The 72089-nt window shown below is 38.6% G+C and overlaps 1 protein-coding gene across 8 annotated transcripts; it reads right to left on the bottom strand.

Annotated features, from left to right (window-relative positions):
* Positions 1-34379: 34379 nt before the first annotated feature.
* LOC132640972 (protein VAC14 homolog) lies at positions 34380-54282 on the bottom strand. Of its 8 annotated transcripts, none has more exons than XR_009582514.1 (21): positions 53824-54281; positions 53628-53741; positions 53483-53548; positions 49262-49351; positions 49072-49191; positions 48612-48640; positions 48360-48502; positions 48172-48266; positions 47413-47499; positions 47135-47242; positions 46904-46995; positions 46669-46750; positions 45946-46011; positions 44926-45041; positions 44695-44815; positions 44345-44506; positions 44016-44153; positions 42197-42265; positions 35892-36082; positions 35658-35804; positions 35312-35449 (listed from the first exon to the last, which is right to left on the bottom strand). XR_009582514.1 is itself a non-coding variant. In XM_060357794.1 (20 exons), the coding sequence occupies exons 1-20, from the start codon at positions 53917-53919 to the stop codon at positions 34717-34719; spliced, it is 2184 nt and encodes a 727-aa protein (XP_060213777.1). In that variant the 5' UTR covers positions 53920-54276; the 3' UTR covers positions 34380-34716. The 8 variants fall into 8 exon arrangements, 6 of the variants coding, with proteins under 6 accessions (XP_060213777.1, XP_060213778.1, XP_060213779.1 ...); XR_009582515.1 differs by having other exon boundaries at positions 44025-44153; positions 53824-54279; XM_060357794.1 differs by lacking the exons at positions 35658-35804; positions 35892-36082 and adding an exon at positions 34380-34809 and having other exon boundaries at positions 35153-35449; positions 53824-54276.
* Between the last annotated feature and the right edge of the window lie 17807 nt (positions 54283-72089).

The raw sequence follows: 72089 nt of genomic DNA, 5'->3' as shown, positions 1-72089 counted from the left end.
AGAGCAATTTAATGATGTGGCCCGTCGACAAAGAATGAGGGAAGAAGCTGCCCATAATGCTCATGCTATGGGAATTCCTCAAGTTCCTAGAGTTCAAAATCCCATACTTCCGGATCCTCATATTCAAGTGCAAGTACCTCCTATGAGGGCAAGGAGAAATTTGGTCCAAGTTGATGAAAATGTTGAGGTCCATGACTTAGAACAAGCCGAAGATGAGTTTGATCAACAGTATGTTCGGAGAGCCCAAGAACAAAGGGGCCAAAGGAGATATAGAGGAATAGGAGGTCGAGGAGCATATATTGGGAGAAATCTTGAGCATGACTATGGCAACCATGATGATTATCCGGATCTGGTCCGAGGGAATCAAGGTAGAAGGGATACTAATCTTACCAATGTCAAGATCACTATTCCACCATTTAAAGGAACTAGTGATCCGGACAAGTACATCAATTGGAAGATTCGGATTGAGAGAATATTTGACACAAATGAACTTTCGGAGGAGCGGAAAGCGGTTTATGCCATTTCCTCTTTTGAAGGCTATGCTTCTACATGGTGGGAATCAGAAAAGCGAGTTCGGAGAAGACATGGTTTACCGGAACATCTTACTTGGGGACAATTGAAACATGTCATGGATGCTAAGTATGTCACTGCCAAGCATCGTCAAGAGCAGCTCCGAAGACTCTATGAATTGAAGTAGGGTTCTAAGACCGTAGAAGAGTTCTATGATGAGTTTGAGAAAGCAAGAATGGCTCTTGATCTTGAAGAAGACGACGAGCAGCTTATCATTCGATTCAAAGCTGGGTTGAACCGATAAATCTCATCTTAATTGAGGTTACTCACTTACTATACTCTTGATGAGGTGTTCCAAGCGGCTATAGAGACAGAAAAAGGGGTCAAGGAGGACAAGACATTCAGATTGAGAGGAAGTGCCAATACTACTCCGTGGAGTAGGGGTAAGGATTTGAAGAGTCCAAGTTCGAGTGCTAGCCGTGATGTTAAAAGGCCACTTGAAAAGAATCCAACCAAATCTGAACCAAAGGACTCCGGAGGTAAAGCTCAACTCAATTCTCCTAGTGCTTCATCTATTCAATGTCATAAATGTAGGGGATATGGGCATATGGCCAAAGAGTGTCCTACTCGGAGGACCATGCTTATTCTTGATGATGGCACTGTTCAAGAACAAGAAAGTGAACCAGAAGATGGCAATGAAAAAGAACTTGATCATGGTCTTGAGAAACCAGAAGGAGAAGAGGAGGATGATCTGCTCGAAATGTTTCTTGTGGTGCGGAGAAATTTGAGCACTATAAGCTTGGAAAATGAAGAAGATGTGCAAAGGGAGAATCTTTTTCATGCTAGGTGTAGGGTAAAGGGGAAGGTTTGTTCATTGATTGTGGATGGAGGAAGTTGTGCTAATGTTGCTAGCCAAACTTTGGTTGAGCAATTGAAACTGCCTACATTGAAACATTCCCGACCCTACCGATTACAATGGCTCAATGAGTGTGGTGAATTGCGAGTTACAAAGCAGGTTTTGGTTAAGTTCAAGATAGGAGCTTACCAAGATGAGGTAAAATGTGATGTGGTACCAATGCAGGCATGCCATTTACTTTTGGGAAGGCCGTGGCAATATGACAGAGCTGCGATTCATGATGGCCGAGCCAACACATATGCAGTTCAAAGTGAAGGTAAGAGTCTCATACTCAAGCCTTTGTCACCAAAGCAAGTGATAGAATATTATCGTCGAATGAAGGAGTTGAAGGAAGCGGTTAAAGGTAATGCTAGTATTGTGACTGATCCTAACTCCACATCACCACCGCTGGGTAACGAAAAGGTATGTGCAATCATGCAACCGGGAAAGTACTTTAAAGGTAACGATGAAAACAAAATGATGATTTTCCTAGTGCATAAAGGTATTCTCTTGAGTGATAGCGATGATTTATCTAATGCTAATCAATTTTCAAGTTTTGTTGAGAATCTTTTGCAGGATTTTGCTGATGTATTTCCCGAGGAGATGCCAAGTGGACTGCCTTCCTTGAGAGGAATTGAGCATCAAATAGATTTTGTGCCCGGATCCCAAATTCCGAACAAACCAGCCTATAGGTGTAATCCCGAAGACACCAAGGAACTCCAAAGGCAGGTTGATGAGCTCTTAAGCAAAGGATTGGTGCGGGAAAGTTTGAGTCTGTGCGCCGTTCCGGTCATACTTGTGCCAAAGAAAGACGGAACGTGGAGAATGTGTGTCGATTGTAGAGCTGTCAACAAGATCACGGTAAAGTATCGTCATCCTATTCCTAGGTTAGACGACATGTTAGATGAGTTAAGTGGTTCTTGTTGGTTTTCCAAAATTGATCTTAGGTCCGGCTACCATCAAATCCGGATGAAACCGGGTGATGAATGGAAGACTGCATTCAAGACCAAGTTTGTTCTCTATGAATGGTTAGTGATGCCATTTGGCCTCTCTAAGGCACCGAGTACTTTCATGAGATTGATGAATCATGTGCTTAAACCATTCATAAATAGGTTTGTTGTGGTTTATTTTGATGATATTCTTGTGTATAATAAAACTGTGGATGAACATGCTGATCACTTAAGGCAAGTCTTTGGTGTTTTGAGAAAAGAGAAATTGTATGCTAATCTGAAAAAGTGTGCCTTTTGTGTTGAGCGTGTTGTTTTTCTTGGTTTTGTTGTGAGTGCTAGTGGCGTTGAAGTCGATGAGTCAAAAGTAGAAGCTATTAGGGATTGGCCTACCCCGTCTAGTGTTACTCAAGTGAGAAGTTTTCACGAGTTGGCTAGTTTTTATAGGAGGTTTGTGAAAGACTTTAGCACCATAGCAGCGCCTTTGACTGAGTTGATAAAGAAAGAACAACCGTTTGTTTGGGAAAAGTCCCAAGAGAGAGCATTTAAGGAGTTGAAACATAGGCTTAGTTCTGCCCCATTGTTACAACTACCCGACTTTAGTAAGACCTTTGAGATTGAGTGTGATGCTTCAGGGGTCGGGATAGGTGGAGTACTAATGCAAGAGGGGAAGCCTATAGCTTATTTCAGTGAGAAACTTAAGGGGGCAGCTTTGAACTATTCGACATATGATAAAGAGTTGTTCGCCTTAGTGAGAGCTTTAGCCCATTGGCAGCATTACTTGTGGCCGAAAGAGTTTGTGATTAGAAGTGACCATGAGTCTTTGAAACATCTTAGAGGCCAAGAGAAGCTGAATAAGAGACATGCTAAGTGGGTTGAGTTCATGGAGGGTTTTCCCTATGTGATTCATTACAAGAGAGCCAAAGAGAATGTAGTGGCCGATGCCTTATCTAGAAAGTTTTCCCTAGCTACCACTTTGACTTCTAGACTTTTAGGATTTGAGAGCATAAAGTCTATATATAAGCATGATCCTAAATTTAAGAGCATTCGTGAGGATCTAGTGAGTGGGAAGCGGGTAGAAAAATATCAGTGGCATGATGGCTATCTTTTTAAAAAGGGGAGGGTGTGCATACCCATGTCCTCGTGGAGGGAGTTACTGATTCGTGAGGCACATTGTGGAGGTTTGATGGGTCATTTTGGGGTGGATAAGACCTTAGGTATTCTTGAGGAGCAGTTATTTTGGCCTAAGATGAGGCGAGATGTGATGCAATTTTGTGGTGCTTGTTTGGAATGTAAGCGAGCTAAGTCTAGGTCCAGTCCTCATGGTTTGTGTACCCCTTTACCAGTTCCTACTAGCCCGTGGATTGATATATCTATGGATTTTGTTATGGGTTTACCTCATTCTAGGGCTGGTCATGATAGTATCTATGTTGTTGTGGATAGATTTTCTAAGATGGCTCATTTCATCCCGTGTAAAAAGTGTGATGATGCGCTGCATGCTGCTTCTTTGTTTATTGCTAATGTGTTGAAATTGCATGGCGTGCCACGTACCATTGTTAGTGACAGGGACACGAAATTCTTGAGTCATTTCTGGAGATGTTTGTGGGGTGCACTTGGCACCAAGTTGTTGTTTTCGACTTCTTGTCATCCTCAAACGGATGGACAAACTGAAGTTGTGAATCATACTTTGGGAGCTCTACTTAGGGCGATGACCAAAGGGAAATCAGGAAATTGGGTTGATCAATTACCCATCATTGAGTTTGCTTATAACCGTACGGTGCATAGAATGATAGGGAAATCTCCTTTTGAGTGTGTGTATGGTTTTAACCCCTTGATTCCATTGGATTTAATCCCTTTGTCTCGACATTCTATTTTGAATGTTGAAGGTACAAGCAGGGCAGATTCATTGCTTAAACTTCATGCTAAGGTGAGACAAAATCTGGAAAAGGCATATGCTAAGGTGGCGTCCAAGGCGAACAAGGGAAGAAAGAAGTTAGAGTTACAAAAGGGTGATTGGGTTTGGGTGCATTTCAGGAAAGATAGATTCCCGAACCAAATAAAAGGAAACCTGCCCGCGCGAGGAGATGGACCATTTAAAGTGTTGGAAAAGATTAACGATAATGCCTACGTCATTGATCTTCCAAGTGAGTATAATGTTTCAAGCACTTTCAATGTTTCTGACCTAGTTCCTTGTGTTTCAGGTGATGCAGTCGAGGGTGAAGACACGGCGATTTCGAGGACGAAATCTTTCCAAGAAGGGGAGGATGATGCAGTCCAAACTGATCAAGACATGTTCCAGCCGTCCCGGCCATTCACTAGGAGTCAGGCTATGGTCCTTCATGGTGTTCACCTAGCTTTAGAGAAGGAGTTTGCGTTTCAGGAGCCGTGGACACTACCTAGCCTGGGGAAGCAGCCTATGGACTTATTTGTGCTAGCCCATGGACCCACTTTGGAGTCCCATGCGTGTGGCTAATGATTTGGAGCCCTGTGAGTCCATATTTTAAAAGCCGACTTGTGGCTATTATTTTAAAGACTAGGTGTAGACTTTACCTATATAAGCTACACTTAGAACTATTTCTGATTTTAGAACCTATCTTGACATATATGAATATTGCACTTTTTCTCTCTAGTTGAAACTTGTGATTTGGTGGACTCCAAATTGTACAACCTTGTTTCGATCATTCAATTTGCAAGAGATTGTTATTCTCTTGAGGATTGTTGCATAAGATAGGTGCATTTGATCCTTTTGGAAGGTAACTAGGACTAGTTCTTCTAGTTATTGTCCAATTGTTTATCAATTGTGTCTTCTTTCTATCTTGTCTTTATTTTCTTGCATCAGAAGGTTCGTATAAGGATTTTCCTCTATTTCATCCCCATTGACGAAGCTAACCCAAAAGTCAGCAAAATTTCAGTGGAATGATGCTTGTGAACGCAGCTTCCAAGAGTTGAAGGACAGATTAACCTCAGCCCCAGTCTTAACACTCCTAGAAGGGCCAGATGGTTATGTTGTATATTGTGATGCTTCCAGTTTTAGGTTAGGATGTGTATTAATGCAGCACGGTAAAGTCATCGCTTATGCTTCGAGGAAGCTGCGGAAACATGAAAAGAACTACCCAACTCATGATCTCGAATTGGCTGCAGTTATTCATGCATTAAAGATGTGGAGACATTACTTGTATGGTGTGCATGTTGATATTTATACAGACCACAAGAGTCTTCAATACATTTTCAAACAAAAGGAGTTAAATCTGCAGCAGAGGCGGTGGTTAGAATTAATGAAAGATTATGATGTGAGTATTTTATACCACCCCAGAAAGGCAAATGTAGTAGTTCATGCGCTTAGCCGCCGATCAATGGGCAGCCTATATGAAGTTCCATCGGAGAAGAAATAATTGATTCATGAGCTCCACCAACTAGCTAATCTTGGAGTACGTTTTATTGATTCAGTTAGTGCAAGGATTGGTTGTTACACCTTGGAAAAATTCCCCATTAACGTACAGTGAATAGGCTAGAAGAGGGCACGATGTATGCGATGAGTAAGAAATGGCATTTGATGACCTTAATCGAGACCCAAAGACATTTAACGAAAAGGAAGAAGGATTATCAAGGAAGGCAAAGGATGTGTTGTGCGTCGGGTAAGAATTATGAGCGACGAATTAATGATGGTGTAATGACGTCTTAAAGAAGAGTGATAACTCCCCTTAGATAGGTATTAAGGTGCTAAACAAGTGTCAAGAAGGTTCCATAAGGATTGGAGATCAAACGAGTCGACGAGAACGAAATCGAAACAGCTGGGCATTATAAGGCCCAACATACGGACCATATAAATTATACTGGCCGTATGTTAGGCCGTATATTTATCCAAGAGGGACACCATTCTCTGGACCAAACATACGGCCCGTATAAAATGTACGGACCGTGTGTTGGTCCGTATAACTTGGTCGGGACTGATTTCAAGCATTAAATTTAAGGATCCTCCCCTCATTTAATTCATTTCATTTCCACTCTCCTCTCTTCAAGAAACCTCTAGAACACTCTCTAATATTCATCCACAAGAAATCAAAGGAAATCCATGATCAACTACATCAAAACCATGAAAACAAGTGTATGAAACCTAATAAAAGTTCATCTACACCAAGAAAACTCAAAGGAAGTGAGTTAGGGTTTTGGTGCAAGAAGAGAAGCTTCACTCAAGTGTTGTTCATCCATCATCTAAGGTAAGTTTTATGACCATACCATGTTTTTTAAGGTATTGGAAGGCTAAGACACTTGAATTGTAGAAAGACATAGAAAATGGGTCATAAATGAGTGAATAATGTCATTGTTGAGTAGTAGTTGGGGTGAATTATGAATATTGGCATGTTGTGATTGTAAATATCTTATGAATGACATTTAGACCATGGAATAAGTATTATATATGAGAAAACGTGATAATGAGCTATAACCATAATTGTGGAGAAATTGAAGGGAAATGGTGAATTGTGTAAATGTACATAAATGACGATTGTTGTTGCGATATTGTGAATGTTGTTATGAACGTTTGGGCGTTGATATAGAATATGGGAAAAGTAGTAGAAACAAAGGAAATACTGCCCAATTTTCCCTAGAAATGGTAACACGTTCTTATAGCCGATTAACCAATGTTGATGCAAATTCTCTTAAAGGTAGAAATGAGGGCACTGAAGGAGAGCAAGCAATCAATAGATTAGTTAAGCGTAAAAGGTATGTGAGGCTAGTCCTTTATTTATATGGCATGAATCCTGTAGCATGACTTTCCTTCCTATTCGTGATTCCCTACATTCTGGAAAAACTATGAGCCTATGTTCATAAATAGCTATATGAGATAAGAGATATGTTATGAGCCCAATAATGATGATGATGAGTTAAAGTATAGAGATTCTAGAGTTCATGATATGATGTTCCTATAACGTTAATGATGTCATTTATTGTTTACACTCACCTTATATAATATTTCCTTCAAGGTGAGGCAGAATGTCAATGAATGCTCCGTAATGAAATCGGGGGATCACGACCTTACGTCACCCCGATAAAGTATAGTTGTCCTTGAGTCTTTATGCATGTATTATGATGAGCATACTATGATGAGCATATTATGATGATGATATAACACCGCGCCTATATGGTCGGGCAGTCACCACTAAGGCGGGCAGCGTATACACCATGGCCAGATGGCATGGGCAGACACCACTAATGGGCGGCATGAGATGGTACCCCGGACGCGGGAGGCCTGGACGCAGGCTAATGATTATCACACAGATCCGATAGGGACGGGAAGCTTATACATTTATGCATACATGATATGATGATGATTATGAGTAATCCAGCATGTGTTATTTCTTTTATAAGTGACAGTCATATACAGTTGCTCCTTATTGATGCTTCATTTATCTCATTGACGTATTGTTGTTGTTTATGCCTCTCATACCCAGTACAATGTTCGTACTGACGTCCATTTTCTTTGGACGTTGTGTTCATGCCCATAGGTAGACAGGGAGGTGATCTGGATCCAGACTCGTAGGAGCTAGTAGCTGATTTGAGAGCACCCCATTGTTCCGGCGGTGCCTTGATTATTCTTTTGTGTACATATACGTATTTTCGGCACGACGGGGTCTTGTCCCCTCCGTATGTCTAGCACTGTAGTAGAGGTTCGTAGATATGCAGTGTGGGTTATATTGTCTCACGAGGTTGCTATTATATATGTATATATTATTTTGATGGCCGAAAGGTTTATGTATATAAAAGTATTTATGTTTTCAAATGAAAGATGATTTTCTAATGATTTGAGTATAAATTTGATAAAAGAACGTTTAATGAACATGATAAGTAGTAGAACGAGTGGTGCTCGGCGGTTAGTCCCGTGTGCCCGTCACGGTCCCTAGTCAGGTCGTGACATTGGTATTAATAATCCCACAGTTTCATCCTTGAATATGGAAGTGAAAGAGCGTCAATATGAAGATTCTCAATTGAGCCATTATAGAGACACATTTCACAAGAAAAAGAAGTCTCCATTTGAAACTTCTATGGATGGAATTCTTAGATACCGAGGCAGGCTATGTGTTCCGAATGTTGCAAAATTGCGTCGTCGAATTCTAGAAGTAGGTCATTATTCTCGGTATTCTATTCATCCAGGAGCGACAAAGATGTATCATGATCTCAAGTTAATTTATTGGTGGGATGGAATGAAGAAAGACATAGCAGAATTTGTAGCTCAATGTCCAAATTGCCAGCAAGTGAAAATCGAACATCAAAAGCCAGGAGGATTATTGCAAGCAATGGAAATCCCTACTTTGAAATGGGAAGTGATCAACATGGATTTTATTGTGGGATTACCCCGTTCCCGATGCAAGTATGATTCCATATGGGTGATCATGGACAGACTCACGAAAGCAGCTCATTTTCTTCCAGTCAGAACCACATACTCAGCAAAAGATTATGCAAGGTTGTATCTCAAGGAGATTGTGCGACTCCATGGTATTCCGATATCCATTATCACATAGCGCAATTTACAGCTAAGTTCTGGAAATCCTTCCAAGAAGGTTTGGGTACTCAAGTAAAGCTTAGCACGGCGTTTCATCCGCAAACTGATGGGTAGGCCGAACGTACTATTCAGACCTTGGAGGATATGCTAAGAGCATGTGTTCTATATTTTGGTGGTAGTTGGGATGACCACTTACCTCTAATTGAGTTTGCATACAACAATAGCTACCATTCCAGTATCCAAATGGCTTCGTATGAAGCTTTATATGGAAGGAAGTGTAGATCCCCAATTGGATGGTTTGAAATAGGAGAAGTACAACTAATAGGCCCTGAGTTGATTCGACAAGAAGTAGAAAAATTCAAGGTCATCCAAGATCGATTATTGACAGCCCAAAGTCGCCAAAAATCTTATGCGGACAACTGCCGCCGAGACTTAAAATTTCAAGTTGATGATTGGGTATTCTTAAAGGTGTCACCAATGAAAAGAGTGATGAGATTTGGTAAGAAATTAAAGTTAAGTCCTAGATACATTGGACCCTATAAGATTATCCGCAAGGTGGGTCAAGTAGCTTATGAATTGGACTTGCCTCTAGAACTTGAATTAGTCCATCTAGTTTTCCATGTCTCGATGCTCCACAAGTGTGTTGGAGATCCTACGAGGATTTTTCCAGTAGATGATGTTCAAGTGACAGAACAGCTAGTCTATGAAGAAGTGTTCATTGTCATATTAGACAGGCAAGTACGGAGACTTCGAAATAAGGAAGTAGCCTCAGTTAAAGTCTTATGGCGAAATAAAAACCGAGAAGAAATGACTTGGGAAGCAGAAGAGAGTATGAAATCCACATACCCGCACTTATTTGAGCCCCCAAAAGAGATCCACGATGAAACATCGGGATTATGAGGTATGTATGTTTTCTTTTTATGCATATGGGTCGTGTGTGGCCAACTTATATTGCTATTGTGTTGTGGCCCTGTGAGACAATGTCATTGTGGGCTGTCGTGACAGGATGGTAGTGCCATATTACAGGGGAAACTCTGGTGAAATTTTCGTAGAATTCCCGAGTGCTTAACATTCGAGGACAAATGTTCCAAAAGGGGGGAAGAATATTACACCGCAGAAATTTCCCGTTAACGTACAGTGAATAGACTAACGAAGGGCACGACGTATACGATGTTTTGATAAGTAAGAAATAGCATTTGATGATCCTAATCGAGATTTAAAAGACATTTGAGGTAAGGGAAGAAAGTTGTCAAGGAAAGCAAGGGATATGTTGTGTGTCGGGTAAGATTTACGAGTATCGAATTAATGATGGCTTAATGATGTTTTGGAGAAGAGTTATAATGTCCCTTATATTGGTAATGAGGTGTTAAACAAGTGTCAAGAAGTTTCCATAAGGAATGGAGGTCAAACGAGTCGACGAGAACGAACTTCAGAAAGCTGGGCATTATACGACCCAACATACTTGTCATGACCCAACCCCATGGGCCATGACTAGTGCCCGAACTGGGCACTCGTATACGAACCGGTTAAATATAGTCAAGCTGAAACTAAGGACAATATGAAAACTTATAAAAACAAACGAAGGATTCACAACGCCACATATCATAAACCTGTCTCCCCTGGAGTCACGGCTAACCACAGCATAACAATAACCCAATACGCAAGCCGACAAGGCCTCCACTATACACGGGGATATCCAAAGCAAACCCTATAGACACAGCTGACCAAAACCTATATACAACCCACCCATGTCTACAGACCTCTAAGAGTATAAAAGTGAAATATGACGGGACAGGCCCCGCCGTACCCCTGGATATGCATAGATCTACATCAAAAGATCTGTACCAAAATAATCTAGGCTCCGGAACAATGGAGCTCTCCAAAACAGCTGAGCAGAAGTCCTAAGCTGGAGGATCACCAAACCGAGTGTCTGTACCTGCGGGCATGAAACGCAGCCCCCCGAAGAAAGGGGGTCAGTACGAGATATGTACTAAGTATATAAAGCATGAAATACAATAAATAAACTCATAATTGATTAAAAGATTACAGGAGGCAAATATGATAATCAAAGATACCGATGCACCTGTGCCTTACGAGATGAGAATCATGCATGTCTATATCATATACCATACCTGTTATATCCCGTATTTTTGTACATTGGAATATTTTTGAGCTAATCGAGATAAGTTAAGGACAAGATTATTTTGGGAATATGGAATAGAGACTTTTAACCCCCGATTTTAATTAGTGCACAAATTGCGTATAAATTTTAATTTGTATGGAAATATTAGTGGAGATTAGGGATTAATTAACCATGATTAGATTATTAAGTGGGGATTAGAGATTAAATTAACATTAAATCAGGCCATTAGTGGGCCATGTGGACCCCACTATGGCATGGCCAAATCTGATTGGCCCATGCCATAAGTGGGGCACGTGTCCAGCCCTTGGACATCATATAAAGCATTAATTTGATGACTCATGGAATGGTATTCATCCACAATTCATCTTCAACAAGTAAGGTTAGGGAGAGAGAGAGTCTAAGCCATGAAACTCACGGCCATGGCTGAATTAAATTTAGGCTCACAAATTAATATCAAACACTAATTTTCTAAGGTGTTCCACTCAATTGGAAGCCATAGAAACGTGAATTTAGCCATTTGGAGCAGCAAGAACACTTGTTCTCTTAGTCCACAATTTCAGCAACATTGAGGAGATAAATTGTTAAGGTAAGGTTTGATCATTTTCTACACGTTTTAGTAGGGATTTGGACTTGTTAAAATTTGGTAAATGTGAATTGGATATGTGGAATTATGTACGTTGATGTTGAAGTGTTGTTGAAGCCGTGTAGGGGGCTGTTTTTATTTAGAAATGGTGAATCAATTTTAAGTAACATTTTGGTTGTTGTGGTCATGGATTATGTGATGAGAATGAAGGAATTAAATGGTTAAAGTTGAAGTTGTATTTGTTTTGTGGGCTGTTGTAGAACTTATTGTGATATTAATGTAGTTTTCTTGAATATGAATGAATGAAATTGTTGTCGTGTGTTGGCTGGTATAATTCACTAATTTAGGTGAAGGGAATGTATAGAATGATGTGTAAGAAGCGTATGTGGTTTGGTTGGTGTATTTGTAGATGTTCGTAAGATTTTCGGGCATCTTTATGTTGTTGGTTAGGGGCTGTTTTGGATATGTTGTTGTTCTTATTGAGTTGGAAAACTAATTATAGTTTAGATTATGCATTATGTTGTTATATTGGTTGGGCTGTTATAAGGTCGTTTCGATGAAAATGTTATGGCTAAGGATCATTAAGAATAACTTGGATATGTCGTAATCGCATGTAGGTTATTATCGAATGCTATGATATGTGGGCTGATTTGAAATATCATGCGGGCTTCTTAGAGTGTTCTCAAATCTTGTCTTAATTAGTCTCAACATAGTACTTGAACTCGTGGTTGTTAATGTTGACTTGGTTATTGTGTAGTTGGTGGAATATAAAGGAAACGTCGTCTAATTCTCTAGAAACGTGCTACTAACGTTGGAATACGTTTTAAACCTTCCCGTAGCTTAACCATAGTTCTTGACGTCTTAATATAGGTTGAGACACTTTGGGCAGCGTACACGTATTGTGTTACGGATAAGCGCTAAAGGTATGTAAAGTTATCCCTTCTTTCTTTTGGCATGTCTTAGATATAAGTGACGTATGATATGAGCTTTGGGGTAATTCTATTCATAAGTTCCGAGTGTGATTCATGATCCTTATTCACTTCTTGATGTTAGAACTCCTAAGGTAATTGAGTTATTGCCCCTCGAGTCCTCTATACATTGGATAGTAGTTGGTATGTGAAAGTTCCTATTCTTGAAGACTCTATAATGATTAATGTCCTTGACTTCCAATAGCTGTTTCGCATTATCTTGATACATGACATATGATTCCTGAGGCTCTATTTGATATAGTTCATATTGACATTCAAAGAGTACTTAACATGACTATTGCCTTGCTATTCGAGTGTTAGTTAGTCTACTTATCTATTGAGTCTCAAATGATGATTTAGTTGCATATGGTTACTCACTACTCTGCTCGTGCATACTGTTATTACATCTTTCACCGAGTCCCGGGCCGAGTATGTTATCATGCACAGTTTCACTACATTATTCACCGAGTCCCTTACTAGAAGGCTGGGTACGTTATATGATGATATGATGATTTGATGATGTGATGATACGATGATATGATTATGGCACCGAGTCCCATGATGGGCCGGGTACGGTATACGTGTACGCGACTTTATTCACCGAGTCCCTCACTAGAGGGTCGGGTACGGTATATGATAATGATATGCAAAATTTTATTCCGTAAGGCACAGGTACAGTGATTTCTTGAGTATTATACTTGTTTCTGGTAATCTCTACTTCAGTTATGATCCTTCTTATTGTATTTCATGCTTTATATACTCAGTACATATCTCGTACTGACCCCCTTTCTTCGGGGGGCTGCGTTTCATGCCCGCAGGTACAGATACTCGCTTTGGTGATCCTCCAGCTTAGGATTTCCACTCAGCTGTCTTGGAGTGCTCCATTGTCCCGGAGCCTAGACTTTTGGTATAGATCCTTTTGATATATATATATATATGTGTGTGTTTATCCAGGGGTACGGCGGGGCCCTGTCCCGTCATATGTTACTGTTGATACTCTTAGAGGTCTGTAGACATACGTGTGGGTTGTGCACATATGTCGTTCAGTTGTGTCTATATGACTTATATTTTGGGACGTTCCCATTCGTAGTGGCAGCCTTGTCGGCTTGCGTATATACATATTTTGGGATGTTGTATGTAGTGGCAGCCTTGTCGGCTTGTGTATGTATAGCTGGGATGTTCCCACACGTTATGACAGCCTTGTCGGCTTGTGTACTATGTTATCTTTTGATAGTTATGTTTAGTTGTGGATTGTATATATATACCGTACCCGGCCCTCTAGTGAAGGACTCGGTGAACAATGCAGTGAAACTGTGCACGAGAACATACCCGGCCCGGGACTCGGTGAAAGATATATTAACAACATGCACGAGCAGAGTAGTGAGCAACCATATGCAAATTAAATCATCATCTGAGACTCAATAGAATAATTAGAACGAACTAACACTTGAGAATCAAATACAACAGTCATGTCAAGTACCCCTCGAATGTCACTATGGATTATATCAAATAGAACTTCAAGAATCATAGACACGTATCAAGACATAATGAAATAGGTTCTGGAAATCAAGAGCGTTAGCCATCCTAGTGTCTCTAAGAATAGGAGTTTCTTTGGAGCAAACATTCGTCGTCTGTTTGTCTCACATAGATCATGCCAAAAGAAAGAAAGGATAGCTTTACATACCTTGATTTACGACCCTCGAAACAATTATGATGGATCAGCCCCTTTTTAAGACTTTATCTACAAGATAACAATAGTAACGCAAGCATCAGCCAACTTGTAATCAAGCACAACCAACAAGACGGCATATGGACAATACGACGAGCCACGAGCTCGCTATATGACAACTATTCGGCGTTTCACCTTGCCCTTCCTCCTCCAAAACTCCATAACAACAATAATACAACTAGGCTATGTACACATCAGCTCAACATCATGTTCAGAAATTTAATTACGATAAGAGCAGCCCGGCTATAGCCTATACAAATTCGGGCAGCATTTGCCCTGAGAACTCAACAATCCCCGAGATCCCAATTCAGCAAAAATATCGACCATATACCAACAATAACAATACCAACAATTTCATATCAAGCTAGAATCGGATCCACCTCTAGATCATTTTCAAAACAACCCACAATCACAATATCAACTACTTTCCATAAACAAGGAAATTATCTCAACAACCACAACAGCAATAACGAGAACTATACGACAACAACAACAGTTACGACACACCAATAATCAATTCTAACATCCCTTGCAATGTTTATTCATTCTACCAATCCTTTAATCAATTATACGATACTGTAGCAGCCTTATAATTGTAATCAAATCCAAATCAACATTAATAACGAAGAACTCTTACCTTAACTCAGCAAAAGAAGCTTTATTTTACGTTACTTAAGCTTGAGGTAACATCCAACATGACCACAACACGACGGAACTTGCGCTACTAGCACCACGGGATTCCCGATGTTAGATTTACGTTATCTACCTTTCTCCTTGTTGACGGAAATATAATTAATCAACGAAATGGAGGGGAAAACGTTGCTGCTTCTAACCTTGAACAATACCACCTAATTAAAGAGATCTTGAGTTGAAATTTTTCCTCTAATTCACTTGTTATCTTGCCATGTTCATTTGCTGCCTCCCTTGAACGTGTAGAACACTTAGAAAACAAATTACAACTTTTCCTTCACAATACTTGAATTGGCCGTGAGCTTGGTGGCTGCCTTCTTGAATGTTTAGAATATTTTTGGGAATCAAAATCTTCTCCCTTTTGATTTCTTGAGGTTGGCAGTGAGCTTGGCAGCCATGGTTGTTGCTAATTTTCTTTCAAGAAGTGTGATGATGATGATGAATTATAGAGATGATTACGTTGTGCTATGCTTTGTCATCAGCTAGTATATATATACTACCAGCCCTTAAGGTGTCCAACCGCAATGACATGTGTCCCACTATGGCATGGACCAATCAGATTTGGCCATGTTGTAGTGGGGTCCATTTAGCACTCCAATTAGCTTAATTTATCATTAATCCCCACTTAATAATCTACCATGGTTAGTTAATCCCTAATCTCCACTAATATTTCCACACTAATTATAATTTACAAGCAAATCGTGCACTTATTAAAATCGGGATTAAAAAGTCCTTGTCTCATATCTCAAAAATAATCTTGTCCTTGAACTTATGTCGATTAGCTTACGAATAATCCAACGTACAAAAATACGGGATATAACATCCTTCCCCCCTTTGGAACATTCGTCCTCGAATGTTAGACTGGTCCTACGCTCCCAGTACTTCCTTAAATGTTCTTTTATTGAATTATGCCCTTCACATGCCTTTTTCATTGGTCGATTCCCTTCAATTTATTATAACGCATTCTAGATCTCTAAGTAACCATTCCCATAATATTTCTCCTTGCTCTCGCCTCTCGAGGTAATAATTCCACGTCATTGTCTTTACTCTCCTCTTCATTTCGCAGTTGGTTGACGGTTGTATTGCGAGCTCTTCTACTGAAATCTTACTCTCTCCTTAGTGCGTTTAGTTATAACTCGACTCTTTATTTTTCTATAAGTTACCCCCTTAAGATGTATCGTTCAATTCATCTTACCTCTTAATCTTTACATAAGATTTTATAACGCGCAGACGTCCCTCGTCGATTTATTAGACTTTACAATCCTGGGAATATTTCATGCCTCTGCTAACCTGTAGACCCTTCGCAGACTCTACGAATAAAATGAAATTTCCCAAGGTGTAACATTATTTTACTTTAATAACCTTACATTGCTCTGTTGTTCCAGTCCATATTCTGGAGTCTTCAGCCTCATGTATCACTTCTCGACTTCTTTATTAAAAGATTTTAACTGTCACTTTGCTTTTAGCTCTTAATATCGATTCTTTAGAGTTGGCTATCAAGTAGTGCTAGAGTTCCCTCATATAATAACTTTACATAGCTGCTCTGTGATCTTACTATCATTAACTGGTATAATTCTGAAAGAATTTTTTATTTGACATATAAATTCACCGTCTTCTAGTAACCAGCTCGTTCTGATCGTCTCGCTTAAACCATTTCATTATTTCCCTTAACCCAACTTGTAACACTTTAGGCATTTTACCTCGTGTCGTTTCTTTATTTTTAATTCAAACTCTTCTATCTCCTCTTCATTCAGATTTGCTCTTAGTTTTTCTGTCACACACTATGTTGCAATCTTTACAAGAATATGCGAAGGTGCTCAAATTAGCCCAAGAAATACCTTAGTGTCGTTTCACTATTCTTCATGCTTTACCTTGCATTCTCCTCTCATATCTTACAATCGGTATCGGGATAAATCTTCGACTCAACCATGGCCAGGTCCTATTTGCCCTCGGTACTAATTCTATGTCGGTAATTTGGCTCAAACCATCTTTACATCTTTTCTTAATGCGCCCGTAATATCGTAACCATATTGTTATTACTGAATCCTTACTCTTCTTATCAAGTACTCACTTGGTCTCATTCTTACCATACAAATATTCGTAGGTTGTATAACTATTCTTGTACAACTTGTATAAAGTATATCCAATCTTAGTTATAGTCTTTCCTTCTCCTAGTTCATTCTGCTTTACATATCTCATCCGTACTAAAACTCGCTCGTAGCCTCTCTTGTCATACTCAGCTTCTACATCTTGAACTCGCACTAGATGATAAATGCACCCTTTCGTGATCATTTTCCTTGCCTTTAGATAGGAAATAAACCTACCTTTTGGTGATGTCGTATTCCCTTTCCATTCTAAAACTGGTTCTCCCGGAAATTGGAAACGAACCATTTTCATCCTACAATCCACATTGGCATAGCAAGAAGCCGACTAATCCATGCCCATAATAATATCAAAATCCACCATTTCTAACTCATGCAATTCAATCATGATACGACGATCACAAATCACAATTACACAATTTCTATATACCCGGCTAGATATTACCGATTCACCCACGGGTGTAGACACCTCAAAAGGTTTGATTGACTCCGGTTCGACTCTAAATCGACCCGCAATATATGGAGTAACATAGGACAATGTGGAGCCCGGATCAATCAAAGCATATACATCATGAGAGAATACCGATAATATACCTGTGACCACGTCAGAAGAAGACTCCAGATCTTGGCGTCCAGCCAAAGCAAAAATATGGAACTGGGAGCTCTCCCTCTGCCTCTACCATGGCCGACTGGCGCCTGTGAACCTAGCCCCATAGGGCCCATAGAAGATGAAGATCCGGCTACTGACCCTGAAGGCTGGGTCCTACCTCTACCATGAACCGAGGGGCAATCACGCTTAATATGGCATGGCCGAGCACATGAATAGCAACCATCTGAACCTGATCAGCATTGACCCCAATGCAACTTCCCACATTGGGAACATCGTGGCACGGGCGGCCTCTCCTGACCCGAATCACCTCTAAACTGGGACCCTGAAGAACTCAGACTCGGCCCTGCACGAGCAGATCTATCAAATCTCTGGCCTGAAAATCGTGGAGCTGCATTGGTCATAGAATAGCCCGAATGCCTGGGAAACTGTTGCCTCTACCCACCTCTGAACTCACTCATAGGACCCGAAGACCTGTCCCTCTTGCTATGGCTCCTATCTTGCTCGCGTTCACTTCTTTGCTGTTCCAAACTTTCTTCTAAGTTCTGAGCATGGGCCTGAATGCGCGCAATATCCATACCGTCCTGAAGGGACGCAGTCAGACATCTATCCATCAAGTGTGGCCCTAGGCCTTTCACAAATCGGTGCACTCGGTCACCCATGTCCGCTACCATGGTCGAAGCATACCTAGCCAAAGAGTTGAAGCAGAGACTATACTCTAGAGCACTCATACTACCTTGCCTCAAATTTAAGAACTTATCGGCTCTAGCTCGCCGAACTTCCGGAGGCATATAGTGTCGGAGAAAAGCATCAACAAACTCTTGCCATACCAGGGGAGGTTCATTGGCTCCCTGTGAAGCCATCCAAACTGTATACCACTGGCGAGACATCTCTCAATCTATACGACGCTAGCTCCACTGATTCGGTGTCCGAAGCATGTATCAATCGAAGCATCCTCAACATACCATCGATGAAATCCTGAGGGTCCTCCTCCGGCTTTGACCCAAAGAATTTCGGAGGGTTTAAGGTAATGAAATCACGGGCCCTTGCACTAACAGCCCTATCGCCTTGCCCTGTACTTTGCCTCTGAGTCTGGGCCGCAACCAACTAAGTAAGCAAATATATGGCCTCTTTCACGTCTTGGCCTGGAGCGTCCGGTGGAGGAGCAGGAGGTGCTGGAGCTGGGGCTGAGGCTCCCTCACGCTCCTCAGTAATAGGCTCTGTCTGGGAGGACTGAGATTGAGCCACATTCTGGGACTCACTTTCCTCTATTACCAGTGGCGGTGCTCTTTCAGCCCGCTTTTCTACCACTGTCTTGCCCTTTTGGGCTGCTGTAGCTTTTCTCTTTCTAGGCATTTCTGAAATACACAACACACGATTAAGGAACAAGAATTTCTTATATCATAGCTCTATCGCAGATTCTTATGAAGAAAGAAGGTCATTTATTCCTAAAATGTCCGCAGCTTCTTGTTTATAAGTGTGGCGCGCAACACACCCATAACCAAGACTCTACTAGACACGGCTCGTAGACACACCCTAGGACTGAACTGCTCTGATACTACTTTTTGTCACGACCCGACTAAGGGGCCGCGACGGGCACCCGGTGCTATCCCACCCGGGCACCCCTTGACATACTTTCACATAACATCTAGGTGAGCCATATAGTAAAAACATACATTTCTATCGATCAATCACACTAGTCCCTTTGGACAACAACCTCTTTATATCATCATAGGCATCTATGCCACATCAATGTACATGGGCCGACGAGGCCAACAAAATGGTATGCAAAATATAGGCCGACAAGGCCAAACACATCTAACCACATACACATGTCTACGAGCCTCTAAGAAGAGTATAACATATCACATAAGCGGGACAGGACCCCGCTATGCCCATAATTATGTACACAAAAGAATAAGTACCCAAAAGCTATGGCTCTGAAGGAAATGGAGCTTTGCTATGTAGTCTCTGAGAATGTAGCTATGGATCGAGCCTGTCTCCCTGTGCACCTGCGAGCATGACGCAGTGTCCACAAACAAAAGGACGTCAGTACGAAGAATGTACTGAGTATGTAAAGCATGATAAACAACAATATAGAAGCATAATATACAACATATGAGACAACATAGGATGGGAGATAATAATATCATCGTCATGGCACTTACTTGCTTTTCAACAAGGACAGCCCAATTCTATTGCGTATCCGTGTACATACATCCATATCCGTACTTATTTACCTTCACGTTCATTTTTGTATTCGTATTCATGTTCCCATTCCTATTCATATTCCTAGCGTCTACATCTCATATACATTGCTTATACATAGCCTTTGCACAACATTTACATATCCTTAGCATATTCGTACTCATATTGATGTCTCATATATATATATATATATATATATAGCTTTTGAATAGCGTACCCGACCATAAAGGATCGGTGTTTCATACATACTTGGCCAACCAAGGCTCAAGGTCATACATACCTGGCCCTACCAAGGCTTCAAGGTTATCCGTACCTTCTGCAGAAGTGTGTGCGCGTTATGTAATCATATACATACTCTATACATATTCATATACATACATTCTACCCGGCATCATAAGCTCGGGGTCTTATTATAGCCCTTCATAGGCACACATACATACAATAGCCCGTAGGCATCGTTAACATCATATTATTCTCATCATCATTACTATCATTATCACTATCTTCGTTGTTATCATTACATCTATCTTATAGGCCTACTCGGCATATGAGGAACTTGGTACAGCCGTAACCTATCAAGCATCGTGAGCTTACTAGCTCGGAAGATCAAATCATTTGAAGAAATCATAGTCTTATAGAAGGTTTAGACGTTTGGCCAAAGAACCATGCCTTATGAAAGAAGGGTTAGCCTTACATACCTTTTCGTTTGACTATTTACCATTTGCACGTTCTCTTTCAATGGTTGCGTTTATACCTTCATTAAAGTCATACTATTGTTAGAATCGACAACTAGCACACATGGCTAAAACTTGAGAAAATCGGACAGCATCTCCTTTATTTATACAACATTCCTCCATATCTTAATTCAACTCCCAAACGTCAATAATACATTCACAATACCATAACAACGGCCATTAATCATTTACGTTAACCACATTATCTAGATTTCTCAATTTGCTCCCAATTCACCCATATTCATGGTCATATCACCCGACTTCGTCCATTCATATACAATTCCCATTTTCATGATCTTAACATCATTTATAACACATTCATATCACAACACAACAAGAATCATGGTTCAATTCAAACTATCTCTCAAAATGTCACTATTTATCATTCATGACCCATTTTTCTATACTCATCTAATGTCCAAGCATTTTAACTCTCAAATACCTTAAACAACATATAAATACCATAAATCTTACCTTAGATGTTGTAGGAACGAGCCTTGGTCGAAATACTTCACTTGAGCAAAAACCCTAGTTTTCCTCCAATAAGATTTTCTTGACTTGAATGATCTTAATGGGTTTCCTTACACTTGATTTGTGTTTTTGATGACCAATAATCCTTGAAATCTTGTGGAATAAATGTAGAGAGATGTTTTAGAGAGGGGATGAAATGTGGAAATGAAATAATAAACTTGGATCCCTTATTTAATGACTTAAAATCTGGTCTGGAGTGAACAGCACAGTGGTCGTAAACTTGATTTACGGACCGTCCTTCGTGGTCGTATTTAATCATAACAGAACCAGAAACTTAGGCTGAGACGTGGTGATTTACGGACACAGTTTATGGGCCGTAAACCACTTTACGGTCCATATTTCAGGTCGTATTTAGCCATTTGATCATTTGGCAGAAAGTTGAAGTTTTGGAAGCCAAAATACGAAATGGCAGTTTACGAGCCGTATACCACTTTACGGTCCGTATTTCATTTTACTTGCAACTGGCCAAAATGCAGATCTGCAACTTTCCACATTTTCAGAACCTATAATTATTCATTATGGAGCATAACCTATCTCTTATTGCAATTTCCTTCGGAATCTTATTTAGGGTCGTCAAATATTATTTCTTACTCATGAAAATATCGGATACTCGTACTCCTCGCGGGTCCATTCACTCGGGAAACAATGGAGGATTTTTCTGAGGTGTAACACCTATCTCGTCCCTATGTCTAGCACTCTAGTAGAGGCTCGTAGATACGTATGTGTGGGTAGTATGGTCTCACGATATCCTTATTGTATGTACATTATTTTAATAGCCGAAGGGCTTATGTATATAAACGTAATTATGTTTCGAAGTGAAAAATGGTTTTTCCTATGATTTGAGTATAAGATTAATGAATGAACGCTTGATGAGTACGATGGGTAATGGTATGAGTGGTGCTCGGTGGTTAGCCCTGGGTACCCGTCATGGCCCCTAGTCGGGTCGTGACAACCAAATTCTCCGAGCTCGGGTAAATTTGCTCATGTTGAACGGTTCAATTTCCTAGTCCAAAAATACGGGATATTATAGCTTGGACCGTATTTCATTCAAATAAATTTTGAACCTCAACGAAACTTATTTTCTTCGATTGGTTTAACTTCTAATCCTTATGATACATCTGTACCATCACCCTAACCACCTATAAGCTTGAGGGATAACCTCGCTTCCGTTACTAATGTCATTTAACTTGCACGCTTTCCAACGCATGAAAACACGGGATGTAACATCCTTCCCCCCTTTAGAACATTCGTCCTCAAATGTTAAACTAGTTCTATATAAGTAGACTGGTTATGGTGATCTTATGGCGAATCAATTACTCTTCTATCGCGCTGTGCCTCTCCTTTCTTAACTTAATACCACTCTCCACCTGACATCAGTTATTATTGAAATTCCAAAGAAAGTGGTCATAATTTAGCTACCTCCGTAATTGACTGCAACTTACTATATCCATCTACGTTTGAGCTTAGGTTGAGTTTTTCTCGTTTTGGAGTCATCTTTCCAGTAATACTGTAGAATAGGAGCTATCTTTCCTTTGGGTAGGTTTATCATCGCATATTGGTTCCTCTATTTCTCTCTTCAAATTCTTATAGGTCTACTCCCACTCTTTATTTAGGTCGCATAGTCCGCAACGTACATCCTTCTTGGAGTCAGTATTTTAATCTTCTGACATGCACTATTTATAACACTCCCTTTGAATAGTTAAAATCGAGTTTCCTTCTTAGTAATGACTCTCGGTTGTAATACTCCCTTGATTCCTCAGAAATATCCTTTCAAGAGATATAAGTGAGTCACTTTCCTGATATGACCCTCCTTGATACTCAGACACGTCGATCCCTTTTCTTGCTTAATAATGATAACGGTATTGATTCACATCTGTAGAGTCTAGATTAATTCAATCCGAGATGTCCTGTCGTAGGTGTTCCTCGTCGACTCATTAAAGGCTTCATAATTTTCGAGAATCTCATAACCCTTTGGTAAACTGTTGGAAAATCGCTATAACCACAATGATAAAAAAAAATGCAAGTTTCAAAGCGTAATATTCTTCTGGTAACACCCCCTTTATTCAATGATCCTATCGAATTCGTAAGTAATCTAACACACCCTGGGGCTATCGTAGGAAACATATAGCATATAATTATATCACATACAGAGTAATTGTCCTATTGTCCTTAATGATAATTCCAACTCATATTTCGACTCAATTTTCTATATATTTTCCCTCAACTAACCCGGAGTATCACAAACACACTATTCTTGCTTACCTCTTACTCCTCTTTTTAAGTACCCAATTAGTTTCATTCTCGACATGTAAATACTTGTAGGTTACATAACCGTTCTTGTGTGATTTGTGTATGCACATCTAATCTTATTCGTAAACTTCCCTTCCTTTGGTTCGTTCTATTTTACGTATCTTATACATACCAAAACTCTTTTGTCTATCTGTTGTAACTTATCTCGTCATACTATTTTCTTTCCTTTATTTGTCCCTTGATTATCACATCTTATATTCTACTATAGAAAACTTTATGTCCCTTCTTATTTGTCACTTATAAATCACAATATCATTAACAAACGACTCTACTGTCAATTCCTTTGCCTCTATTCCAGTATAGCATCACTATCCTTTACAATATTCCTTGAGTTATTTTCTCTCAGTGTCATGTTGTTCAAGGTCTCCACGAATGATTTTCAGTACAGTCTCAGATACTCGCTCGATTCTTGTTAGTTTATTTACTAGCTATTAGACTCATTTCTGCATAACTCTCACTTTTTGTTTTAGAGTCTATATTTGTCACATCTTAGGATTCATCATTTCAATATGTACACTTGTATTTTCCTTACTCGCTTCCCCCCTTTAAGGTTCTTACTTATACCATCCTCAAATCTGTTACCTCACTTCCAATCTTGAATTCATATATCCCTTTCATCAATTCCCTTATCATACTGCATCACATTTTTCCCTTATCAGAAATCAAAATAATGAAAGTCAAATACTCTTCTTCAAATTCTACATTACATACTCTTTTTCTACGAGATGCTGGGAATCCCTTGTACCATACTGCATCATATTCATGCCCTTTCCCATAATCGACTTATAGTAACCGTAAATGCATTTTCCCTTAAAACTCGCCATCTTTGTTTTCAAGGATCTAAGTCTCATGCGCAACTAACACCCTTTGTGCCCCATACTCTTTTACTCTTGTGTTGCACTCAACATTGATTTCAAAACTAATCATAATCATATTATATTTGTCGTTGATGATCGCCTTGCTTTATCGCTTTATCGTCATACGGTACACTCATAACTCATGGCCACTTTTTTCTTTCTTTTCTCATGCTATGACTACTTATTAAGCGTGTGTACTTCATATATTGCCTTTTCTTTCTATACCCATACTTATTCCCTTACATTCTTTCCTCCTCAATTTATCTTATTACCTCCCGTTTTGTAATCAATTTTTTATTCCTCGCACAAGGAACCCTATTCTTAACTCAGTACTGCTTTGTCCTTTAGAATAGATTACTTCTATATAATTCATTCTTCGCTTCCAAAACTTATTCTGTTCATTCTGATTATCCCCTCTCATCCTTATTATGCTGATCCTTTTCCTAACAATCATTCTATTTCGTTATTCATCTTTTCGTAGTCTTGGTCTTTTACATCCTGCCAAAGATATCGCTCGTGATCTCGATTATACAAATCACAAACTGTTACTACTTTGCCATATCACTATTCACTTATTTCAATTTGGCTTCCTTTTTCCTTTTGCTTGCTATCATTTCTGTCATGACGAAACCTCTATGCTGGACTTTCCCCTAACAAGGTCTTATAAGCTTTCTTATCTACTGCCCCATGGCTCGCTTATTGGTTTTACACTTGCATCCACTCTCTATTCATATAGAACATGTCACATCTTTAGTCGTTTCCTGGCTATACTTTACTTACTTTGTATCATAGTTCTTGCTACGTTCTCATTATATCCTGATCATAATAAACTCTATAGAGTGCCACTTCTTGTTCTCATTCGCAAGCCTGCTTATAAAATATAATAAACCTCGTGAAGTAAGCATACTTAACCTGTTACTCTTTCTGATCAGCCCTATTACACTTACCACATAAGCTGTCTTACCAATGTATTCACATTCTCTATAACCCTTCGTATTTCGTACCCCTGTCATGCTTTTACTTTATTTTGTTAATAGACTTGTCGTATTTTACTCGTGCTTCTCCATCCAATCAATACATCAATATCACACTCTATTAGAGTTACCCTTTCTCTTCTATGTCATGCTTTAGTACTGCCCGTCTCCCTAATTTACTCTAGCATTTCTCTTTACCATATCAATGTCGATCTTATAGTTACCGTTACTATCAATTCAACAGAATTTAATTCATCTCTTGTAGTTGTCAACGATACTCCTAACTTAATCCCGTCCTGCCATTACTTTTTACGCAACATCTTTTCCCGTTAGGACATATTACAAGCTTATATCTTCTTATCTCCTTTAAATTCTAGGAAAATTTCGGCAGAGTTTCCTCTATATTTCTTACTATCCAAAACCTGCATGCAGCAAATACTAACAATGCCTCACAGGGCTAATATATATATATACGACATATCGCAACCACACAGGGCTCCCAATTTCAAGTAAAAGTACAAGGATGTCGGAACTTACCACGAGATGTACCTGATCCTTTAGAGATCTGCCCTGTTATACCTTGCTATTGACTTTCCCTTTCATTCTTCAGCTTTATATTTCAATCATACCTCAATATTCTTACCTTACCCGACATACATCTTTCGTACCATTGCTTACCTTTGTACCGATTCATTCAAATTATTTAGTTCACAAACTTATAACTGAACTTATCATGAAGAGATACATTTAATCAATTCCTTTGTTGTACTTACACTGAAGTACCTCTATGACAACAAACCCATTATCATATAAATACATATTTTGATAACGTAGCCTCAGCAAAGTGACTTACCTCTGTAACTTCCAATATCATCAATCGCTTTCTTCTGTCGATATCGTTCTTCTGCTGAAACCAAGGGTTAGTATAAGGAATCTCATTTCCTAAAGTTTGGCTCTATCGCACGATCTTAGATATGAAAGAAAAGTAACCATCCTAAATGCCCTGTAACCTCCTGTTTATAAATGTGGTGCGCAACACAACATAAACAAGACTCTACTAGACACGGACACGACTTAACAGACAACCCTAGGACAAACTGCTCTGAAACCACTTTGTCACACCCCAATCCCATCAAGGCATGATGGGCACCAGCTCTTACTTAGAGCTGAGCGAACTCTGGCATTCACATAATGAAACTGGACATATAAAAAAAATTCGGAAATATAATGAAGTACTTTCAGTCAGACCATAGAAATTTGCAAATGATACTTAATTAATCAAAAATCGAGTAAGTCAAATTGACATATCAGCCTACATGGTCGCCTTACTCAACACATGACATCTTAACATACTAACCACAGGACACTGTCTGCAAAGTCTCTAAGAGTAAGCACCTATATCATATGAGTCAGGACAGGGCCCCCGACATACCCATACACACATAGGATAACCATAATGACTCGGCATTGCTCTAGGAAGAAAATGGAGTTTGCCAATCCCAGCTGATAGCCAACCATCCTAGCTGAATACTTTTACCTGTAAACCAATATGGGACTGTGTGGCATGAACACAGCGCCCCCAGGCAAAGGGACATCAGTACGAACAATGTACCGAGTATGTAAGGTAGCAGTAATCACAAGGAATGAATCATAAATCATAATGAAATTACTAGAAACAACATGTACGGTGAATAGCCCTAAAGACAGAGAAAAATGATGTAAATAGCCCCGAAGGCAATGACTAGAAATATAAATATATTATATCGTACCCGGCCCTTTAGTAAGGGACTCGATGAAATAATCATATATATACCGTACTCGGCCCTCTAATGAGGGACTCGGTGAAATATGCAATGAAACTGTGCACGAATATGTACCCGGCCCGGGACTCGGTGAAATGATGTAATAACGTTATGCACGAATAGAATATCAGGAGCAACCATATACAAATTAAATCATCATCTGAGACTCAATAGAATAATTAGAATGAACCAACACTTTGAGAATCAAAGAAAACTATCATGTCAAGTACCACTGAGAACTAGAATTCATGGGAATTATGTACGTTCATCATCCGCTCGTTTTATGTAATTCATGCCAAAAAGAAAGAAGTTATAGCTTTACATACCTTTGTCGCTTATGCATTTAACTCAACCTATGCTTCCAACACTTCCCAATGTACAATCAAGGTAAACGAAACCGTAAACAACTTGCAAAGAGTTCGTACAATACTTCTTTAGGTTCGTAACCAACTTTCGTAAATTCGGGCAGCATTTCCCCGATGTTACCTACTCCAATCCAACTTCAAACAACTCTCAATCAATGGTAACAACATCAACAACAATCGTACATACAGGTTTACATATCAAACCAAGTAAGAATTATGCCACAATCCCTTTTCAACTAATTCAAGAACATGAAATCTCTTTCCTTGAGTTTTAGTCCAAATCTATATAGAAAAATCTTCCATCGATTCTCTTCATAAACACATAGACATATACAACAACCTCAAGAACATCTTATTCATGCTATTTACCATAATTCCCATCCATACCAACGTCTACATAACCCAAAAAATAGTCCAACAAACAGCCCATAAGCCAACAACAACATCAAATTCGATTTACGGTATAATTTTCGTAATTCTCATCCAACAATTTAATTACGACCTAGACGAATTTAAATATATCAAGAATAGGAGAATTCTTACCTTATGTATCCATAACTACTCTTCTTCCACCTTATTTCACTTCGAAGAAAGTCCATGTGACAAAAGCGGAACAACGAAATCCATGTTGAGAGCAACGCCTGCTATGTTTCTTCGTATTTTCCTTCCGCGTATGAATTTCCCTCTGGAAGATCGTATAAGTATATATATATATATATATATATATATATAAGTATTGTTGGTCTCCACTTTTTGACGTTATTCTCCAAAAAAACAATAGTAGCAAAAGAGTTAATTAAGAGATAACTAATGAAATCCCTTTTCTTATTCCTTTACTTCCAACTTGACACCTTATTTGCCATGTGTCACCACTATATGTCCCTAAGATAATTGTCACCAATTTGTTTATTTCCATAGACCATGCGTCCTTTTAATACATATACCACATAATCACTAATTATCTCCATGTCTTCCAGTAATTCAATATTTATCCAATTGCACACCTAATTAATTCCTTGATCACAATTCACTTAAAGAGCAATCATTTTTAATACACTTCATATACTCATTGTCATGATCATGTGATATAGCACTAGTCCATACCCCTTTTTGGTACATACAAAATATTATTTGCAATCATCGTCATCGCACTTTTTCGTCTTAAATCATTTCGGGACTTCATTCCTTGTATATACCGAGTTCTTAATTTTCATGATTGAATATGACCAAATTCTCTAGGCTCGGGTAAATTTTCTCATGTTGGACGGTTCAATTTCCTAGTCCAAAAATACGGGATATTATAACTTGGACCGTATTTCATTCAAATAAACTTTGAACCTCAACGAAACTTATCCATTTGTACCATCACCCTAACCACCTATAAGCTTGAGGGATAGCATTGCTTCCCTTACTAATGTCATTTAATTCGCACGCTTTCCAACACATGAAAACACGGGATGTAACAATAGTCAATCCTTTAAAAAAAAATGATATGCCAAATTACATTCTTTTACAAATACGGGAAAATAAACACAAATATAAATAGTTCATGCATAATTCACACATTAGAATTCGAAGGTCAACCGTATAGTAAGGATCCTTAATACTAGGGTGCCTAACCCCTTCCCTAGGGGATCACCAGAATCCTTACCTAGAACTTTGGATTACATAGGCTTTTTCACTGCATTTGAATAAATCCTTTGGACTCGGTTTTCCTAGTGTACCCATAAATTAGGTGGCGACTCTTTTTCAAAAACAAAGTCTAAAAGAGAACCAACTAGCTCCTAGTATCTTTCCGAGCGCTAACCCCGCCCGCGAAATGCGAACCGTGACAGTAGTTTTCTGTGGACAGGTAGTAATAGTGCGATAAAATATCTAGACAAGTCCACGTCTAAACTAATAGGCATGCTGATAAACAGTAGTTGAAACTTCCCATGAATTTAACACATTTAAGACCTATAGCTAAATACAACCAGACATGAATTGTGATAATGAACCAACCAAGGACTAACATACAAGGGTTGAAGCCATGCTCAGACTTCAAACAAACATGTGGACATGCTAATAACATAACTTACCTGATTAGGTACACATTAATCCAACCAACAACCAATACTAAACAGTAAACATGCTACCATCTCAATGAATTAGGTAAGTACTGAACAAGAACTGGATTTTATTATCATTTAGCTAGTGAGGACTCATAATAGATTGACCTATCATAAGGAGACATTAACCTGAACTTATCTAGATCTATTGAACTTAGTTTATACTAGTTACACTTTAACAAGAAGGTGTTCTGAAATCTAATAGGATATTACTTACATCAATAAAGCTTTGAAGCTTGTTAAGTCACTGTAAGATACACTAATCCTCTCATAATGGTTGTTTACTTCTGGACAGGTTAATTCCTATTTGTAATTTTGAATTAACCTAGTTAAGTACAAGAGATCCACTTTACTAACTCTTAATTATGAACTAATCAGCATATTACTAATACTACTACAACTGTCATTAATGATACAATCCGAGTGGCATCAAGGTCTTTTACAAGGAGCCAAGCGAGGGAACTTCAAGCTATGCAAGCATTGTTCAGGAGGAGGGACATACTTGAATACATTCTAGAGCCTTCCCGGGGATTCCAAGTGTTCATGATAGCATGGGACGATGGTTTGGAGAAGAGTGTTGAAGATGGCCAAGCTTGCAATGTGGCCATTACTTGAAGATTTGCAATTTCAAGTTCTCTTGCCAAAAGAAGATACCCAAACAAGGCCCTTACTTCATTAAGGGTAGAAGTGTAATAATATAGTTGTCTTCTTTTGAGCTTTAGTATAAATAGTAGTTTCTTTCATTTAGAAGAGGAGACTATTTTGAATGTTGATTTTTGCTATTGTAAAACTCTTGAGAGTTGAGAGCTTGTGAAGCCTTTGATTGAGTAATTGTTGAGAGGATTGGTTATTAGGGAATTCCAAATCCCTCTTGGTCATCCTAGGAATTTGGTGTTTCTTTTATTCTTAATTTAGAGGTCTTAAATTTTTTATAACTTTGGTTGCTAAATTAGGTCTTAAGTTGTATCAAATTATCTATCCTTTTATTTTCTTGCCCTTTTATTCTATTTTCATTCTTAATCTTGTATCAATTGGTATCAGAGCTTGGATTAGATTTGTTCTATCAAATCTAGCCCTAGTTTGTTGCTATAAAAAATCTTGAAATTTTCCACCAAAAACCCCCCCAAAATTTTGTGTTTGTTTTGTTGTTTTGTTGTTTTGTTATTAGATTCTTGTTCCTTAGTACGTTAGGGTTTCAAATCTTTAAATTTCGTGTCATTCGGGTCAATATTGAAGAATCTACCATTGTTGGATTGAAGCTTTTGAAAAAGTTGAAGAACCACTTGGTGGGATTTGTGACGAAATTGTGAGTTGATAATCATTGGGCTTTGTTCTACTAGGTTAAGGGAGCCTAAATCCAAAATTTGGGGGTAAAATGAGTTGATTTGAAGGTAGCTAGAAATTTGAATGTTCATGTGTTCTTGAGCTATCTTCATAGATTCAAGTGGAAAAGAAGACTCAAAAGGAAAGTTAGATCCAAAAGTTTATACCCAAATTTTGGAAAGGTGTTTTCAGCCCCAAATGGAATGGTCCTAGGTTGAGTGGGTCCATTGTGTCAAATAAAAAAGTCAACAAACCCAGCCCAAGATCCAAGAAATCACGTGTTATGCGTCGTCACTAAAGCAAAGATACAGTCCAAATTTACGGACCGTCCATCCAGTCCGTCAAATTGAAGCTTGGAAAAGATGAACACTGTTGGCGATCTATGGTTGCTATATACGGACCGTAAATAAAATACGGTCCATAGATTTGAGAGCAGTTCCAACCGTAGATTGGAGTGAAATTTGCTACACTACTGTTGCTGATTTACGCTGACCATATATGGACCGTACATTTTATACGGACAGTATAATTGAAGAAGTTCCTACCGTAAATCTGAAGTCCAAATTCATAGATTTTGTTCCCCATTTACGGTCTACATCTACGGACTGTATAACTACACCCAGTTCAACCATAAATTCCAACAACGAAAAGGTACATTTGATTCAATTCCTTCACTTCTTTTCCAAAAATTTCCCTTGATCCTTGGTTGGTTGTTTGTCTCCTTATTTCTTAGGTAAGGAACAAAAAAAAAGAGTATAGAAGTTTTTAAATTTTCGTTACTTCAAATTGATACCTTGGATCAATTGGGGCTTCAAGACCGCATTTTCAAATTATCACTTACCCGGGCCTGAAATTTTATTTATTTCCCGATTTTAGCATTCCATTTTCTGGTGTCTCTCAACTAGTAGCCATCTAGTAGTTGTTCCTACTTGTGTTTGCCAGTTCTTGTCTGCATTTCTTTCGTGCTTTTCTTCGTTTTGCTTCGTTGTTAATTTCTTGGTTCAAGTCCGTTAGATTGAATTGAGTCGCCCATCTTTCTTAGTCTAACAAGAATTTATTCCGACTAAGAGTAGAATTTGAACCCTTGTGACTAGTCGACATTAACAAGCACACAATCTTTGGCGGAAGCACTTTGTGAGGCAATTAAAGGTGCGCATACTTGGCGAGTGTGAGTTGATTTTACTAATCTAACTAACGTGTTTGCTCGTTTTGTTGAGTGTCTTGAATAGGTCCCATGGCTACGGAGGATGAAACATAAGTTCCCACCGGGGAACTCACACTAGTTGATGTAATGAGGGCCTTGCAAGCCTTGAACGACAGAGTAGGGAGTATGGATGGTCGAATGGAAAACTTGGGATGTAGGGTGAAAGCAATTGAACGAGGTAGTAGAGAGATCTCTTATTCGCCCCTAGTGCAATACCAAGGAGGCACAAGTGGAGCTACCCGAAGCGCTTCACTTACGTTGTCACCCGGCACCTTCCATCATCTATATAAACCCACTCCTCAAAATACTCCCAAAACACACCTCAAAACACAACTCTCACCCCACCAAACAACATTCCCATAGGCCAACGAAACAACCCACCCCCACAAGATCAAATCCCAAACGACCCACATCCAAACGACCCACCCCTAAATGATCCACACCCAAATGCACCAATGCCACCCCAAAACCATCCAAACATCCAACCAAATGAGGAAAAGATAGAGGAAGCTATACTTGAGCACGAACGTTATGGTGACCAAGGTTGGAGGCCACGAGAGCAAGCACAAGGAGGTTATCGAGGAAGGGGTGGAAGGCATGGTCCTAACCCTCACGTGGGTAGGCAAGGAGAGTACCAAGCTCGTGAAGGGTACCAAGGTCGTGACCATCGAGGTTATGATGACGATGGAGATTTGAATGGAAACGATGGTTATGGAGGAGGGTGAAACACGAGTCTAAATTCCATTAAAGTTACTCTTCTGACCTTCAAAAGAGGAAGTGACCCCGATACATTCCTTGATTGGGTGATGTATTGTGATAGAATCTTCTTGACAAATGACATGTCCGAGGTGAAGAAGACGTCTTAAGCTGTTGCTCAATTCGAAGGGTACGCCTTCACATGGTGGGAAACTCAAGTGAAAGCAAGAAGAATAGTTGGACTTCACACCTACTTAGGATGAGTTGAAGGACGCCATGCGGCGTAAGTATGTCACTGAACGCTACAAGCAAGAACAACTCAAGAAGGTGTACCTTAAGGAAAAACAAAAAGGGTGTGGACGAATACTATGATGAGTTCCAAATTGTCCAGATGAGAATCGACTTTGAAGAGGATAAGTTGAATGCTATGACTCGGTTCCGAGCCGGGTTAAATGGTGACATTGCCTCCCAAATGAGACTCCACAATTATGGGAGCTTTGAAGAAACCCTTCAAGCGGCTATTGAAATAGAGGAGGGTCTCAAGGAAGACAAAATCAATAAGTGAAGGGGCTATGTGAGTTCATGGAACAATAACAAAGAACGAGGAGCTTCCTCCTCCAATTGGCAAAAGAATAAGGGCCCCATGCAAGAAACCAAGAAGCCCTTTGTGAAGAATGCTCAAGTTGAGAAGCAAGTTGACAAACAACCTCCAAAGTTTGTTCCAAAAGAAGGAGGTACGAAAACTCATATCCAATGTTTTAAATGTCATGGCTTCGGTCATAGAGCAAGTGAATGAATACCCTAATCATAGAGCTTTTATTTTGAGAGACACTTGTAGTGAGGAAGAATGTGAGGAAGGAGATGACATGAGTACTCATAGAATGTAACGTCAAGAGTCAAGAATGTGTATAGCAGGTAAGATTTAGCAAGGTCAAAAGACACAAGAATTGATATGAGCCACCAGTGGTACCAACTAAACATAAAAAACCTATTCACTGCCGGAGTTATCATTCACCGCCGGAAATACTGTTCACGCGGAACCTGCTAACTTGGCCGGAAACCTATTGGCGGAGGGTTTCCATGTGCAGAAACAAGAAGGGCAAAAGGCAAAAAGCAAAGAAAAGAAAAGAAAGGAAAAGAGGAGAGGAGGAGAGAAAAGAGGGAGATCTGGCCGGAAAAATGCCGTATACACCGCCGGCGAAAGAAGGGGAGAGGGTTGCGTGCCTGAGGGGGGGTTCGCTGCCAGGGAAGGAGGGGGTGGGGTGGGGGGTTGCAAACTTAGCATTGGTAGCAAGGGGGGGGGGGGGGGGGGAGAGAGAAGAACAGTAGATGTGATGATCAAGATGAGCCACTCAGGAATCACCAGTAAACAACAAAAAAGTAAATTGAGAAAAATTCATGTCCAGATACTTCACTTTCCACAAACTATTTTCCAAGTTTACTCTTCTTTTAAACTTCAACTCAAATATTGTCCAAACGCATTAACGAGCTCAGATCCAAAGACCAAACTAACAAGAGTTGCACTATGAAAGTGAGAGCTTCCCAAATCAAATACACAAGTCAATCCCAAGAAAGGGATTAAACATACAAGATATTCTGTAAAGCATGACAAATAAATTGAATCTTTATTTTTAAACCACTGTAACAGAAGATTTATGAATAAAACGAACTGTTCATATATCCTACAGACCTACATGTTTTGCCCATATGGTATTCAACAAAAACAATAGAACCATATGGACAAAATATGTCCCTTAAATATCCTTTGAAAAGAAAAAAGACATTGCTAGGGACCATCCAAGCCAAAAATTAATACCCCCTTCTTCCCACTTCCGTAATTTTTGACAAACAAGCTACTAGGATAATTTACAACTTATAAGAATACTATGATCACCCATATAATCAACTCAATTAGGAGGAGAAGAAAATAGTCAGAGTTGCAACTGTCCCAAGCCTCTACGGGATGATCTTGAAGGGGGCCTATTCAAGTCTGATCGCTTTGATTCTCCTGCTATTTGTACCTCCTGAATAGAAGAGGTTAAAACAGAGATTTTAGGAAGGAAACAACTCAATTCACACCGCAATATAAACTTGAGAAATATTAAATGCATATAAGAGTCTACCAATGAAAAAAAATTAATAGCAGCAATCCAAGCACATAACTATTTATCTTGTTTTATGGCCCTTCCCGTCCCATATCAAATTAGTCAGTTATTCATCCTTCTAACTTGAGCAAAATCAGTTATCTCAGAAATTTCAATTCCCCTTGAAAAACTACCAGTAAAGCTTAATATTCGTTAAATACTACCTGTAAAATCAGTAGACAAAAGTATCAGTAAAGAAGTCAAGTCAATAGCAGAAGAAAACCTTCGTTGATGAAGTAGAAACAAAACGTGATTGAGTCTCTGACTTTGAATGCGCATGATGTTGCTTCTGAATTTGCTGAAACTGCTGCAGCTTTGTGGCAAAGTTTATCCCATTATGCATGTCATGCGAATTGTCACTCAGGTCTCCCTCCTCAAATATTTGTGACCCTCCTCCTTCCCCATAATTAAATTGAGAATAAGGAATCCCAGATGAACTTCTCCTAAAGCACTCTTCCTTGAAGGAGTATGAAGGCACAGTTTTCAAACGAGTGCGGAGAATCTTAAAGGCTGCACTTTGCTGCATCAGTTGATTGAAATATGTTTTAAATTAGCAGAAGGGAGCATCCTCTTTTAAGAGTAAATAAGATGATGATCAGGAGAAATGAATACTCAGATGAGCTCTTTGTTAGTGTTGTCTGTATGACTAAACATCAAAATTAAGCAGTGACGGTAATTCTAAGGATAAGAATAAATAACAGCTGACCGAATTACTAATTTTCTAGTACCTCAAACAGAAGTCAAGAATCTACTTGTTCAATTCTGTGAATCAACCCAAGCCCCAAAGAATTCTAAGATCTCTGTTTTGAATTCTTATGAGATGTCACTGAAGACATCTAACAAAGGTGCCAGCCTAGTCAGTGATGTCATGATGACTGTCATGTGAATCAAATTAGACTTAGAGTTAATGTTCTCTGTTTCTAATTGTGATACTAAGAACCCAAAGAAATGCCAGAACTCACCAGTAATGGTAGTAAGCTGGCTATAGGAGCCTGTAATACAGGGACATAGCTGATGGGCTGATGGCAAGACATAGGTCCTGCTCCATGTGGAGAAATCAGTCACGAATGGAAGCTGCAAGGGAGTCGAGAGACTAGGGCCTTGTTTGTGTTCATTAAGATTTAAGACTAGGACGTCTAAATCTGAAACACATCTGAATATTAAGATAATGTATTAATATCGGAATACTAAATAATTAATACTGTTTTTCCAACATCTGAATGCATAAACTTCTTTTTATTTAAAAATTAATAAATATAAATTTTGATAAAATACTAAATTAATCTAATACATATCGACAAAATATTTTTAGTACATCATATGACGGTTGGTGGTGATGATGGCTAGCGGTGCAGGTTCTAGGTGTCGATTGGGGATGGTGTTGGCAGGTTCTAGGGTCGATTGGGGATGGTGTTGGCATTATGGTGGTGTTTATGGGTAGTAGCTAGTGGTGGCTGGCAGTAATGATTGATGTTGGTAGTTGGTGGTAGCAGCTGAAAGTTGTGGTGGATGATAGTGATAGGTGATGGTGGTGGTCGGCAATATATAGTGGTGACTGATGGTGATGATTGTCGTTAGTGATTGGTGGTTGTTGTGGTAATGGTAATTGGGGGGTGATGATTTTAAATGGTGGTTAATAGTGGTGACAGCTGATTGTAGTGATTGACAGGATGAGAATGGTGGGTGTGGTGGTGGTAGTAGATAAGGTGGGCGGTGGCGGTGGCGGTAGCGGTGGATGGATGGAATTAGTGAACTTCCATCTTTGTTGAAATCCTTGGATAGATATGCTAATGATATTAAGACTTTGTTAAATATCTTAATCATTCAGATCTATTCATGTCCATTCAGTGGTTGTAACAAACTCACTTAATGGTAAGATCTGAATGATTAAGAGTCGGACTAAAAAACAAACAGACTAAATATTGAGATCTGAATGATTAAGATTAAGACCTTCATTAAGTGCAAACAAATGAGGCGTAAATCGAATCTCTTGCTCACTAGAAGTCCAAGAAAGACAATATCCAGCCAGCATAGACAACTAATGTTATATAAGGAGTGTATGGAAGAGGCAAAAAGAACACCTCATAGTTGAAAAGGTAGACAAACGTGCCTAAAGTCATTGCAATGTCTTGGTTCTGCAGTTAGGCCACAACGAAAAGCCCAAGAGAAGCATAAGATGTAATACTTTTAAAGGGGGACTACATATTTTGATGTAGTATACCTGTGGATATATAGACTAACTGTTACCTTTTTCAAAAAAAAAAAAAAAAAAAAAGCCCAAGAGAAGCATTTAAGGCCGCTGGGGAAATATCGGATAAAGATAGATCCACAAGAAGAATAGGCCAATGCTGGATTTTGCTCCACAAGGCCCAGAAAGCAATTAAGGTTCTGAAGGAATTACATCTGGGCTGGCCCATAAATCCTAAATTAGAGCCACATCAAAATTTAATCAAAAGACCATTTGTAGTGTCTTCTTGCTCCCAAACCAAGTTTCGAAGCAGCTATAAAAAACAGAGCAAACAAAACTACAACTTGCCACTGATTTTCAAGGTCAGAGAGTCCAGCAGAGTAGACAACGAAGCAAATGACGACCAAGAATCTTATTTGATGGCAACGAAGCAATAGGGGCCATTGTTCCAAAATCCAAGTCCAGCGCCATTAGCAAGTTAGAAATCCCTATGTACTGCACAAGAAGGAAGAAGGTAATAAATGATGGGCAATTGAAGCGGTCAGAGACTGAAGAACCCAAATGATGAGTCGGTGTGTTGGCAGCAAAGATAGCAGCAATTAGGTGATGCTGCTGCCATTTGGCCAGAAAGTCGTACCTCTGGAATGAAATTCCAAAGTGCAAGATGGTAAAGAGGAGAAAGCAGTTCGGGTAGGTAGAGGGAGCAGGGATAACTTTAACAGGTAGGAACTGAGCAATGTTCAGGTTTCCAAAAGGGCGGGCAAAAAGATTCAAAATTCTGAAAACAAAAAAACATTAGGGTGTCTTGCATGGTTCAAAGGAAGAACATTGCAATCTTTGTCAGAAGTTGAAAGTGGAGGAAAGCGAATTGTGATGAGGGTCAAGAAGAGCTGGGTTCAAGGAGTAAGAGAAATGGGGATTTAACGATCCCATAGAAAATGAATCTGGAGGTTTGCACCTAAGTTGCTCGGACTTGGGTGCGGGTGTCCGATACGGGAGTGGATTTAGAGGTTGAATCCTTCATGATCTGAATTTAAAGATTCGAGGATATGGGTCCAGGTATGGATACGGGTGCGGGGAGTGGATTTACAAAAATAAGCCTAGTTTATGGTGGACTATTTGGAAGAAGAGAAATGCACGAATTTTCGAGAGTAAGTTTGAATCTGTAATTAATAATAATTACATATGCATCTCCTCTCTCTCTCTTTTTTTTTTTTTTTTGGGTGCAACATGACTATTGCAAATGATGTAGAGACCAGGAGGCTTCTTGAGTTTGCACATTCAACAATGATGTTGACCTCTAAACATCTTTAAAGCACCTCATGGTTGTTGACTTTTTAACACATATCTTTTAGTGATTAAAAAAAAAATAGACATGGCTAAATTATGATTTAACCCTAGCTTTTGTTTTGATTTCAGAAATATGGTATCTGTCTCGAATTTGTCTATCGATTCTGGTTAAAGCATCCAAAATCAATATACATCCGGTACGGATCCACACCCACATCATTCCAACACGGTTGAAGCACCGAAAGTGAAGAGTCCGAGCAACTTAGGTTTGCACATAGTATCAGGCATTATGGGAGGTGTTTCATAGCAAACTATGGGGTTCACGAAGAGAATTGCCGGAGTACTTAGCCATGTCATATGGCTGAAGCCTATGGAGAAGAATAATGAAATTATAGGAGTTCTTCAGACATATTAACTTCAAGGCGGAGAATGGAACCCAGGTTGATTTATGGATACAGATGGGGCGGAGAGGTCCCTTTGACCATTACTTACCAGCAATTTTCTTACCTCCTCAAGCTGTTGTGTATAAGAGAACATCTCAACTTTGGGAGACGCAAAACAATTACACAGTAGTCATTCTGCCATACATTTCAGAGAAGGCCATCCATGATTTTCTCTCTCAAGTTGGGTTAGCAAAGCGCCAAAGCACAAGAAATGTATACTTTTCAGTGAGATTAGCTACGCGGGAAGCCACACTTAGTTTAGACCTCCTTTGTTTGCACTTAATGAAGGTCTGAATTTTAATCATTCAGATCTCATTCACTAAGTACATTTACTTTTTACGTCAAAATCTAAATCATTCAGATCTCTGTCATTAATTTCGTTTGTTTTTTTAATTCCACAACCACCATTTATAACGAATTCTTAAAATTATTAAAATGTTATCATTCAAGGATTTCTGTGAAAATTGAATTTCACCACTTCTCCATCCACTTCTACCGCTAATCGCCGCTGCCACCACTATTATCAATTACACCACCCACAACTATCCTCAGCCACGACCACCACTGCCGCCAATCAGCACAATCAATCATTCATCACACTAGCCACCTTTTACAATCATCACCACCAACCACCACCATTAACACACAGTGTTGACAAAGGCGCGCCTAAGCCCTGAAACGAGGCACAAAACATATTAAGCACAACCATGCTTAGTGGGCACTTCAGTATCGCATCAAGGCTCTAAGACATACTTTTACTTGTCAATAAATGTAATCTTGTAGAGGCGACACTAAACAATTTATATTTCACTCAATCGCAATGTTCTTTCAATTTCTTTGTCCATATACATTTTAATTCATGTTTATAGACGTGTACATATCTGTATTTTTTTCTCCATTTGCACCTTCCTTCATTAAAGCACATGCTTTATTTGAGCTTTGCACTTAAAGCCCCAACAGACCCCTTAAAGCTTTTTTGTGCTTTTCGCTTTGATGACACTATTACCACAACAAACAATCACTACCACCAACCACCACTATATATCGTCAACTGCCACCATCAACCAGCATTGTTAACCACTATTTTCAGCCACACCCTCACCGTTAGTTATTATACCCACAGCCACCACCATCAGCTGAAACTACCACCATTATCCACTACTGTCAGTCACACCATTCCCGTTAGCTACTACATACCTACAACCATCACCATCAGCCAACACCACCATCTCAGTTGGCACCCACAACTACCACCGTTAGCCATTGTCGTCGCCACCACTAGGGGTCGTTCAAAACTGAACTGTAACCGATAGCCTAACCGAAAAATTGGCTTATTGGTATTAGGTTATCGGATTAACGGTTGGTGAAGATTAAAATTTTACAGTAACGGTTTATAATGCGGAGGCAAATTACTCCATTTCCTTATTGTAAACCGTTAAACCAGTTAAAAATTATCATATTTACATTTTCACCCCTGGTATATAAAGTATCTATTGTAAACCTTAAAGTTAAAGGCTAAAGCCCCATTCAGATTTAATGTTGAAATGGCAACACAAGACTACAGATAAAGTATTTAAATTTGTGTTTTGGTAGCTGAGTTTGCTGCCTCTATTATGTAATTTTGCAAATTAAATACGTGAAACTCATTTATATGTATTTTAATTCATGGCATTTGTATATTTTTCTTTTCTGAAGGTAGGTGAATTCATAGGTGGAAGTTGAATGATCATTATTTATTGTTAATACTGGTGAATGTATTATTATAATGTTAGCTTCTAAAGTTATCAAGAAAACTTTAAGATGGAGATCCAGAACGTTTTCAACCTGAGAAGCAAAGTCAACTTTAAAATTTTCAGTTTCTCTTAGATTTGGCCGATACACCGCCCGATAATTGCTAACCCCATACCGAACCAGCCGATATCTTAATGGTTGACTACATTTAAAAGCTGATAACCGATAACCGAACCGTTTAGTGTAAGTATCAGCGCGATCTGCCCGATAAGCAGCCCTAGCCACCACCAACCACCATATAATTTTTAAAAAAATCTAATCGATATAGTATTAAATTAACTAGTACTTTATATGAATTATATACTGTTAGACCTGCTGTCACTAGGGTCTATAACCGCAGGAAAAAGGGTGAAAATAAGGCTCAATTTACCTAGTAGTTTAGGCAGTGATTATGTGTTATATTGTACTAAGAAGAGGGAAAGATGGTCAGTTTTTTCTATAGGATTTTCTCTGGCAGATTTGGAGGTTAAGGTTCCTCAAAGTATCTTGGTTGTTAGATGTAGTGATGTTCTTTCTCTATTTGTGAAACTTATTCTATTTGTTGGAAGTAAATAATAGTTGAAGTGTTGCTCTTATTTCTGTGTTGTGTTTGGAATTCTAAAGATTAAGGTTAGGAAAGTTTCTGGGTTCCTAACATATACTCACTTCAATTCCATTTATGCATCTTACTTTCTCTTTTAGTCTATTTAAAATAGAATGTCAACTTTTATATTTCATAACTTTTTAATTCCACCATCTCACATGCCATATTTAAGACCACGTGATTTAAAGGCATTTTAGTACATTACGCATATCTTTAGTTTAACACCACGAGATTCAAAAGTCTTCCTTACTTTTCTTAAACTTAGTGCCCAGTCAAACAAAGACACATAAAATGAAGCAGAGAGAGTATTTAATAATTTTTAATAAAGACAAGTTTTATACACACTCAATGTTCAAAAAACAAACAGTCCTAAATATTTAGTATTCAAATCTTAATACAACATCTTAATATTCAGATGTGTATTAACATTAGACGTCCTAATCTTAATAAAAACAAATACAGCCTTACATCGATAAAACTACGGGGAAAAAAATTCATCTCAGCTCACTATTCTTTTTAAAAGGGCAGGGAAGGATTGTGAACCATTTATTACTTTACTGTCAGGTGGAACACACGCTATCAAGTACAGCCTGGATCATTATAGGACCTTGATTGATAGGTTCAGAATGATGCTGCAAAGTTGCCCATTTAGGAGGAAAAGGAGTAAGGCGGGAAGGAAATGAACCCCCACATTTTCGTGACTCATCTGGACTGAAAGAAATCACGAGCTTTTGAAAGGCATAAACTACCTTGGTACAGAGAAACTTTAATGTTATTGTACACCTTAGGAGCACCTATGAGATACTAGCAGAGATGATTGGATCGATCTCCTTGTGCAGAACCAATTTTGTTGCTAGAAGTTCTCTACCTCTTGTACACGTCTTTTAAAGCATTAAAATCATACTAACAATGAGAATATATTTAGTGCAAAGACCCTCAACTCGAAGTCTGGAGAATTAATTCACAACATACCTGGGGAAGCAGCATCAGCAGACCATATAAGGCTTTTAACAACCATATGTATCTTCCAGGTTCAAGAAGCTGCAAGAAAACAGTAAATAACTAAATCAGGATATGTTTTGATGCAATCAATAAGTTGAGCACAATCAGTACATCCAACCACACAAAACTAAGTATGAGTTAATTCAACTGATACCATGGAATAAAGAAGGCATAACTCAAAATAGGTCCACATGCACTTCATTTATACACACATAGGACCGTCCATTTGGAATCTGGAGCAAAATCAGGACCACTGCTGATTCCGCCCTCCTCAGCTTTTGCCAGTGGGTGCAAATCCTTATACCTTATTCTTTTGCATAGCCGGGAGATGTCCTTGTGCTTAGTCTAGACATGTACATGGGTCTTTACGACATTATTATGGTTATGTAATAACTTTATGTTTGGAAACCTTTGATGCTACACTTCATGGTTGGTTCCGCATTCACGATTAGGCCAATGTGCCATATGATTTCAGTCTTAAAATTGATGAACTTCACTTATCATGATTACATGTTTATGTTTATGGGTATAAATGTTAGGGTTCGCTCGATGACAGGTTTAAGGCATCAGGTGATGCACTTGTCTACCATTGGGGTGTGACACCCCCTATCAGCCTTTTTGTAGCAAGATATGTTGGTATAAGATTGTTTAGTGAAGAAGATAAGTCGATAGTAACATAATTTTATTTATTCCAAGTTGTTTCCTGTCCTAGTTTACTTGCGTAATATAGACCACAGAAGCTTTTTGGTCCCTTTGGCATGCTCTACCAAACACATCAGAACCAAAGAAATGTGCTTGTAGAGCTTGGAAAAGATCTTGATGCAACCATATGAATTTTATTAACAAAGGATCTAGGAATCAAAAATAAACACAATGCAACTGAATTCTAAAAAGCAACGAAAAGAAAGGTTATCTTGTTGCTTCATTCAGCAGTTTTCATCATTGACATCTCATTTCTTTTAGCTGAAATAGCTGGTCACTTAAAGAGAAGGAAACACTCCCTTCTTCAACAGTAATATTTCTAAGTTCACAAAAAAAAAAAAAAAAAGCATGCTTCTGCCAAAAGCACAACGAACAAACATACAAGAGTGGGAGATGGGCGAATTCCAAAGTTTGCTGAAGTTGCAATACAAGCAGACCATATCTACTCAGGATTCTTGGAGGTAAGAGAGGAGACACATCTTCTACACCTATCGGTTTGGATTCCCAGGGCGCCCCGAAAAGAGTTCTTTTTTTTTTTTTTTTTTTGCTTGGTTGGCAGTGAGGGGAGCGATTCTGACAGCTGAGAATTTGAGGAAGAGAAATATTACTTATGTTGGTGTTCTATGTGTAAATGCTCGGGTGAAGAAATTGATCATCTTTGGTTCATTCATGGTAAGGTGGCAACAGGAGGGTGGTCTTGAACTGTTTCCATACTGTCAGACGCGTTGCATAGCTGGGCTGGTAGAAGTAGGATAAGAAGACAAAAGGCATGGGAGATTGAACCACTAGCTCTTACGTGGGACATATGGAGGGAGAGCATTGGAGGGAATTGAAAACGATTTTGTGCATTCGTGGAATAACCTATTGTCCTTAATTGCTTTTTGGTGCACCCTTTAGATACCTATTTGTATAGATGACTCTGTATCTTCCGCAGATAATCATGTTTTTTTAAGTAATTCTCTACTTTTTGGTATACCTCTTGTATATGGAAGCTTTACCCAATATTAATAACAGTATCTACCTTATCAAAAATTAAAAAAAGGCAACTCTATTTCAAGGATTAACAAAACTTGATAAAAGGACCAACCCGAAATACCTGCAGCCTAAGGTAAGCAAAGGTCGGAGTCTCCAGAAGGTGGATCAACTTATCCAGTTGGACTAAGAACTTCACATTGATGTCTTCCTCAACCAACAGATGGATAACAGAACTTGCATGTTGATATGCCTGTAGGCAATTCCAAAGACAAACAAGGACCAAGTTTTGTTCAGTTCAAAAAAGAGAAAGGGATGTGAAGACTTGAGAAAGACAAGTGAAAGATCTAGCTTACCTGAGCTAATAGGACCAAGATTTGTTCAGTTCAAAAAAGAGAAAGAGATGTGAAGACTTGAGAGAGACAAGTGAAATTCCTTGATTACCTGAGCTAATAGGCAGAGGCTAATTATTGCCATTGGAGAATGGCACCATGATGCATACAAGGAAAGGAATAAGCTCTTCCCATCAGCATTGACCAGCGATTGTTTAAGAAGATCTCGAAGGTCAGACAACTCAGAAGCAGTAAGCAAAATCAAGTTTAAGGCCTGAAATAGAAATAAGCAGATGCTCAGCCGACCCGATGAGAGCTGCATAATTCTAAGTTTCTCTAATATGTTTTTTTGGATAAGTTTCTCCAATAAATTATACTTAACCATAATAACTGTCACTAATTATTACGCCCCGTTTTGTAGAATCAAGAGTCTCTTGCTAAATAATGTGTCAGAAGTATGACCTGAACCATAATAGATGCAAAATCCAAATCTGATTCCCCTTCAAGTATGGTAGACAGTTCACGATAAATTCTTTCAGCATCTAGAAGGACACACAGCCGACGAATTATCAAAGCTCCACGTCTGAGAGGAGATTAGAAGGTAAGATATCAACAGAAAAGGATCTCAACACACTTAGGAAACAATGAAAAGATACAAATATCGCACCCCAAAAACGAACAAAAAAAAATTACTTTTCCAGGAGTGAGTGATCAAGCTGAAAGTTGTGAACCAGGAACACAACAAGCTGGCGGAAGTGCTGAGGGTCTTTAGCTATACATGCATGCACCTCGAGCACCAAAAGTACTACCTGAAAGAGAATTAACACTCTCAACATATTAGCGGGAAACTCCCTATACACTTGCAACCTCAAAATTAGTGGATGTGAAGATTCATTCAAGCATGTTATCGTTATCATTTAAGCACTTAAAATTTCCCAGCAGTATCAATCATAACCAAAAAACCCACCCTCACCTCCCCACTCCCTTCCAAATTAAAAACCCTTCCCACTTAAGGAGGTTGACCATAGATCAGAACCAGTAACACAATGGTCTCTATCTTTTACTTTCTTTAAAAGTAGGGGTTAATCTGGATCAAGATGAAATATGAGAGATGGGCATTTAACGGAGTATGTAGTTCACTAAACTTAAAACTAGGAAGATTAACCAGATCAAGAATGAATTCGACTTGCTAGGAATATTCATAGCAATAAACTAAGAAATAACAGCCAAACTTCACAAAGTAGAAAAGCTGAAGTGTAAGAAGACAATCAGCAGGCTTTTTGGTTTATCACACAAAACAGAAAATATTTACAAGCCTTGAAGCAATACCAAATGATGCTGGTGTTTTACAATTTCATAAAATATGAGGGGTAGAGACAATCTAGAAAAAACTAATTGGCTGTCATGTATAACACTGATATCACGAAGGGTCAAGAAAAAATATCAAAAGAGAAAAAGGAAAGGAACCACTTATAATACCAAGTTTTGAAAATAAATTAGATTAGGGTACCAAACCAATATACAGCTAAAAGTCAAGCTTCAAAAGCCAACCTAGGGACAAGAAATTCAGCAAAGAAACACAAGGTTGTCACGGCCAGGTCCATCACAAAAGTACTGTGAAATTAAACTTGAGTTGATCATAAATGTGAATCTAGTGACATCATCTAGGCAAACTACATCATCTCTTAAGCAGAGCAAAGCAGCAGGAAGTACCTCGTCGGAAGGGTCAGATAGCGCCTTTAGAAGAGTATCAAGGACATCATTAAGAAAAACTAAGACCTGTTTCAAAAATAAGAAGAATGAACACCTACACTGATAACGTTCAGGAACCACAGAAATGTAAGCGAATGCGAATGAAAGGAATTATTGATCGACTGACAAAACAAGGTCTTTGCAAATCAGAGAATGTTCCCACACAACATACATTATATTACTTCTGAAAATCGAAACAAACATGGAAAATATTTTTGCTTAACATGATCAGAAAAGCAACAATTTTATCTAACAATTAAATTGTAAAAGAAGACTAAACAATGTAGTGTTCCACTCTCTTTTGCACTCCATCCTCCTAGAAGAAAGAAAGAGAGAACAAGCAAGACAAAGTATTGAGGCTTTTCTCCTACTGAGCATAAAAGAATGGCCCATACTAAACAAATTGAATATATTCCAGCAATGGAAGAAGTTAAAGTTATGAAAGAAAAGAAAGAAATGTAAGTTTCAGATATCAGTAAAGCAGCTTTCTAGTAGAAAGTCTTTGAAATTCCTATTACTCACATTAGATATCTCACCGAACAATGAACTAGTATCCACTTTGATAACATAGTGTAAATAGTAGAAATTAAGCAAAATTTCAACTTACATAACCATGACAGAGCTTACTCATCATGCAACAAGAAAAAAAGAAATGGTCCATAAAATTGAAATTTGCGGTTTTACCTCGGAGCGATGTCTATTTAACAGGGTTGACACCCAATGCAATGCTTCAATACGTGTTGCCTCCCATTCACTGGACAGCTGCCTGATAAACAGATACAACAAAGTTTATAAGAAATAACATACATTACGAAAGCCACTTTCATACAACTACTTTGATTTCTGACAGATAATGCAACATCAAGGGAAAACTATTTCAAAATATCGAAAATTATATAATTCCCTTTTAACTTCATACCTCCTAGCAATGGAGAAGATTGCTCCTACATCAAAACCCTCGGCTGGATCAGCCTCAATTCCTCGAAGTTCTTCATTCGTTTCACGAGCAACCTGATTGGAACAAGTAGATAATAAGATAAAAGTGCAAAAAGAAGAAACAGAAGGAATAACAAGCACAAACATCAAAAAGAAAAGATGGCCTGAGTAGGGAATAAAGTAAACTACTACAAAAATAAGGCAGTATGCTTACAACTCTTATTTTCTCTTCCTTATCAGATATACAGGGCAAAATGGCTCCCAGAATGTCAGCGTAATAAGGCACAAGCTGATCTCCACCAAGTTTCACAAACTCATTTATCTGCAGAGCAAAGCAGTATTAAAACTGATATGACAAATGGATGTAAGTAGCTAACTATTAACTATTTTACACCAAAGAAAGCCCAGCTAGGGGAAGAACCAAACTCATCCGAATAGAAAATGAACCTAACAATGACAAGGTGCATGAATCATGCATGTCGAGGTCCTTACCCAAGTTATAGCAGTCAACCGAGTAAATTCATCCTGCGAGCCTGCCCGTTGTACCAGTATTTCTGCCATGCGACCATAATCTACAGACTGCAAAGCAGTACTACTTCAAAGTTAAAGCTTAATCCAGAAAAAAAAGATACAACAATTTGCTTTTCATCAAAATATCTATGATACTCAAAAAAAAAAATTATTTGTATTTTTCATTTGTAAGGGCAGCCCGGTGCACTAAGCTCCCGCTATGCGCAGGGTCCGGGGAAGGGCCGGACCACAAGGGTCTATTGTACGCAGCCTTACCTTGCATTTCTGCAAGAGGCTGTTTCCACGGCTCGAACCCGTGACCTCCTGGTCACATGGAGGCAACTTTACCTGTTACGCCAAGGCTCCCCTTCGTATTTTTCATTTGTAATTTTAAAAAAAAAAATACGAAGGGGAGGCTTTTTTTTTTTTTTTTTGTATTTTTCATTTGTAATTTAAAAAAAAAAAAAGTTGAAATCTTACTTGCAAAGGATGGAGATACAAAACCATAGGAAAAGATACCTCTACCGTGTATAAATCAAAAGCGAAATACAAATACTAAAAAAATACTGATAACCACAAGCTACACTTGAGAGTAGACATTCTTTGCATCATCATCACTCTAAGTCTGAACTAGGCCATTATTATAATAAAGAACTGCAAGTTGTGTGATTCTTTTTTTTTTTTTTTTCATCTGACCAGTCATTCAAAAGTTTAACAATCCACGTGGGGCAGTAATCTTACTGGAGAATTCTTAATCTCTTGTAAAAACTCAGAGAGTGCAGAATCAGCCTGTTGTCTTATTTCATGGCTATTATCACTCAGCATATTAAATAATCCTGCAGTAGATCAATCAAAGTAAGACCACATTGATTTGCAAAAATGAAGCATTGAATCGCACAGGGCTCTTTACACGATATACAGGCACTAACCATCAAGAAAATCAGGAAGAAAACCGAGCATATCTATATCTGGAACACTGTCTAAAACTGTGATCCACCCAACGAGAAATTGGCGAACATAAGGATTGAGGACATTCATCCTTTCTCTCAACAATGGAATAAATTCTTCAATGCTGCATAGGAAATTAAATAATCCATTCAATGCTATTGATATAAAAACTCATCAATCAGACAAAAGTAAATTCATTCTAGTTTGAAGATATTGGTAGTATAACGGCTCACCTGAATTGATCACTCTCTGTGACAATGTCCTGCATCCCACAAAAGTTGCAAAACGATTAATAATTTACGGTCAGCAAAGATATCAAACTTGTGCACATCTTTCGACAGAAACAGATTATCACTTTTGGAGAGAAAAGACCGGCACTCCCATGTCACCAAATGCCCAGTCCGTCGCATGGACAATGCATGGGAATGACAATAACTAAGAATAAGTAAAATGAGAGAAAAGAAAGAAGCCAAGTTATCTACCCATAATTAACTATACTATTCTTAAGAACCAGAAACATTTCAGGCCTCATCTTTGATCAACAAACACCCTCAATCCCATGTTGATGTTAGACGTCAATTTCTCTATCCTTAGATGTATTTCATTTCTAGTCTTTCAACTAACCCTTCACTCTGTAGTCATGCAATATCAAGCGGTACAACAACCAATGACAGGAAGAACTACTAGTTTTACCTTCACAAGCCTATCTAAGAGATGAGCAGCACTTTGCACATTAGCATCTGAGTCTGCTGAAAGCTTACATAACGCATCAAAGATCTGGTTGAAGAACACAATGAAATCTCCTCTTACGACCTACAAAGGTAGCGCAGTTGAAGTCAGAAAAAAAAAAATTGCTGAGTACAAGTTCCTTTATCTATCTCACCTTTGCTATATTATACAGAGCTTCACAGGCATAATAACGAACTCTGCTATCCTGGTCCGAGAAGGAATTTAAGACCGGTGGCACAATTTGCTGGCACATCACATCGAGACGGGGTGTAAATTGCATATCAAGAGGGAAATGGTTGAATACTAGGCATAATCCAAAAAAGCTTAACAGCGTCAGTAACACAATTACCAACCTTTCCAGAACAATCAAATCACAACAACAAATATAATAATCATGTTAAAAAAGGAAGATTCAGAGACTAAAGTAACTTCAAATTATAAAACCCAAAGGGCATACAATATAAACTTTTCTAAACCTTCTTTTCTTATGGTGCAGGAAGTAGTTTATGAACAAATAAAGCCCAAAATCAAAGCTTTTTCTCGATTCTTGGCAGAGAAATAGCTTAGTCTACAGCAGAAGACGCAAAAGAATAGCTCTCTGACTACAGAATGGACATATTAGAAGATAAAAAGATTAAATGTTCAGAAATAAATGAACTAAAAAGAAAAGGCAATGTTATACAATAGCATTAAAGGTACTGCAAGCCCATATCCTTACAAAATCCTTCACTTTGAGGAGCAAGACAACACAAACGCAAATCATAATGGGATATGCTCAACTGTCCCAATTGAGAGATTAATTACCACACACCACCTCTCTTCTAAATCATTGCCCCAAATGCTTACTTTGTTGCCCCTTCAATGACTTATAATTAAGGAAATGAAGCTAAATTTTACTCTGGTACCAAGCGTGTTGAAGCCGCAGCATAACTTGAATACTGACCACAAATAATATTTGGCTTGCACAGCCCTTTCTCAACATTTCTCACTAAAGCTTCTTAGCAAAGCAAACTCGACATTTTTTTGATAACCGTGGTGTCGGGGCCAGCTTGCCCACACTACAACTAGTTCCACAGAGTACCTGCTACTTCCCACCACCAGCACAAGTAACTCTATCCACCAAGGCTTCGACAGATGGGAAGTAATCACCTAGTGTTTTTGCCTCAGCTAGGTTTGAACCTGAGACCCTATAGTTCTCAACTCACTTCATGTTTTCTTCCACTAAAAAGGCCAACAATCTTTAAAAGTCAACTTTCAACTTTGCATGCAGTCCAACTGAACATTCTTTTTTTGTATGTTTTAGTCAGCAGAAAGGTAGACTCAATAGTCAAGTTACAAAGTCATATCATCGTACTAATGCATTAGTAATGGCCTTTCTATCCATCTTTGATTACTGAATAGTATTGAAAGTTGAGACTCTCATAAAGGATAGTATGTTCATATGTACATTTTTTAGTAAGACAAAATTATAAATGAAGAAAAGTTCAACAAAGAAGGATGAAAATGTATAAGGTCAATGGAAAAGTATAAAAAGGACAAAAATCAAGAAGCGCCTTTAGATGTGCTCTAACTAGTATGTGAGATTATAACGTACAAAATGGAGACAAATGATTGGTGAAAGTTGGAAGTCTGGTATATCATCAAGCTGTGAGGAAAATTTACCTTAGTCGAGCTTTTTCTACAAATATTTTAAGGGAATAGGTTAGCTCTGGAAATTTCGAAGGAAGTGAAAGGACGTTATGAGTTCCATACTTTAATTAGTTCAGGTCTTCCGGGTAGAATGTTCTCTAAACTTGTTAGCATGAGTTACTTTTTTTTAATTGGCAAAGTAAGCTCAAAAATAATCAACTTTTTAATGACTCATATGGTTAAGATCAATCAAGATAAGCTATCTTGGCAAGCATAATCAAGAGTAGATAAAATCAAAACACAATCTTAAAATGTCCCAGCTAAGTTAATTTCTTCTCTGAATTCACATAAACATGTGCACATGTGCAGTTTATAAAACTTGATAATAGTAATACCATTAGATAAACAAGGAAAAGGAGCAGGCTTGCATCAGTTGTTTGTTCTACTAATCCACAAAACACCACACCTAATCCAAATTATTGAGGGTTTGAGCATTTATTGCTAATGAGAGGGAGCCTTGGAACAATGGTAGAGTTGTCTCTGGGTGTGATAGCTCACAAGTTTGAGCAATGGAATCTTGTATCAGAATAGATTGCCTGCATCACACACACCCGGGGTGCAGCCTTTTCCCCGACCCTGCGTGAATGCAGGATGCTTCGTCCACCGGGTTGCCCTATTTTTAAGCATTTATTGCTAATGGTATTGTATTCTCAGAACTCCCTTCTTTAGGACTTTTTACCTTTCTCATATCACCCCCTTATAGAGGGGGTATGACGTATCATTAATCCAGTACATTCATGGGATAAAATTCAAAATTGCAAATTTAGAAAGATGACAGAAAGATCTACATAATGTCAATGCGAATAACCCAAAATTAGAAATATAATATTAATGTTGAATATCCAAATTTGGGTGAGGTTAGCCATGGATGGTTTCAAAAGAGGTAGGGGTAGGCCAAAGAAATATTGGGGAGAGGTGATTAGACAGGACATGAAGCAGTTACAGCTTACCGAGGACATGACCTTAGATAGGAAGGTGTGGAGGACCCACATTAGGGTAGAAGGCTAGTATATAAGTCTCGTTATCTTTCCTCATTAGTAGGCGCATTAGCGCATTATAATTTCTTGTGCTTTGATTTATGTTATTATTTGCTACTTTCTGTACTTTGATTACTCTATTTTATCTGTGCCGCTTTCGTGATTTGCCTTTCCATATCGCTTTGAATTCCTTGATTATCCTGTTTTACTGTGTCGCTTGCATTATTTCATTGCAATATCGTTTTAAATCTTTTAACCTTATCTGACCCCCCTTTTTATGCTTCTATTGAGCCGAGGGTCTCTCGGAAACAGCCATCCTACCTTGGTAGGAGTAAGGTCTGCGTACATTATACCCTCCCCAGACCCCAAGATGTGGGATTTCACTGGGTTGTTGTTGTTGTTGAATATCCAAATTTGAAGACAAGGCATGGGTCGTGAGTCAAATATCTCTCCTTACATGTCATTATGTCATAACCCCAAAAATGTCTCCGGAAAAAAGACCTCCGAGCAATATCTTTGTAGTACTGTTTGTAAGCCAAGTAAGCACCAAAAAACGTTGTAATACTAAATATATAAGAAGAAAACTCCATGCATAAAAGTTAAATATCTAAAAGGGGAAGGAAGAAAGTTCCTTAAGCAATATCTCCATAAAAGTCTGCACAACGCCTGAGCTATATCTATTTGCTAAGCACTAGAATTCTTTACACTCCACGAAGCAAATATTTCATGTTTTGTAATCACGCCAACAATATCAACCAACCAACACATTCATTTTGCTTCTTACATACCACCAGAAACTTAGAGCTAACATATAATCATCAAAAGCTAGCACAAACTGAGCACCCAAGGGTGTGGCCTAGTGGTCAATGAAGTGAGTTGAGAACCATAAGGTCTCAGATTCAAATTCCGGCAGAGACAAATTCACTAGGTGATTTTTTTCCCATCTGTCCTAACCTCGGTGAGCAGAGTTACCTAGGACCTGTTCCTGGTGAGAGGTAGCAGGTATTCGTGGAACTAGTCGAGGCACACGCAAGCTTGTCCGGACACCAAGGTTATCAAAAAAAAAAAAAACTAACAAAAACTGTTAAAACAATGTTTCCTGTAGAATCAGGAATTGATGCAATTTTTTTTCACCGTCTTCAGTTGTAGATTTTACCATTCTGGAGATAATTTGGAGCAAAAAATAGTGATATTTTAGTTGAAACAGCTACTTTTAACTAGGTTAAATGATGCACCAAAGTCTTTAACCAGGTCAATCTTTAATCAAGAATTCCTTATTTCCGTCATGTCATTTTTATTGTAACTTCTTTTTGTGTCCCTTTCTACATTTTGACCTCTTTCTCCTTTTCGACACACAATCTTTATTATGCTTGGGTTCAAAATGGCAGATAGATATTTCATATAAATACCAAATCCACATGCATATTCTTCTTCATACTGATCAGTCTTCTACATTAGTTAAGAAGCTAAAAAGTATTCACATCCAATGACTATAGGAATCACAAAACACAAAGTGGTCAATGAAGCTGGAATGTGAGACCCTAATTCAAATCCCAACCAAGGAAATACATACGACGTGAGTTATTTCCATCTTGTTGGACAGAATTACATGGTAGCAAGCTGACGCAGACACCATAGTTGTCAAATGAATGAATAATTTTTAAGAGTAGATAGAGGAAGGAGTAACCTCATAGGTTCCTATTACTAACCTCAAGATGTTGAGCTGCTTCTGAAGTCAAACCAACAGTTACAGCAGCCAATCCTATCAACCCTCCCTAAAACCAATATTTAAAAGTCAAAATAGACTCTTCACCCAAAACTAGAATTAAAAAAACAAAGAAAGAAGAAGCTGACTTTGCGGTGATTAGCCTGAGGGGAATATGTATACTCGTGGGTCAACAAATTGATGACTGCAGTGATCTTGTCATGATCACCCGCTACTGTCAATTGCTTCACTATGCCTTCCAACTACACAAACAAACAAATACAAACAATGTCACCTTGTCGATCCAATCAATAATCTTCTCTTGTAAAAACAAAAAAGGGGTACCTCAAGTGCGGCATTTTTGCGCTTCTCGTACAACTTATCAGAGAGATTACGCAGAACAGAAGCAGGAATCACAGATAAAGCTTCTGTAGTAGCCATATCTATCTAAAACCCTAATACATAAACAACTAAAAGGAATTTCCCCAATTCATCTCCTCTTCCTTCAGTCCAACCCCCAACATATCTTTTTTATTTATAGAGTTAAACCCATGTGTATATATGAAAGAGAGAGATCTACCAAGGAAAGAAAATCAGGGAAAATTTGAAGAGATTTAACTTCCGCTTTTGGTTTAATTTGGGGGGTAGTGGTAAAAGAGGAGTCTTCCTGCTTCTAACGGTTGGATGGTATCGCCCACCAACCAATGTGTCGCTCATTAATGTTTTCAACTCTTATGCAAAATCCTCTTCTTTCCTTTCTTTTCTTTTCTTTTCTTTTCTTTTCCTCCTTTTTTTCTCAATGTTTGATCGTGGTATAGAGGATAATTTTCTGGTATCTCATGAGATTATTTTCTTATGTATTTGTTAATGTGTACCAAAATTATTGAATAAGTTATTTCACATACAAGGTGAAATAAAATAATTTCATGAGATATGCAATTCATGGGTCTATCCTATCCCACCAACGAAAGGACTCCTAATTACTTAGATTGTTTAATTACTAGGATAGTAAATATATAGACCGATAATTACTCGATATATTAAATACATAATAATTATCATAGTGTAATTACAGTGTAATGTCAAAGGTCATGTTTGATTATACAAATATAATTACACAATCAAATAGTTTATTTCAAATTAATATTATTTTTAATTTGTAATTCATATAAAAATGTAAATATATTTTAATGTGTGATAGTATGGAGCATAGTTTCAGCTAAAGATCAAAGTTTAATAATATCATTTGCTCCTACGGGATAAAGATAGCACACCGCCAACTTATTTTAGAGATTTTATAAGATCATTTTAAATAATGAAGAAAAGGAATAAGAAAGCCAAAAGAAGAAAAAAGTATTAGAATTTGCAAATCAAATAAATGGATTGGAATAAAAAGAGTTGAAAGAAAAATACAATTAAAAATAATATTAAAAAGGAAGAGAAAAGTCACCATGCAAGTATCTCCAATTCTTAGCACCACCCCCACACCCCCTCTTTGAAAATTAGAGAGTGTAATTGGCCTCTCTTAATTACACTCAATTTCATGTTGACCAAGTAATTATTTAATCAAACAAACATGTCAAACTATGTACAATCAATTACATTCAAATTCAATTACAAGGTGGTTTTCCAAACAAACCCTTATTTTGGAAGGTTTTGTTTTCTGTGTCCAAGCCATTAGTAATTTCCAAATCATATACTCCCTCCGTCATAATTTAAGTGTCTGACTTTCCTTTTTGATATGTCCCAAAAAGAATGTCTCTTTTTATATTTAGTAAGTTGAGAATCCAAATACCATACATGTCAAGTTCAAACCACAAAATTCAAAAGACATTTTAGTACATTACACACATCTTAACTTGAACCACCAGATTGAAAAGTTTTCGTATATTTCTTAAACTCTGTGTAGTCAACTAAGACACTTAAATTTGGACAAAGGGTAGTATGTACTTAAAGGGCCTAATTGGTCAAGCTGTTAAACTATTAATTTTGAAAAGTATTTTTGAAGAAAGGTAATTTGTGCTTGGCTTTTTTTTTAAAATGAATATACCACGCGGCCAAAACCTAATGGTTAATTTTTATCAATAACATATATAAAGAAAAATAAAAAATGTTAGCAACATCATGTCCATAATTAGAACTTGCTAAAATAAGGTAATCTAAGTGAAAAGACTGGAAATAAACTATCCTAAATCTCCTGTTGTTAGACCTCATAAATTATTTTATCATCTGTGTCATAAGTAAACTAACGTAAGCCCGGAGATTTCATGGAACCCCTATAAGGTTAAGAAAGACTTTGAACATTGTTAACCATGTGCGATGAGGTTTTGGGGTTTAACGAATCAAATGTGTTATTACCCATACTTTCGGGGTTAAACTAGGAGTGATTAATGTAATAAGGAGGTCGTGTTTTAAGGTGCTTGAATCATATAATATTCGTATCTTAAGTTTTGAAGTCAAGCAAGTTGCAGAATAATAGTCGGCGAAAAGTATCGCAAGTTACATTCATAAATTTTGCTGAAATTTGGGTCTAATGTCACTGATCTTTTCTCCCAATATACTTAGAGTTACGGGGTGATCCACCTATCAAATTGAAGGTCTACGAGTCTAGTTTCCAACGCATTAAACCGTTCATCCATGCAATGTTGGAATAGAGAGATATTCGCGTTTTCACAAGACTGCGCAGTCAGTCAGTTTGGGGCCCACTTAGGCGGTGGCCGACCTACTTCGTTTTAAAAATGATTTGGACGACCATTTTTTCTCATCTTTCGATCCAACTTCGTCCATACACTCCTCCTAACCCTCTCTAACAATTCTCAAGGGTGAATTCAAAGCCAAACAACTCAAAACCTCTACTAAAGTGTTGAAGACTACAAAAAGTTGCTCTATGGTGTTGTGGTGTGATTAAGGGTGGTTGTGAGCGGAACCAGCTGTGTATTTCAATTCATAGCTACTGCTTGAGGTATGTAAATTATGTTCTTGGTTGTGCTTAAGGTTAATTCTATGTTGGTTTTGATATTTGGGTGCAAAACCACAAGATAGAACTTGATATGGCATAAGGGTGTTATTGTCTCTTTGTGGATTGTTTTAATACTATATACATGACTTGTTGTGGCTGCAAAATATGGAAAATAACATGATTATGATATGGTTGCTGTTGTTACGAATTTCTATATGTTTATCAAGTGAATTGACGAATGAAACATATGAAACTTGAGATTGAAGTGTTAGGTGTGTGGACTGTTTTGAAGGCTGTTTTTATGATGCTTTAGGCTGAAAATGATATGGTAAGCATAAGTATGACGTTATGAAGGTTGTATACTAATTTATGGAACCAGAATTGGATTCAAATTATGTTTCATTATTTATAAAACGAGCTTGTCGCTCAATATGGTTGTTAAGGTAATCGGAGAAGCTTATATTGAATCGTTGTTATTGTTGTTGTTGTTGTTGTTGTTGTTGGGTTGTTTGATGACCCTTAATGGTGTTTGGGATGTAGTATAAACAGAGGAGGTGGTGCCCGATTTTCCGTAGATTATAAGATTAGCAAAGTATGATAGTTGCGACACTGTTTGTTGACGACGATATCATTTCACTTGTTGTAGACGCAAGAGGATTATGTTAAGCTTTTTTGTGGATTGAGAAGGAGATTATCCAGGCATGTTAAGGCTATCCCTTTTTTTTTTTTGGCATGACCCATATGAAATGAACGAAACAAGCGAACAAACGACCTTCAAAGTGATTCCATTCTTAGAAATGCTAGGAAGCTTATGCTTTTGGATTCCTTATGATGTTATGATTATCTCTTATTATTATTAAATTGAGCTTATGGTTATTGATCCTTCAAGGTAAGATGTGTGGATAATGTTAGCTCCATAAGTGGTAATTGGAGGTATACCGACATTACGTCACTCCGATAGAGTCGTAATGTTTCCTTGTACTCTCATTCATGCATTATATATATGTATCTATTTTATGACACCGAGCTGCACTATAGTCGACCGGGTACGGCACCTATTGTGCACACCACTGCAGTTGGGTACGAATAACACTGAGCCTGTCATGGCCGGGTACGGATAACACCGAGCCTATATTATATGGCTGGGTACGGTATTATGATATATGTATATGATTTTGAAAGAAAGCATGCACATCATACGCCCTCAGAGGCACTTTCAGATATATAGGGTTATACAGATACATTCAGACATACAGATTGACTCTCATGTCTCAGATTCCTTTCATGATTCTTATGTATATGCTGTTTTCATGCCTTACATACTCGGTACATTATTCGTACTGACTCCCCTATTGCTTGGAGGGCTGCGTTTCATGCCCGCAGGTCCTGAGATACAGGTTGGTGATCTATCTATTAGGATGTCAGCTCAGTGGATGAGGTTGATGCACTTCATTTGTTTCGGAGATGCTAGAAGTCAGCATGGTCTTATGTATATACATATGTATGGGTATGGCGGAGCCCTGTCCTAGCCACGTTTTGTTATGTTTTCCAGTAGAGGCTTGTAGACAGTTATGTATAGTCAGACGATGTCCAGACTTGAGGTTTCATATGTTGTCACACAGATGATTATGATAGCCTTATCGGCTCATACAGTATGTCCAGCATAATCATATAGATGAGTCTTTCATATTAATTGATACATGCATATTTCCTTATGAGTTTATCGAAAATCATTTGATGGCCCTACCGGCCCACCTATGTTCATGTTGATGTCACAGATATATGTCAGATGGTGCTTGACTAGTACGGTCATGTGCCCGTCATGGCCCTCTAGCTTGGGTCGTGACACCTGTGCTATCAAAACTGTAATAGACAGATCCTGAGTTAAGATTTTCCTAGATTTTCTTGTTTGCTTCAGGTTCCATCAGCAGCAACATCAACAATCTTCCTGTGTTAAGACTCAACAACAACATTAACCTTATCTCCCTGATCTAGAGTTCCATTACTAAGTGTGCAATTCTAATCCTCAAAGGTGGACATTAATTTTTATCTAGATTTAGCAGCTTCTTCCCTTGTGTTGGTAGCTCAGCAAATGATTTACTCTATCTGTCTCAATTTATGTGGCATGTTTTCCTTTTTAATCCGTCTCATAAAGATTGTCACCTTCTATAATTAGAAACAACTTAACTTTAAAATTTTCAGTTTGTCCTTAATGAAATGATTTATAGTTATACAAATATTTAATATTTTTAAACCACAATTTTTTTTTAAAAAAAATCCTTTCTTTCTTCAACATTATGCCAAGTCAAATGGTGCCACATAAATTGGGCGGAGGGAATATATATCATGATCGCTGAGTTGTCTAGAGCTCTATTAGGCATGTAGTCTGCTAAATCATTGACTTCCCTGTATATATGAGTGATCTCCATGTCATAATTTTTCATTAAAATTCTGATATCTTCCACCATTGTAATAACGTGCCAAGGTGTGTGTCATTTATTTTTCAGGATCTGCTTCATTATCGTACAATTTGTTCCCACAATTGAATATGTGGTGATACAATGATACACTTCTTTATAGTTGTAGCCTCTACTTCTGTCACGACCTAACCCCGTAGGCCGTGACTAGTGTCCGTGCTGGACACCCAAACGTACCCAATAACCCCAAACTAGCATATTAGCAGAATATATCAATATAAGAGTCAATTTGGCGTTACTAGATATCGCATATGCACAGATATAGCACGTGGAAGCCGATAAGGCCATCACAGATCATAACAACCCAAAAACATATACAGAACCCACATGTATGTCTACAGACCTATACAGAACATAACAGAATCATAAGACGGGACAGGGCCCCGTCGTACCCCTGAATGGCATACATATATACAATGGCAGAAGACTGTACCAAAAGATAAGCTCCGGACAAAAGAGCGCCTCAAAATAGCAGAATAAAGTCCTATGCGGGCGGATCAGAAAACCTGTCGTCTGTACCTGCATGGCATGAAAACGCAGCCCCCGAAGAATGGGGGTCAGTACGGAATAGGTACTGAATATGTAAAGCCTGGAGTACAGAAACAGAATCATAACTGGAAACAGAACGAACAGAAAAGGGATGCAAAAATCCAGAATGTCAAATGCATATTTTTAAAACATAAAAAGTATGGACAGAACACATATGCCATATCATATCCGGCCCCCGCCAAAGGACTCGGTAGACAGAACGTGGTCACCCCCCCGACGCTGGCGCCACAACAAATAAGGATCAGAATAGGGGATAACCCCATAACATAGCATATCATATCAGATCATATCATATCATATCAAAATAGTGTACATGGCACAGCATACTCCACAACCCATATACCAGCCCCCTCACATCGAGGCACGGCGAACAATGCAGTGGAAGTCGCTTGAGAACATATCCTGGCCCGGGCTCAGTGTGGGAAACATTGAGGCATCCACGAATGGAGTAGTGAGAGACTAAATGCAAATAAAAATACCATATATATTTCCAGAGACTCAATGAGGCATATCGAATGACCAATCAAAGCAATGAAATCGGACGGAATCATAGTAAGTGAATATCGAATGTCGTAATGGGTTACGGAGGCATAATCTTTCTGACATCGTTTCCAAGATTCAAAACAATTTATAAGACTTAACGGAATACTTAAAACAATTCTTTAGATAATAGTTAGAGGAGTAGTTAAGACATTTCCTTTAAAGCCGCTCGAAGACAAGTCATAAACACAAAAAGGTAAAATCGGAAATAGCGGGCCCACCTCGGGACAAACGAAGCGGTGGGCTCAAATTACATATTTTAAGCATATGGGGTCACTTATAGAGGTACTAGGGACATTTCATAACTTTCTAAACAATTTGCGAAAGTATACCTAAATCTTCCAACAAAGCATACCTAAAGGGTTTAGTTCTATTGAATGAACAAGTGACAATTTCCAACGCGGATTCCGATGGACAGAATATATTCCGAGGCTCAAATCCGATCCTAGTACACCTAGGGCATGCCAAAAGAAGAATCGGGATAGCTTTACATACCTTATATGCGTCTCACGCTCGTCCAATCTCCAATCTCGTTTCACCCAGAATCTACAAATGGTCACATTTACCAATTGTGAGTTTTAGATTCTACGAATTCAACTTAAATTCATATTTGTCTACCGAAATTTCGGCAGCACCTCCCCTATACATATAGCACCCCCGAGAATTCAACTCGGCCAAAACAATCAACAACAACCCAACAACAACATCAACAACATCAACAATCACAACACAGCACAATATAATACACAACTAGTCTTCTTCTTAACATAATGCAATAGCTTCCATTCCGACGCCAAATTTTCAAATCAACACCATCATACTCACATTCATTACTAATCAAAATCATTACAATGCCGTTCGGAAGCATTTCATATCATTTCTATAATATATACCCAAGACATACAAAATATACAAACTTTCCACCAAAGCCATAATTCATCCACATCTTCAAATCACTAACATACTTATTCCTAACATGTTTCCATCTTCTAAGTTCATCAACGATCATCTTAGTTTGCACCTTAACAACTTAATTTCCATATTGTCATAAAATCATACGAAAACGACATAAGCTTCTATATTCCATTTCAATGCAAACTTACATCATTTTACCTTCATTTACATTGCAAGGATCACAACAACACAACTAACACACTAAACAAACTTAATTCATTTCCATTCCACCAACTCCATATCACACGGCCAAACACCACATTACTAACCTCAACTAAATTCATTCAACTTTCATTTCCAATGTGAATCCCACTATAACCACAACTAAAACACAACATAAAATTCAACACACTATAGGTATACACATATACACACACACGGCTACATGCATATATATATACCCACTTTGCAAACTTCCATTTCTCTATACTTTCAACTCATTTCTACATACTACAACACAAACAAGCCTTCATAACATAATAAAAAGGGATGAATTCTTACCTTTTTCTCCAATCTTCTTCACTTGTCCAAAGTGTGAGATTGATGAAACTAGTGCTCAATCTTCCAAAACAACTATACCAAGTTGTAGAGGGACCTTGAATTAGTAGGAATTCAACAAGAAAATAATTTTAGAGGTAATATTTTGAGGGATGATTTTTCTATGGCCAAACCCGAAATGGCTTGTGTTGTTGCTCTTGTTTTTTTCTTCTTTCTATTCTTTCTTGAATCATCTAAGGGATAAGGACCCCTTTATATTTAATTTAAGCACATGCAAAAATTGTATTAATTTTGGGTGGGCTTGGCCATACATGGCCGGCCACCCCTTCTCTAATGGGCCTCAATTTTCATCAATTTATTTGGGCCTAATGGATTATAATTCTTGTTTTGTAATTCCCGAAACTAATTTCTAAAATTCCAATTTTGCCCCTTGCCTTCCTTAACACTTCCACATTAATATTCTTTCATAACCAACTCATGTATTAATAGAAATCACTTATGGCCTTATTTCTTACAAGTCAACATTATTTCAAATTTTCCAAATGTGTGGAAACACGGGGTATAACATCCTCCCCCCCTTTAGAACATTCGTCCTCGAATGTTAGATTAGTCTTATAGGGTCTTGTAAGCGCTTCGGGGGAGTTTTTCTTTTATAATCAGCACAATTGATACACATTCATTATTGAATATAGCTAAGCAAGGATTTTAGATTACCTGTGGGCATAGGGAACAAATGAGGATATTTCTTCTTCATTTCCTCTTCATCTTCCCAGGTCATCTCCTCCCTGTTGTTGTTCTGCCACAGCACCTTAACGGAAGCCACATCTTTATTCCGTAATCTCCTTACCTGGCGGTCCAGAATGGCTACAGGCTGCTCCTCCTAAGATAGTCCCTCCGTCACCTGAATATCATCTGCTGGAAATATTCTGGAAGGATCACCGACACATTTACGGAGCATGGATACATGAAAACGGATGTACCGCTTCCAAATCAGATAGCAGGTCTAGTTCATAGGCAACATTCCCAATTTTTCGAATAATCTGATACGACCCAATGTAACGCGGACTAAGCTTACCCTTTCTGCCGAATCGCATTACGCCTTTCATAGGCGATACCTTCAGAAATACCCAATCACCAACCTGGAATTCCAAAGGTCCACGCCGTTTATCAGCATATGACTTCTATCGACTCTGGGCTGGCAATAGTCGCTCTCGGATAAGTCTGGGCCAATCAATTCTGTCTCACCAATATCAAACCAGCCGATCGGTGACCTGCATTTCCTGCCATACAAAGCCTCGTACGGAGCCATCTGAATGCTGGAATGGTAGCTGTTATTATAAGCAAATTCAATCAATGGCAAGTGATCATCCCAGCTACCTCTGAAATCAATAACACAGGCCCGCAACATATCTTCAAGCGTCTGTATAGTGCGCTCGGCCTGCCCGTCGCTCTGAGGATGAAAAGTTGTGCTCAAGCTTACCTGAGTCCCTAATTCTTCCTGAAAGGATCTCCAGAAGTTTGCCGTAAACTGGGCACCTCTGTCAGTGATAATAGATATAGGAACTCCATGAAGCTTCACTATTTCTTTAATATAAAGCCTGGCATAATCCTCGGCGGAATAAGTAGTTCTGACGGGGAGAAAATGAGCTGATGTTGTCAGCCTATCAACAACAACCCAAATGGAATCATACTTCCGTGGAGTGCGAGGCAAACCTGTAATAAAGTCCATATTAATGATCTTCCACTTCCATGGCGGAATTTCCATTTCTTGCAACAGACCACCCCGCTTCTGATGCACAATTTTGACCTGCTAACAATTTGGGCACTGGGCGACGAATTCTGCAATATCCCGTTTCATGCCATCCTACCAGTATAGGCATCTGAGATCATGGTACATCTTCGTAGACCCAGGATGAACAGAATAGCGAGCATAGTGTGCCTCGCTCATAACCAGCTGCCGCAGCCCTGCAATATCAGGTACACACAACCTGCCTCTGTACAATAATGTCCCGTCTGGTGTAAACTCGAACGGAGTATTCTCCTTCTCATGAGCTGTGTCTCTGTACCGAGCTAAAACAGGATCTTCATATAGGTGCCGCTTAATATCTTCCTTAATAGATGATGCAGAAATCCCTCGGACAGAAATCTGCGTACCTCCAGAATCGGCCAGACGAACCCCAAGATTAGCCAATTGATGAATATCACGTACTATCTTTTTCCTGTCTGGCTGTAGATCTGCCAGGCTGCCCATAGACTTGCGGCTGAGTGCATCCGCAACAACATTAGCTTTGCCCGGATGATACAGAATATCCACATCATAATCTTTCAGTAGCTCCAGCCACCGCCGCTGCCGCAAATTAAGCTCTTTCTGGTTAAAAATATACTGGAGACTCTTATGATCTGTATAAATATCAACATGAACGCCATATAAATAGTGTCTCCATATCTTCAGAGCATGGATTACCGCTGTAAGCTCCAGATCGTGGGTGGGATAATTCTTTTCATGCTTTTTGAGCTGCTGGGAAGCATAGGCTATAACTCTGCAGTGCTGCATCAGTACACAGCCTAACCCCACACCAGAAGCATCACAATAAATGACATACCCGTCCGGTCCCTCTAGAAGAGTCAGAACTGGAGCTGTAGTCAACTTCTCTTTCAGCAACTGGAAGCTTCGTTCACTAGCATCAGTCCACTGGAACTTGGCTCCCTTCTGAGTTAACCTCGTCAAAGGTGCTGAAATCGAAGCAAACTTTTCCACAAATCTTCTGTAATAGCCTGCTAATCCCAGGAAACTACGTATCTCCGTGGGCGTCGTGGGTCTAGGCCAATTCTTTACGGCCTCAATCTTCTGTGTGTCCACCCGGACACCATCAGCTGCAATAATATGTCCCAAGAATGCCACTGAAGCTAGCCAGAATTCACATTTAAAAATTTTTGCATATAATTTCTGATGTCGAAGTACCCCAAGTACTGTCCTCAGATGATCTGCGTGTTCCTCCTCTGACCGAGAGTAAACCAGGATATCATCAATAAATACAATTACGAACATATCCAAGAACGGTCTTGAATACCCGGTTCATCAGATCCATGAATACCGCTGGAGCATTAGTCAGCCCAAAAGACATCACTCTGAATTCATAATGCCCATATCGGGTCCGGAATGCTGTCTTAGGAATATCGGCCTCACGTACCCGTACCTGGTGATAGCCTGATCGCAGATCTATCTTCGAAAAACACTTAGCGCCCTGCAACAGATCAAACAAATCATCAATTCTGGGGAGGGGGTATTTATTCTTTATGGTTACCTTATTCAGCTGTCGATAATCAATACACATACGCAACGACCCGTCTTTCTTCCGTACAAATAATACCGGAGCTCCCCAGGGTGAAGTGCTGGGTCTGATAAAGCCCTTTTCTAACAGATCCTTCAGCTGCTCTTTCAATTCTTTTAATTCTGCAGGTGCCATTTTGTACGGAGAATAGATATAGGCTGAGTATCTGGCAGCAAATCAATAGTAAAATCTATCTCCCGCTCCGGAGGAAGACCTGGAAGCTCATCCAGGAATACATCTGGAAATTCATTAACCACTGGGACTGACTGAAGAGTCGGTGCTTCTGCCCTCAAGTCTTGTACACGAACCAGATGATAGATATACCCTTTTCTGATCATTTTCGTCGCCTTAAGGTATGAAATAAACTTACCTTTCGGCGACGCTGTATTACCTGCCCACTCTATAACTGGTTCCCCGGGAAACTGAAAACGAACCACCTTTTTCTAGCAGTCAACATGTTATAGCCCGTATCTTGTGTGTTTGGAAATTCCAAAGTCGTCGTGGAAAGTTAAGGGCGAGACCATTTTCAAAAATTATTTTAATGTACAAGTTGGTTATGGATATTATTTATGAATATTATTGTATGGAAATATTGAGAAAGGTTAAGGGTAAAAGAGAAACTCACAAAATGGTAAAATGGTAATTTCACAAGTATTCAAGAAAATGGAAGAATTCCCTAGGAAATAAAAAACAAAAGGAGCATGTGACCATTTTATAAGTGAAGGGGGCAAAGTATAAATATGGATGGACTAAAGTGTAAAAGGGAATACACTTGGTCTTCTTTGACCAAGTGAGAAAAGTCAAGCAAAGAAAAGTAAAAATCAAGAAAATGGAAGAAATTTCTAGAGAGGGATCATGTGGCTATATTCTTATTTTGAGGGGCCAACTTATAAATATGGAAAATTGGTGGAAGACATGTATATATATAAATATAAGAGTCATCTTTTAATGGAAGGAACTAGAAAGGAAGAAAGAAAGAAAAAGAAAGAAGAAGAGAGGGAGAGAGATTCGGCCATGGTTGGCCATGGAAGGTGACCAAGAAAAAAAAAATATATTCTTCTAGCCTTCCTACTAAATGGAAGGTCCTTTACAACACGGAAGAGTTGTTGGAGCAAGAAAATCCTTCACTTGAACAAATCCATAACCTTGACTAAGAGGAAGCTTGAGAGGAAAAGGTAAGAACTTAACCTTCTTATATATGTTATGGGTGATGAGTGTGGTAGAATGAAGAAATCCATGAAATTCATGAAATATGAATATGTATGGTGTTTGGCCGAAAATGTGTTGCATGGTATAGAAAAGATGAATTGATTTTATTTTGGTAGTTTGATTGTGGTGTTGTGAAATCCATAATGTAAAATGAATGAAAAACCATGAATGTAATATGTTGGAATGGTAGCCGTATGGAGTAGTGTTGGCCGTGTATATATGTTGTATTGAAGAGAAGATTGAGTTAATTCTATGTAGTATGTTTCTTGTTGTTGTAATGTATAGAAACCATGGAAAATTTCATGAAAATATGAATGTAGTTGTTGTAGCCGAATGGGGTATGCTTTGGCAAGTTGTGGTGCCTTAACTCTAATTGATATTTTAGTGTTGTTGTTATGGATTCTATGATGAAAAATGAGAATTTAATGATTGAAAATGAAGTTGGAGTCGGTTGTAAGTTGTTGGAGGATATAATGTGATTTTCATATAGTTCTTGTGTTATTGTGGTTAATGTTGTCAATGTGCGGAAAGTGTGCAAAATGTTGGAAGAATTTCCTAAACCTCTAGAACTCGCATAAATAGGACCCGACTACCCTAAAACCCTCACAAGTAACGCCATGACATGTAACATATGTAAATTTGGTACGCCGCCTCATTTGACCTGAGGTGGGCCCATGGTCCCCGGATTTTCCTTATTGTTCCGTTTGATTTATTTTGAAGCTGAATCCAAAAGAAACCTTCGATCCTTATTCCATTACCAAATGACAAGTACTGTACCTATCCCAACGAGAATACTTCCATGACGATAATGATAACGATGATGTCAGAAAAGAGAATATGCCTATGATAAGTATGACAAGAATGATTCCATGACTAACGGCCTTGAGCTAAAAATCCAATGTGAATATGAAAGTGTTATACTAGTTCTCGAACCTTAATTTTATTCCGTAGCTATGACACTAGTTTCTAAAAGACTTCAAAGAATATGAATTGACGGATATAATGCCCATGATTTCATTCTATGCTCTCTCTTAAGGTTATTTTCCGTTGGTAGTCTCGCCTTAAAATACTCGTTCCTTCAAGGTGAGACAAAGTGACCATGAGTATTCCATAACGTAATCGGAGGTCACCGACTTTACGTCACTCCGATGGACACATGACTTCTTTGGGCTCTCATGCATGCCAGTTGTATGACATATGTATATGAACGTGAATATGTATATGTATATGTACATGGGGAAAAAGGGGAAGGGCCACTGTTATATCACCACCTGATTCAGCTGGATTTCGTCCCGGACGCGGGATATGGGAGAGCCGGATACGGCGTCTATATTTGTGATATATATATGGGGACACTGTTGGGGAGGGGGGTGGGAGAGCCGATGTACTCGGCGTCTGTGAATGTAAATGAAGGACACCGTTTTCTGAAATGTTCTGTTTTTCTGTATATGTAAATAAGAAACACCGTTTCCCTAAAAAAAAAAAGAAACTAAGCATGCATGACATCTGCAGAAAGGCATTCCTATGTACAGGTTACATCTGTTCCAAGATAAGCTCCATATGTCTATTCCGTTATTATTCATACTGTATATTCCTTTATTATGTCACTATTCATGCCTTACATACTCAGTACATTACTCGTACTGACCCCTCTTCTTCGGGGGCTGCGTTCATGCCGCGCAGGTACACCAGCTGAGCCACAGTTATCATAGAAGATGTTCCAGCGGAGTTGGCGGGCTCCACTTGTTCTTGAGTGCTGCCGAGTCAGAGTATATGAGCTATGGTGTTTGTTCAATGTTAGAGACTTTGCAGACAGAGTCATGAGTATAGAGTGTCAGCTTGGTAGACGGCTTCACCCGTCACAATGTTATTACGTTTCATGTCGCGGGTCCTATATGATGATAGACATTACTTATGAAAAAAAAAATATTGGAGGGCTTACCATGTATTTATTTCTTAATTGATACAAGAGTTTATCTATGTAATAAGAGTCAGCGGGTTGGCTCGGCTCCAGATATGGGGTCGGGTGCCCATCACACCCTAGTATAGTCGGGGTGTGACAAAGTGGTATCAGAGCAGGTCGGTCTAAGGGGTTGTCTGCAAAGTCGTGTCCGGTAGAGTCCTGTTTATGGGTGTGAAGCCGGCCACATTTATAAACAGGAGGCTGCGGGGCATTTAGGAAATGTTGACCTTCTTTCTGTCTTAGATCGTGCGATAGAGCCAAGTCATAGAAAATAAGATTCCTTCTACTAACCGTCGATGTTCGCAGACGCCTAGTGGCGACGAAAGAAGACAAGTGACGAGATGGCAAGTTACAAAGGTAAGCCTGGATAATTGTTCTATTACTTGGAACTGGAAGTTCTGATGGCTGAATATGTCATATAGCCGCGTGTTCTGTGAAGTACTGTCGGTACTTGCTACGTACGGATTTGGAAAAGTAAGAATGGAAAAGGAGGTCTGTCAGAATAGATACACCTAGTAGGAAGAGACGGGGGCAGAAGATACTGTAAACAGGTAATAAGTGAGATGCGTTGTTTCAGAAAGGTTATGGATTTGGGCGTGGCAACGAAGGTGAGATCGCTACCATCGGGATTCTGGAAGTCCAGGACAGGAGGTAGCCATACACATAGGCAGAAGATGAACATCGGGAGCCAAAAGGGTAAAACGGTAATTATAAAAGAAAGGACTTGTTACGAAAATGTTTCGGAGCCTGTAAGACTTCAACTTGCCCCATAACAGGTAATAGAGGTCATATGAGGAAGCTGACGCGAAAATATCAGCATTAAGACACCGAATTCCAGCGAAGTTTTTGGGTTAAGCGTGCTCAGGTGGGAGCAATTCCATGATGGGTGACCCCCCTGGGAAGTTGGTAAGAAATTTTATAAATTGAGACATAAGAGACAAACGAAAAGTTAGGGTAGTCTAAGGAAAAACTAGAGTGTATGAGATGGTTGGAGACCACAAGGAGGTACGTAGGACGCGACAAATTAGATTGGTGAAAAGACAGAAAGTGCATGGCAGCCCGGGAATTAAGATAGGCTTGAACAACATTTGGGCGTACTTTGTGGGATAATTGATAGTAATTATATACATATATATGTGAAGATGTTGAATATTCCAAAATGATTGTATAGGTGAATCTCAGAGTTCCAGTAACCGACACTATGACAAGGAAGGCATTAATTAGACAAAGGAATCGAAGCCCGAGTGATAGCGAAAGTAAATGGTACTGGTGCTATAAGGTAAGCTGTTAGTGCTTCTGGGACAGATTAAGATTGGAGAATCTAATACAGTAATAGTTGGAAAGGAAAAGGGGTGAGTTAATGGAGAATAAGCAGACCAGAGGGCACGGAAGGGTCAACGATAAGAAATCGCAGTGAAAGAAAAGTAAGAAAAGGTAGTGAGGGAAAACCTGAGAGAAACTATCGACGAGACACGAGACTACTTGGGCCAAGAATTTAAAAAGATAGGTGTGAGAAGGGATAGAGTGTGGCAATATAGATCAAAAGGGAAAAATGAGGAGTTTAAGGATCGATTCTAATAAGTAGGGCCAAAGGAATAGTTTCTAAGTTTAGAACCCATATGAAGACATAACAAGAGAAGGAAGATACTCGAAGGCGGTCAGCATATAAGGGGTCCCCTAAAGGGGGGGAGATCATATTAGACCTAAAAAGGAATTGCAACACTATCAAGTGTCAAAAAAAAAAAAAGGAAATCTATTGGCTTGGAATCAAAGTTTAAAATATGTCGGCATGTCGCAAGAAACTTGGGAGAAGAGTAGAAGCGAAATAACAATGAGTGTAGTAAGAGATAGACCTGCGGATAAAGAAATAGTCTACGGCTATATTGGATCGTCAAGTAAGGATTGTGTACTAAGACATGACTACCGTTAAGGTGCGGTGACGAGACAATAATAGAAAAGAAAGGACCCGGAAGGAACAAGGATAATGAGGTGACACAGTAAGTTAGCAAAACCTATGACATAGAGCAATGACTCATGAAAGGTCAAGGAGTTCGATTATAAGAAAAATAAGGTAAAGGATAAGGAACGAGCATGATGGAGAGAGCAGCTATAAAAGAAACCCATGACATGGAATGAGGACTCATGTAAAGATCCAGAAGTTTGATAGCAAGGAGAATAGGATAATAGATATAGAATGGACATGGAGAAAAGGGCAATTATAAAGGAACCCCCTTCCAAAGTGCTACAAGACCCCACAAGGTCAGTTGAACATTCGAGGACGAATGTTCTAAAGGGGGGGGGGGGGGGGGAGGATGTTATAGCCCGTATCTTGTGTGTTTGGAAATTCCAAAGTCGTCGTGGAAAGTTAAGGGCGAGACCATTTTCAAAAATTATTTTAATGTACAAGTTGGTTATGGATATTATTTATGAATATTATTGTATGGAAATATTGAGAAAGGTTAAGGGTAAAAAGAGAAACTCACAAAATGGTAAAATGGTAATTTCACAAGTATTCAAGAAAATGGAAGAATTCCCTAGGAAATAAAAAAAAAAGGAGCATGTGACCATTTTATAAGTGAAGGGGGCAAAGTATAAATATGGATGGACTAAAGTGTAAAAGGGAATACACTTGGTCTTCTTTGACCAAGTGAGAAAAGTCAAGCAAAGAAAAGTAAAAATCAAGAAAATGGAAGAAATTTCTAGGGAGGGATCATGTGGCTATATTCTTATTTTGAGGGGCCAACTTATAAATATGGAAAATTGGTGGAAGACATGTATATATATAAATATAAGAGTCATCTTTTAATGGAAGGAACTAGAAAGGAAGAAAGAAAGAAAAAGAAAGAAGAAGAGAGGGAGAGAGATTCGGCCATGGTTGGCCATGGAAGGTGACCAAGAAAAAAAAAATATATTCTTCTAGCCTTCCTACTAAATGGAAGGTCCTTTACAACACGGAAGAGTTGTTGGAGCAAGAAAATCCTTCACTTGAACAAATCCATAACCTTGACTAAGAGGAAGCTTGAGAGGAAAAGGTAAGAACTTAACCTTCTTATATATGTTATGGGTGATGAGTGTGGTAGAATGAAGAAATCCATGAAATTCATGAAATATGAATATGTATGGTGTTTGGCCGAAAATGTGTTGCATGGTATAGAAAAGATGAATTGATTTTATTTTGGTAGTTTGATTGTGGTGTTGTGAAATCCATAATGTAAAATGAATGAAAAACCATGAATGTAATATGTTGGAATGGTAGCCGTATGGAGTAGTGTTGGCCGTGTATATATGTTGTATTGAAGAGAAGATTGAGTTAATTCTATGTAGTATGTTTCTTGTTGTTGTAATGTATAGAAACCATGGAAAATTTCATGAAAATATGAATGTAGTTGTTGTAGCCGAATGGGGTATGCTTTGGCAAGTTGTGGTGCCTTAACTCTAATTGATATTTTAGTGTTGTTGTTATGGATTCTATGATGAAAAATGAGAATTTAATGATTGAAAATGAAGTTGGAGTCGGTTGTAAGTTGTTGGAGGAGATAATGTGATTTTCATATAGTTCTTGTGTTATTGTGGTTAATGTTGTCAATGTGCGGAATGTTGATGTAGTTTATGAATTTGGAAGGTGTTGGACGAAATAGTATGTTGATTAAAGTGCTTTGAAAGTCATATGAATTGAATTGAATTGAATCGAGTTGAATTGAATTGAATAGAATTGAATGTTGAAGTGTTGCTAAAATGATTGCTAGTATTGTTGTTGGTTTGGCCGGGTCAAATTCCCGGATTGTTGTTGATTGAAATTAGTCATATTAGATTTTTGGGGATGGTGTATTTACAGGGTAAGTGCTGCCGAAATTTCGGCAGACAAAGTGTTTCTTTGAGAATCAACTTTCAAATGCTTTAACCAAGGTTTGGTAAATGTGACCTAATTGTAGATTTTGGCGAATTTGGAACGTGAATTTGGAGAAGCGTAAGGAGCGGAAAAAGGTATGTAAGGCTTCACCCTTTCTTCTTTGGCATGTCTTAGACATAATAGGTCGAATACGAGCCTCGGGGACAACTCTATTCTCCGGAATCCACGCCTAAAGTTTTCGTTTTTTCAATCAGTAGAATTGAACTAAAAAGTGTGCAAA

Source organism: Lycium barbarum, chromosome 5 (assembly GCF_019175385.1).
Source record: "Lycium barbarum isolate Lr01 chromosome 5, ASM1917538v2, whole genome shotgun sequence".
Classification (NCBI taxonomy): domain Eukaryota; kingdom Viridiplantae; phylum Streptophyta; class Magnoliopsida; order Solanales; family Solanaceae; genus Lycium; species Lycium barbarum.
This window is presented reverse-complemented; position numbering and strand designations above follow the sequence as displayed.

Excerpts from the sequence above, each read along its gene's own strand:
- LOC132640972 (XM_060357794.1), bottom strand. The coding sequence starts at position 53,919 with ATGGCTACTACAGAAGCTTTATCTGTGATTCCTGCTTCTGTTCTGCGT. Across the intron at positions 44,816-44,925 it reads GATCACTCACTCCTGGAAAA|ACGTGGAGCTTTGATAATTC; the intron begins GTAATTTTTTTT and ends ATCTCCTCTCAG. Across the intron at positions 42,266-44,015 it reads TTAGGCTGCAGGTATTTCGG|CTTCTTGAACCTGGAAGATA; the intron begins GTTGGTCCTTTT and ends GTTTTCTTGCAG.